Source organism: Nomascus leucogenys, chromosome 14, assembly GCF_006542625.1.
Source record: "Nomascus leucogenys isolate Asia chromosome 14, Asia_NLE_v1, whole genome shotgun sequence".
Taxonomy (NCBI): Eukaryota; Metazoa; Chordata; class Mammalia; order Primates; family Hylobatidae; genus Nomascus; species Nomascus leucogenys.
In genome coordinates, this window is record NC_044394.1 from 22,902,415 (window position 1) to 22,974,503 (window position 72,089).

The 72,089-nt window shown below is 37.3% G+C and overlaps 1 pseudogene across 1 annotated transcript; it reads right to left on the reverse strand.

Annotated features, from left to right (window-relative positions):
- Positions 1-24,998: 24,998 nt before the first annotated feature.
- Positions 24,999-26,996, reverse strand: LOC100598095 (annotated as a pseudogene). Its single transcript, XR_121474.4, has 2 exons — positions 26,614-26,996; positions 24,999-26,582 (listed from the first exon to the last, which is right to left on the reverse strand). The product of XR_121474.4 is annotated as a protein Red-like (transcript).
- Positions 26,997-72,089: the final 45,093 nt, after the last annotated feature.

Consider the following 72,089-nt stretch of genomic DNA (forward strand, 5'->3'; position numbering starts at 1 on the left):
AGTTAGTGTAGGACTAAGAGTTCTTCTTATGGAGGAGTGAGGAGTTTGTGGCATTTGTCCTCCAAATCTCTGTCTTTCTTGGTTTGAGCTGCTTCTAAGGGTATTATCTCTCTGGCACTGCTGGCTTGTCCTGCATGTGGGCCAAGCATATTCCCCCAGCCAGGCTGAATACCTCAAGCAAAGATTATAGGTGTTCACAGCAAGCAGCTTTCAGTGTGAAGAAATGAGTGCTTGAGAGTTTATGTGTGGGGCACCCATGGCTCTGCTACCCCACCCCAGATTTAGTTATTCACTAAGTCTTACGTTTTATTATTCCTACGTTAATTTCTTTGCACTTCCCTCTTTCTAGTACTACAATTGAGATCAGCCTTTCTGCATCAGTCTACTAATCTGTTCTATTCCACTCTAATTTGTGCTATATATGGCTCAAAATTTGTCTTCCTGAAAAATATGGCTTTTAGAGTATTACTTAGACAAGCAAGCAAAGAAAAGTCTCCACTGATTTCTCATTAGCTGTAGGAAAAGGTAAAAAGAGAAGTCTTCAGCCTAGCGAGCCCTCAGGTAATTCCATTCTAGCCCCATAATACCTTATCTTTGTCAACTCTTATGCTTATACTGTCCTATGTATATCAACTTTACCCTGTCCCTGGAGACTGGAAGTATTAATTTGCCTAACTGTGCTTTTGTTTTGTTCATAGTCCTTCAGTCTTCAGATCTAAGCCTGGCTGATATGGAACTTTTCACCTGGCCCAGGTGAGACATTCTTGTCTCATTACTCATTACTTGTCTTATCACTATTTTTGAACCCATCTTATGATTTCCTTTCCTCTTGCTCTTGATCATAGAGTTTCTTTTTCTAGGCTAATGATCGAATAGGCTAGTACCTAGGCTAATACCTGCCATCCTTGAAGGTTCGGATCAAACCTTTCCCCTCTTTATTTAGCCTTCCATTAGCCCATCCCAGCTGGAAGTGAGGTATCTCTCTTCTCTGAAAGCTTTAAAACTACTATTTTAGCTTTTATTATTTTGTGTTCATAATTTTAGCAATCTTTTCATAGAATGTAAGTTTAATCACCTCAGACAGGTTCTAAGGTCTTTGAAGATAACAGAATATCATACTCTCTTACCTCTCAAATCCTAGAATATTTTGATTGTAGTATGTACATTTTAGCTATTTGTTGATATATTTGTCAGACACAAGTAATCTGTTTTGGAAAGGTGTGCACAGTATATTTTAAAGTGAAAACTAATAAAGAAAAAATAATCAGTATTTCAGTGATATGCTACTGTAGCACTAAGCAATTCATTACTTGAGTTAAATGATAAAAGAATCTAATTCTTTTTTCTTACTTCAGCAAAGCAATTTTTTTAAAGTTAAAAAAACCAACACATTTAAAACTAAGATATCTTAAAAGTATGAACAAGTTTGGATGTTTCTCCTCTATTCTTAACCTAGACCTAAGAGATGTAGTGAGGATGACAAAGTCCTGTTCCATTTTGAAAACTGCTGAAACACCCTTAAAAAGTGTTTGTACTTTTTATTTAAAATTTTCAAATTTCCAAAACTAATTTAAAAAGAATCTAGGATATGACTTTACTTGCTAAGCATATATATCCAATGGCTTCTTGGATGCTGGTGTTTCCATTCTTCATTGGGGGAAAAAATAAATGCTCCATTTTCATTTTGATCTCCTTTGTCAAGTGGGAAGCCTGCAAAAGGTTGGGAAGCATGGCTAATTATTTGTTATGGTATCAGCATAGCTTTTCTTTTGTGCATAATTTTACACCTCAGAGCCTGCGCTTTGGGGTGCTTTTTCAGTGCTGGAGATAGCACTTCACAGTGCCTTTAATCAGGCTCTCTGGACCAACAGGCATTGTAGTACTGCCAGCAGAATAGGACAAAGTTTCCTGCCAGGGGGAGCATCCTTTGTTATCTCTGACCTCATTAACACCAATCAATTGAGTTAACAATCAACACATACTGCTTGGATTACTCAACCCTGGGAGTTTAAAAATACTCATGCCTGAGCCCCACCCGCAGACATTCCAAGGTCTGGTCTGTGTTCTGGGCATCTGAATTTTGAAATTAGCCCTAGGTGATTCTAAAGAGCAGCCAAAACTGAAAACCACAGGTCTGATCCCTGTTGTCCCCTGAAGCCTGATAGAATATGGATATCATGGATTATAGAGCTTATAGATAATGTAGAAAAATCATCTACTCTCCTCTCTGATCTGAAACAATTTATGAGCTGAGCAAGCAGATCTGGCAATATTAAGAGAAGTGGCTCATACAACAGGAGTCACGGCTAAACTTCAGGTCTCCTAACTTATGGGCCATAGTCCTTCCCTACTTAAAGTATGGTCATGGGACCAGCAGTGTCACTTGGGAACTTATTAGTAATGCAGAATTTTAAGCCCTACCGCTGATCCCCGAATCAGAATCTGTTTTCAATGACTTCCCCAGGAGACTCGAATTCACATACTTTTGAGAAGTGTTCATCTTTACCATTGCTTAACTGTCATCTCTTATAGGTTAGAATCTGATTTATCTCTGTATCCTCAACATCTAGCACAATGTCTGGGACGTGTGCATTTTAAATGCATTTTTGCTACAAAAGATGTTAGACATGCACTTTAAAACATTTATTCTTTGAGTAGATAAACTTTATTATACTTTCCATATACTGTTCCGTGTTTCATCTTTATGAGCCTTTATTGTGCACTTTAAGTATACTTATTTTGTACTAGGCATTGTAACTACGAAGGCAAATGAGATATTTTCTAGGAGGTCACTATCTAGTTGGAGAAGAGGGATCATAAACAGATGTAATACATGGAGTTAGAACCACAGTGGAAACAGTGTGGCATAAGAACCCACAATGTTTGCCATGGGAATGTGAAGAAAGAACACTGGATTTGGGTCTTTGGGTGGTCTTGGGGTTTGAAAGGCAAAGCTGACTTCAGATAGCTATTAGGAGCCACCCAGATGATGGAGATGAGGGATGCAGAAGCACTGCTCAAAGGGTGGTTTAAGAAGAGACAGCAACCTAGGCAAAGACTCAGAGATACCTTGTGCATCAAAATAGAAGGAAAACTACACTTAAGAGTGGCTACTCTTGAGAATCCAGTAGAAGGATGGCTGGAGGTGGGGTATAGGGAAGAGAAGAGGGTTCCTGTGTTTCCTATCCACCTGGATTTAGATGTAAAGGAAAATATTTAGAAAACCAAGGAACAGCCCAAAATTTTACAACTTGGAAATATCAATATTAATTGCATGTGAACTGAGAAATGCCTTACAGTCCAGATTTTTTTTTTTTTTTTGAGATGGGGTCTCACTCTGTCACCCAGGCTGGAATGCAATGGTGTGATCTTGGCTCACCGCAACCTCTGCCTCCTGGATTCAAGCAATTCTCCTGCCTCAGCCTCCCGAGTAGCTGGGATTACAAGCATGTGACACTATGCCCGGCTAATTTTGTACTTTTTTTTAGTAGAGACGGGGTTTCTCCATGTTGGTCAGGCTGGTCTCAAACTCCTAACCTCAGGTGATCTGCCCGCCTCAGCCTCCCAAAGTGCTGGGATTACAGGCATGAGCCACCGCATCCGGCCTACAGTCCAGGATTTGGAGATCTTGTCATTGTGCTTTCCTGGTCTAAATCCTCAGAACTGTCTAGCATTTACAATCAACAATAAGCAAAGAGCAGTCCAGTTCAATCCAGACAGAATCATATAATTCCATTACCTTCAAAGTACCTTTCCTTTTCAAATGAGATTGTGAGTCTGAAGAAGCATTGTCCAGTATGGTAACTACTAGCCACATGTGGCTGTTGTGCTTTTGAAATGTGGTTAGTCTAAATTGAATGGTGCTCTAAGTGTAAAATGCATACCAGATTTGGAAGACTTATGAAACAAATGTAAGATACCTCAATTTTTTATATCAATGACATACTGAATTGGTAATATTTTGGATACATTGGGGTAAAAATATATTAAAATCCATTTTACCTGTTTCTTTTCACTTTTTTAATGTGAAAATTAAAATTATATATGTGGCTCACATTATATTTCTGTGAAAAGAGTTGGCCTAGATTATTTAAACCTGAAGATGCCACCAAATAATGACCTTTCTCTTCTACCCTAGAAACTCACTTCCATCTTCTACCCTGGAAACTCACTCCATATGGGGGGCTCCAGAAGCCTTGGAAGTGGTTTTAGCTTTTAAGTTGTAGAGGTAAAGTTTTTTAATAATTGTGTCAAGTTGGGATAAAGTAAAATGAATAACAGGTAAAATTTTGCCTTTATCAAGTATTTAAAATTTTTTTATTTTAGTATATCTCTTAAACATCCCTGCAGTTATTTTTATTTAATGGTTATGCAAGTTTATGACTTGTCCAACTCTTTCCCTCTAAAGCCTGAATAAAATGCCGTTGTCAAATACACCCTTTCTAATCTGTGTTATTTGACATACAGTAGGTAGGACAGAGCTTTAGGTTCTGTTTTCACTTCAGTGCAGATGTGAAAGTTCCAGTTAATGAGAGCGTAGTGTAAGTGTTTGTGTTTCAGGAAGAAAAGGCTCCCTGAATCTGCCTTAAAGCTTTAGATATTCTGTACAGGGAATAAAGTGATAGGCTCAAATTAACTGTGGCCAGACAGAGCCACATGATATGAATATAAATGTTTAAGTTTTGCTCGAATTAAGGTTCTTGGTATCAAGGAAAGTGCTTTCTCACTAGGCAAGTCAAAATCAGTGTATCTTACTCCTCTGCTGGGACATGCAGTATGGGTTTTGCATTGAACTCAACTATGAGATTTTATTCAATTCCCTTATTTGGATACATTTAAAGGTATCTTCAGTAGTCTAAAATTTTCAGACCACATTTTTGGGGGCCTTCATAAATCTTTCCTGATTACTTTACATCAATGGTGATGTGGTTAATTGGAAAAAAAAATATGGAGGCTAGAATGTGAATTTTAGAATCAGCAGACAGGTTTTCATGCCTCGCCATTTGGTGATTAGAAGCAGGTCACTTCACCAAAAAACAGCTTTCTGAAGGATAATTACCTTGAATTGCATTTCTCCAAAAATTACTTCTCAGAAAGTCAATTCACCAAAATCCAATTTCCCTACTGAACAATTCATGGAATGATCAATTTGCCAAATCACTGCTTTATAAAAACTTTCCTTCTATTAGGTTTCTTAAAGTTTGTAGCAAATCCTGCTGTATAAGGTGACTGTGGCAGCTTTGGGAGATAATTTAGAATTTTAAGTTTAGTTTAGTTTGGTTTTAGTTCTGCTTAGAACTGCAGCCATTTTACATTATAGCTTATGTATTTTGAATCACAGTGTTGTGTTGTCTTAAAATCAAGGACTTTTTAAATCATAAGGATAAGGTGAGTTCCCATCATCTAACTCATTTTTAATCTAACCCATTGTCTTTTATACATTTTTGATTCACAGATTTGCTAACTGAATGAGTCAAATGAATTATTTGTAATATATTTTAAACATATGCCTGAAATGTGAAACATATAGGAAATGACATTTAGCTGATTTGGACTGACAAATGTGCTACAGAATTGCTGGGCTGAAATGGCTAGGGCAAAATTAAAAAGTAAACTAAAACTAGGACTAAACACAATTAAACTAAATATTAAAAATATCATTAAGGGTATTGAACCATCCCATGCAATTTGCTAGAAATTTTATAAAATGCAGAAAGTTTATGGCTTCTGTCTCTTTGGTATGTTAACTTGGTACTGGTTTGTAGGAAGATTTGAGATGAAAGACAATACCATTGTAAGTGGTAGAAAATAAGCTGGAATGCCAGAAGGGATTTTATAATGGACCATGTAATTGAGACCGCAAATTTGATATATACTAATTACCAATAGAAGGTGAATTTAAATTCCTAAAAATTGTTGCCATGAAGATAAAATGAAAACCAGTCAACTAAAACTAGAAATAATCTTCGGAAGCTTTAATTACTATGAATAATATTATTGCTATAAAAGTTGCACATAGTTTAAAGAAATAATTTCTTGGTAAATTCAGCAAATTGGTCATTCTTCAAATTTATTATTTGGCAAATTGGCCATTTGATGAATAGATTTTTAGCAAATTGACCTAAAAGTGTACGATTTGTAGTAAGTTTGGTAAACTGTTCTAAATCTCACTTGCTTTACTCTATGAATGGGGATGATAGGGAGTGTATGAGAATTAAATGAGATAACTTAGGTACAGCACCTTTTACATAACTTAACAAATGTTATTTCTTTATCCTTGGAGTGAGATTCCACCTATGACTTAGCCAAGCTTTCTTAACTTTAAAGTGAAGGGGTTTGACTAAATTATCTTGAGGATCTCGTTCCAACCAAAGAATTCTATGACGCTAAAAACAAAGAAACAAATACCTCAAACCCTGGCCTGCTTAGATGTCAAAACTTCTGAGGTCTGGGTTCCACAAAAGGACAGAATTCAAGGGTTAAGGTAACTGAGTCACTAGTGCTAATTATGAAGAGCCTCTCTGAGTTGTTTGCTTGGACTCTGAATATTTGGTGGTCCCTGGTGGTCCCAGGACTCCCAAGGTGATGTGCTCTTCAACACTCCTGAGAAAAAACAAGTTTGGTCCTATCTAAGCCATGAATTGAGGAGAGAGAGGAGCTGACTATGTTGGTTTCTTGCAGATGTCCAAGTATCAGTTCATTCTCCAAGGAGGGCTCCCTCACTGGTGTACCTCGGGCATAGGAGTATTCTAGGGCTGCCTGAGGGCTGCCTGAGCACCTACTGGAATGCTAACAAAGCACGAGTGACCTGTTGGTTTCTGCGCCTATCCACTCCACCCTGGTCTTTTTTTTTTTTTTTTTTTACTTATCAGTATTGCACATTTATTTGCTATACTCAAAGAGCCTCTCTTTTATTAAAAGTAAATAGCATACATGTAACTGTATTACAGCCCCTGAACATGTCTGTGCAAAGCAAGTCCTTTTTCTGACTGGAGCACACTTGTGAATCCAAATTAGAATAATAAATAAATAACATTTTTTTTATAGCAGACCAACAAGCTTCTGTTGAAAACAGCTACTGCCTAATTTAACATGCTATAGAAAAATTTGATTCTTTCTTCTTGATATTTTATGATGTTAGAGGTTTCCCCCCCACACAGCAAAGTTTACAAATACACTGTGCATCCAGCTAATACTACAGCCTTAGAGTAACTGCATTTCCCTACATAATTTTAAGCCTATCTTCAGGAGTTCTGAACAAAGTAAGAAGCACATACTTTCTTTACATTTCCATCCATAAAATACAGCACAAATCTCACTGCATTTTCTCAGGGGCAAAAGAAAGAAGTATCTCCATGCTCTGGGAACCATTGACAGAACATATTGCAATCTTTTCATTAAGTTCACACAAAATGAGGATTTAACGCATGGGCAAAACATTCCATCCCTAGAGGTTCCAGTGCCCATAATCCCACCTTGAAAATAGCTCCATATTAATTGTTGCAGCCAAGTGGACACGGAGTTTTACTGCTTGGCACTCCTACTTCACAGATAACTAACTGCAATCATGGAAACCTTGGTTTTTTATTTTCTAATACATCCTTATTTGAGCAAATATTTCATATATTCCTTTAAACCCAGAAAATCCATGTGGATCAAGCTAAACAGTAATGCCTTTAATGTATTTTGATCTTAACTGTATGACTTTTAGAATATTTATAAATACATATACTTCTATGTTAGACATATGTAAATACATGTATCTATACTCAGCTTTAAAATTTGATATCTGAAAATTCATATTTCAGAAACTGATAAATTGCAAATTAGTCATCCACATTATCAAAGAACTAGCTGAGGCTTCCTTTAAGTAACTGTATCCCTAGTTAATTTAAAATATGATCCAATGTATAAGTATTTTATTTTCACATCACTCCTGGGATGCATTTATTGTTTAAAGTGAGGTACACCTGGATGAAATGAATGTTTATAAGTTCTGGCTTACCTTTTCCATTTCTGTGCCTCAGGCTGTTAGCTGCTGAAGTCCTACTTTCTCTAAAATCATGTACTTCGGCCATTTAATAAACTCACAATAAGTGAGTTTCCCAAATAACCATTGGGACATATATTACACTCATTTTCTTAAAACAAAGAAAATAAAAATTTCCTATGTAGTAAATCCCTCACTACTCACAATTCTACCTCACAAATAAGAAGAGCTTAGTTGTTTCCAGAGACTGTACACAGTTTGCAACTCTGGCATGGTGGAAAATCCTGGCACATGAACAGCCAGTAGGAGCAATGTGCCAATTTTGAATTGTTCACTGTTTTTATTATAGGTTCTAGGTTTCAGATGAACAGGAGCCTCCTATTGCTTTTATAGCAGGATATTAAATTGCAGCCTCTGGCAGGAGGCACCTGCCCTCTTCCTGGCATGCTGTAGTCATTCTTTGGCCATGTGGTACTCTAGTGTAATGTATATTTTGTGTTTTGCTCTACATGGGGATTTAAACATAGGGGAACACAATCTTTCCCTGAAGGTATGCAACCCTTGGTGTCAGGTCTTGATAAAGGCTTCACACTACTGTACTAAAATTCAATGTGTATGGAAGGTCGTGCCTTCCACAGAATGTTTTTAGTGGTAGAATGAAATAAAATTTTATGAGCATCTTAGACAAATGAATGTATATAATATCTTGTTGCCTTTGGATAGAACTTTCCTGATAGCTCCTTTGCCCTGGCTGTCTATTCTATTGACCACACATGATGATATGTTTAACACCACCTAGTATTTGGAGAATTAATCATATATACATATATATATATGCACTGATTCCTTGTCTGTGCTCTGCAGGCAGATCAGTATATTCTCCCCCACATTTAAAACTAAGAGTATTTGAAGTAATTAATAATCTTTGAATACATTGTAAATCTTTTTCATTTATTGATGAATATTCAATCATATATTTCAAAAAACTGGAATGTACAAGTAGTACAAAGTTTTGCTCTTATAATTTCAGTGCAGAGCAATGATTTAGTCTGTTATTAAAATAAAAGGCACAACTTTAACATCCTTAGTTTTAATAGCGTGATCTGAAGTTTATTTTGATGGCATTTCTCTTGAAGTTCCATCTTCTAGAATTGTCTAGCTGAGCTTACAACTTACTACTCAGTTAAAAAGAGTAATTAAATCTGTTAATGCAGAATTGTGGAAGTATGGATGGCTTTTTGAAATGCGATATATTTAACCTTTACCTTATTTATTAAATCATGAAAACAGCTCACAGGATTAGAATACATCTTAAAGTTTTCTAGCCCAACCACCCACATGATACTTAACTCATCTCTAAATTTTTTGCCAAACTATTCTTCATAGGTGTACCTCAATTGTAATGAACCACCTCAGGATTGGTCTCCTACCAGATGTGCCAAACAATGCTGTTCCCTGCCCCCAATCCCAGAGTGCTGCCTACATACTTGATTAAGAGAAAGTTTAGGCATCTTCTGAATCTAGGAAGAGGTCTCTTATTGATTGTTAATTGAAGGTGTGTCCGTTAATTTTAAGCTTTAAACGCCTCACGTGCCCTTAGCAATTAGGCTTTTGTTTCTGACTTCCTCAAAATCTACATTAAAAGACATTCAATAATTGGAATGTGAAATGATGTAAGAGGTAGTGATGTGCTAAAATAGGCTCCTACCTGCTTGTATGGCTCACTAGTTGAGTGACATTGAGTTAAGTGACATCCATTTGGTAGCTTGAAATCAGCCATGGTGGGAGCATTTACACCACAGAAAATGGCGAGTGATTTACATCCTCCTCACTCCAGCCAACTGTTAAACATTTACCAGTATACTACTGCATAAGGAGGTGTACATAATTGAATATTAAAGGAGATAACAGGTAAAATGCATTCCAGATACTCTGCCTTAAAGAAACCAGATGCATTAAGAGATTCTGGCTTTTAAAAATAAATATTATGGTAATGTAGATAACTGAAAAAATGAAAGATAAAAGAACCTTAAGCTAGAGACTATTATAAAAATATCCCTTCTCTCAAAATGACTTGTTCTCTTTGGGATCAGTTTTTTATAACTTCTTCAGGAAACTTGAAAATTTACTTAGATTACTTGCAAAAAAAAACACTTTTCTTTGCAAATATGTTATATGGAGGAATCACTTCATAGTTTTGGATAACTGAGCCATGAACGGAAAGTCTCTGCGTTGACTTGCAGAAGCATTTTACAAAGTAATGATACCCACTTTTAAAAAATCTGTGATTACGTATGGATGTGATAATCTGTAGCAGCACTATTAGATAAATAATACATATTTAAAAAATTTCTGTAATTACATGTTTACCCGATAGGCCAGAACGACTCTGTCCCAAGGAGCTGTTACAGACTGAGTAAATAATACATGTTTTAAAGTCCATAATTACATATGTAAACGATAGACTATCGAGTAAATAATGCACATTTTAAAAAGTCCATAATTACATATTTACATGATAGTCTGTAAATTCTGTAATTACTTATTTACACAATAGGCCATAACAGCTGTTACAGTCTATTATGTTAACTCTCATAGAATTATATTATGGATTTTAAAAACACCATAAAGAACCTAAGGAATGAAATGATAGAAATGAAATAAAATATAAACTTCCACTTGTTATAGCTCTCTCAAAAGAGGAGAATTTCGAGTTCAGGTGAAACTCATGACTGATACTTTATCGGTAATTTCTGACTTAAAATTTATTTACAAAAATATAGGTTAAGGAATCAAAGGATGAGGAATAACTGAGCAGTAAGTATTAGGCCAAGTTTTTAAGCATTTCCAAGGATAAAACTTACTCTTGGTGGCATAAATAAAGACTCGTACGTAACTTTTATGTTTCTTAGGCCTCTCATAAAATTACAGTGGAGCATAAAAATGAAAACTGTATTTGTGTCCTTTATGTATTATTTAAGTATAGTAGAATTAAAATACTGTAGAATATTCTCTGGTTTATACCTAATGATAACATGTTGGGGCATATGCGTGTAGGCTATATATAATGATAACATATACATTTGTGTGTTTTTCATGGGAATTACAGTTGCTTTCTTGACCTTTTAAGGGTCCTCATGGGTTAAGGATTCCTACCGTACATTTTATGGCTCAGCTTCTGAATTTATTCTAAAGTTAAATACAAGATGAATGCAACTAAATGAAACTTCTATCCATAATGACTACTAAATAGCAAGGCTCAATCAAGCAAGTTAGAATCTGTCATTTAGTGATATTGGACGATATATCCTTAGTTACAAAACATAGTATAGGAGAAACCTTTGATCCTATTTGTTAGGTATTATTCTGTAAAATATTTGACAGCTTAAAGTAAGTGAGTGCTTGAGTTTCAGAGAACTGTTGTACAAAAATTAATCTTCACATTTCTTAAAATTTATTTTCATTTCACATTTGAGCTATAGACCCCTGACACGTCTCAGCAATACTGTGGACAAAGTTATTTAAACCAGGGGCTTTCAAATTTCTTTAAATGCAACTCCTGATAAGAAATATTTAATGTTAGTAACCAGTACGCACATACATATATACATACCAAACCTTTACAAAACCATGCATACTCTTATGAAATGTAATATACTCTGATATCTATTCTTTTGTATTCTATTCCACTGTGTAAAAATGCTGGTTGTAACTCACCAAATTGATTTCATGATCCACAAATAGGTCACATCTGCAATTTGAAAAACACTGAACACTGATTTAGAGAATGCTTTTTTCTTTTTTTCGCTGGAGTACCCAGGATTTCCTTACTTTATACTAGGTAGACAAAATCTGGTTAGATTTGAGATGAAATGTTTCATTGGTGGATCATATTTGTATAATCTAAAAAAAAAAGACTCATTATTCATGAGTCCAGAAACATATTAAAATGTTATAAATTTTTCTCATATATGTCTAGTTTTAAAGATCTTGAAATAGAGCATCCTAGTATATATTATTCTAGAGTTGTGGTTATTATTGAAACTGTAGAAATTATTTAATGGGAGCTATGCAGAGTGATAAATCAGATAGTCAGAATATCCTGCTTGAGAAGGGATTTATTTCATGGGTATTGTTGATATTCCCAGTGCACATTTGGAATCAGAAAAGAAAAAAAGGAAATAGTAACCAGAAATGATAACTGGTCTGAAAGAGCATTTCATCTTCTTCGTATGATAAGAAAGTCCTTGAATCATAAAATGTAATAGGGTATTAAAATGTATCTAAATTTTAATGAGTGAATTAACTTGACACTTAAGATCTGAAATGAAAAAGTCACCATTAATTTGTAAATAAAGTTAAATATTTTGAAAATTATTGTTTTACTCTCCTTTCCATTATATATGTTAATGTTCACTAAAATACAGTATGCTAAGATTTTTTTTTTTTTCAGAAGCCATGCCTCTGATTGTGTAATGGAAGTTCTAAAATTGGTAAATATTCACTAAACAAATATCTAAAATCTATACTGACTGCTAGTCTCTATCTCGTCAATACTTTACATTTGGTGACCAGGGAGAATGGAAGGAGTTTCTTTAAGTATTCATCAGTGATCTCTGTAATGTTCATGACTCTGAATAGGCTCTGTGGGTAGAATACCTTCATACCACAGCTAGTTTATATTTGTCAATTCAGTCATAATGTCAAATACATGTCATAACAAATCTTTTGAGTTTCAAAAAACATCCCCTCTGCTATTGTTTCACCCACTTCTTCTCCTGCATTTCTTCCCTTAGAGTTCAGCTCTCCATATATCCAGCCTCTCAAGCTCCTAACTCCCTCCCTGTCCTTCATTCTTCTTCATTCTTCCTCTCTTCATTCTTCCTGACTAGTCAATACCACATCTTTTATGGTCTATTTCCTAAATATATCTTGAACTTGCCCCTTGTTTCCTTTCCGACTGCCATTTCCTACGTTCAGACCCTCATGATTTCCTCCCTGGATTCCTCTAAGCCTCTGGAGTGATCCTCCTGCCTCCAGCCTACTGCTGTCTCTGTATCTTCCCCACAGCTATTGGGGCAGTTCTAAAAATGAGATCATGATCATGGCGCCCTCTGCTGAGGATTCCCTTTCCCTTTGTTTTCTCTGACCAGCTTTGCTCATCCTTCACAACGTGGAAACAGCGCCTCCTCCCATAGGCCTTCCCTGCCTCCCTGCGTCCCCATAGCATGTTGAGTGGGCCTAGTACCTTGAGCATAGCTCTATCAGGGCACTGTCAAACTATTTTACTGCGTGTTTGTATCTCTTCCTCATTAAATTTTAACTTCTTAAAGGTAATGACCTTATCTCTTTGGCAGGAAATACTAAGTGCCCAATAAATATTTGTGGAATGATTAGATGGCAGAACCACTGTCTCAAAACATTAACCTCCAATTCAGGCTGGTATTTTTCAATTAGATTTGTCATAAGTTGAACTTGATATTTTCAATGGTTACTAGAGAAAATAGAAATAGGGAATGGAGAAATAGGAGACACAACTTAGAGAGATGAAAATTTCCCTTCTAATTACAGAGTCCATCAGGAATTTTGTGGTTCTAGAATCCAAACTGTAAAACTACTGCTCCATCACAAAGATTCATTGCTATTGTAATGATTTCTTTAAAAACATTATATATTAAAGAAAGGTATTGAAATCTACTCCCTTCCTGAATGTTTTATAGGTATTTGTAAATTATTTCCACATTGTACATAGCAGCTTTTTCTAAAACTCTATACCCAAATTGGATGTTGCAGTTTTAAAATGTAGACCACTTATTTTAAAAGAACATTTCTTTAGCTATATTCTACAACTATGTATGGACATTATCATGGGTAATTTGTTTTTTTCTGAAGGAATTTTCCTCTTGCTCTTTTGAAGTTTTGGAAGTTTGTGATTTAATAGCAAATGATTGCATAACTTGCCTGTTGTAATGTTGAGTACGTATGTGTTGGAGAAGTTATTTATTTTATATGCATTTGTTGTTTTCTTTTTTATTATTATACTGGAATTTGAAGACAGAGATAGATTTCTTCCCTGCAGGGTTAACTACAGAAAGGGTTAGCATTGTGGCATGTCATTTGACTGGCTCTTATAATAATAAATATTTCCATGACAAAACCTACTGTGAACCTGTCTGTATGCTCCAGAAATTTCTTTCTCCCTTGGCTACTATTTTACTTCAAGAAGAACATAGAGAAAATATAATAGATTACTTCTAAACACTCATCAGAAATTAAATAAAGCACAGGTAAAATAAAGGCTATCTTTCCCTTTATATTATTCTGCTATCCGTTCTGCAGTATGTAGATTTTATTCATTTTTTTTTTGCCCTTCATATTCAAAGTTGATGCTCTTGGTGGTGCTGTTGTCCATTTATAAATATGCCTTGAAATTCAGGGTGTGTGTCAAAGATATTGATAAGCTAGATTCTTTGTCTAGTGACCATTCATTTATTTATTCATTAAAAATATTGAGTACCCCTCATTGGACATGTAAAAATGAACACAAATTCTGGCCTCAAGTAGTGCAGAGTCTAGAAGTGGTGATAAGACATGTATATAATATGACAAAAGTAAAAAAGTGATATGAAACTCTAACCACTTCTTACCGGCTCCAGTGCTTGTACCAAGTGTGTGAGTCACTATCATCTCTTGCTTACATAACTACAGGGCCTGCTAATTGGTCCCCCTACTCCTACTTCTCACACACCCCAGCACTCTCAACACAGCAGCCAGAGGCTCCTTTTGAATTAAAAGTCAGATGATGTCACTCCTCAGCTTCAAAACTCTGTAATAGCACCCATTTCACTGCCATGATATGTCCCTTCAAACCCCCACACCAATGGCCTCTGACCTTATTTCCTACTACCTTTCCCCTCCCCAGGTTCCCTCAAGCCCCTCTGGCCTCTTTGTTGTTCCTCAACAGCACCAGGCATGTTTCTAGTTCTTTGTTCTAGCTCTTCGCCACAGATCTATGTTGCTAATGCCCTCATCTCCTTCAAGTCTTTGCTCGGATGTCACCTCTAAGTAAACCCTGTCTTAACCACTGCATTAAAGGTTGGAACCCCCTATACTCCCATCCCGTTACTCTGCTCTACATTTCATGTTCCAAAGAATCTATCACCTTTTAAATGCTACATGATTTTTTTTATGTATTCTATCTATTATTGTGTGTTTCCCCTTGTTAGAATCTCAGCTCCATAAGGCAGGGTTCTTTTCCTCTTTTCACTGATGTATCCGAAGCTCCTAGAAGAGGACCAGCCCATAATAAGCGCTCAGTAATATTGGTTGAATGAATGAAAAGATGAATGAGAGTTATAGATAGAATGTTTTTCAAATGTATAGGAGAAAGAGACTTATTCTAAGAAGAAAGGACTGGGAAGGCCTCAATGGAAGTTTATCTAAATTAGATGTTGATATATGAGTAAGCTTTGGACATGTGCAAATACATTTCGGTGAAACAGTTTAGCTTGTCATTTTAAGTTTTCTTTTATCTTTAATATTGTCTTATAATTCATATTCATAATATTTGTGTTAAAGTCAATTAAAAGGGCACATTGAAGATAGGATTAATTGCAGAAAGAAATAGGAAAACAACTGAAAAGGTTTTTTTGGTAGGACAGTATACTTTCCACCTAAGTCTGTATAACAGTTCATTTTGCTTTGTAGTCCAATCTCTCCAGACTAAAAGGAAAAAAAAGAAAAGAAAAATTATTATAGCAATCACATTGTCAGTCACCTTCCTCCTGCTCTTTCAAAATGATCTCAGAGACCTGATGTCCTCAAAGCCTATTTCTATTTAACTAAACATTCATTAAGTCCAACATATGGTTTAAAAATTATTTCTGTTATTTGGATGTTTTGCAGCTCTTTAACTTCTTTTTGACATATTTAGAGAAAAAATTACCATGTAAGTATTAACATCAGATAATCAGCCAGTATAATATAATGCTAACAACAACTTAGTTTAGCTTATAGACAAATCCTATATTAAAGTGCCTGCCTGATTTCTGCCTTCTTTTATTTCTTACTTAAAGTGCTCAAAATGAAGCTTTTACTGCAACACCAAACACTGAACTCAGAAGCTCAATACTAAAATGGCTGGAGGCCATGCTGAAAATTAAGCAGCAAAGAACTAAGGAACAACATGAAATACTATTTCAAGTGATGCTTTGCTAATTTGGCAAGATACTGTTGCTAAGGTACTGGTTTTCTCTGCCTGCTCGCCTCTTATTCTTTCTTGACCACACTCCAGATAGGCTTTTATACTTGTCACTCTACTAAAATTCCCTATACTTATCTTTGACATCTCACGGCATCTGATGCACTTGAAACACTTTTTTGGTGTTGGTGAGTATTCCTGGACATCACACCTAGGGTCACCTTCCTACCTCACTGGTCCTTCATCAAATATCTCAGCTGGATCTTCCTCCCACTCCCCCTCATTGCCACCTGAACATATTGGTGTGTTCTGGGACCAGTCTTCACATGTCTCATACTCTGGATCTGCACTCACTGTTGAGGCAATACACTATTCCCATACCTTAGATCCCATGTATGTACTGATGACCACAAGTGTTTTTCTCTAGCACCTGCCTCTCTTCTAATCTCCAAGTGCTTATCATCATCTAATAGACATCTCAAAATTAGCATGTTTAACACAGAACACTTGGTTTCCACTTAGCCTCACTCTGCAAACCTCTTTTCCTGCAGTGTTCTGTATTTCAATCAATATACCACCACCATTGCCATTTATTCAATTACTCAGGCAAACCTTTGACTCATCCTAGATTCCTCTCTTTTGGCCCACACATCCAACCCATTAGCAATTTCAGCTGGCTATATTATCAAAATGTATTCCATATTTGGCCCTTCTTCCCAGTTTTCTTTGCCCACCCTATTGAAAATAGCACCCCCTGTGGGTTGCTTTCCCAGCTTTACTTTCCCCATAGCAGTTATCGCTGTGAATTGATGTTACGGTATAGTGCCTGTCTCACCACGACAATGTGAAGGCAGGGACTTATTTGTGTACCTGCCTGTTCCCTGGCACATGGTAGGCACTCGATAATTTTTTGAACAAGTGAATAGATGCTAAATAAATAAACATTATTTAAGTCTGATTTTATTTATTTTTGCCTCTGTCGTTTTCACTAATTCTGCATTCCTCAACAAAAACATGTCATGTTTTAACCACTCCACATGTCCTGTTAAGGGTGACTTTAAAAAAAAATTATATTAACCTAAAAATAGTATAGATGATCCTGGAAAACTTGGAAAATATTCACTGGAAATTATAAATCTTCACCCATTTATACTCTGTCATATTATATTAGCTTAAGATAATTCAGATACTGGCTGCAGTTTTTTTAAAAAAAGGTTTCCTTAGAGATATAGATTCCCATCAAAACCAAATACAAAAAGAACATGAAGCAGAGAGAGGTATACAGAAAGAAAGACAGAATATGAATATTTAGTGCTTTCTGCATAATTTTCATTCAGTCCATGAAGACCTTGTAGAAACTAGATCAGTTATTTCCTATTTGCCTTGACCCAATTCAACCTATAGCCCTTAGGCTGGTCAGAACTGGAACTAGGTTTTCTGACAGATGTTAATAGAAGGTTAACAGAAAATCATGGAGATAAAAAAGTGAGAAATGAAAGCAAAGTGTCAGCACAGGGGTGAGCTGCCCAAGTATCTATGCACCAATAACCATAAGAAGACAGATTTATGGGCTCCCACTTGGTCTTCTTCATCATCCCATTCACCTCAGGGTCTTCTCACCTTCTTCCTGTGCTGGGTTCTGCATTGATGAACAAGAAATTATAGCACACTCTTTAGTTCTTCCTCTCCCACTGGAGTACAAGTCAAGCTGAACAACTAGGACAGTCGTACCTTTAGGATCAATTTTCCCCTGATGTTTTGGTTGTTCTGTGTGTGTATTTGCTATTAGAAAATTCTCAAAGGAGAATCCTAAGTAATGTCAAAGTGGACCTATGTAGAAATTGGAGAATCCTAAGTAATGTCAAAGTGGACCTATGTGGAAATCGCTGTTAGAAAAACTGCTCCTCCCTGGAGGAATCATTTACCTATAGCAAAGGCGGATGATTCTATGGTCACTGGGCCTAAGAATGTATCAGTGCACGTGATTTCGAGCAGCCTGCTTGGGTATTTGTTATTTGATTAAGTAACTGTCTAGATTTTTTGAACCAATACTTTATTTAATTTAAACTAATCTGAGGGGTTGGTGGAGAGGCCAGTCTGAGTCAGTGAAAATAATGAATTGTGATTTTAAAAAAATGCAATTTATTTTCACTCACAAAAACCTAGCAGCTAATACTTTTGTCAAGTAGAGATCCTGCCAGATCCAAAAGATAAGAATTGCTTTATATACAAATGATCATGCCAAAGGACTAAAGAAACAGTTGTGTTGCATTAAAGAGGTTAGTACATATACCCCTAAAATCTTATTTTTTGGATTGATACAAACCAATCCCAACTATTTCTTAATTTTTACAAATTTAAAATTATAATAGACAAAGAATATGTAAACCACATGTTTGAACAAAACTCTGGGACACACAAACTGAAAGGTAAGGACAGAATATTTTAAATTAAAGGTATTTTAGAAAATCTGGGCCAGGCTACTACCCCAAATATAAGACACATTGTTAGTTGTAGCCTGGGCCCAACTCTTTCATATCTGCAAGATTAGAAACTGAGGCCAAGGATGTAATGTGTTTCAATTATGATAATTATAAAATTTCTTCTTTTTTTTTTTGAGACAGAGTCTTGCTCTGTTGCCCGGGCTGGAGTATAGTGGCGCGATCTCGGCTCACTGCAAGCTCTGTCTCCCGGGTTCACGCCAGTCTCCTGCCTCAGCCTCCCTAGTAGCTGGGACTACAGCCTCCCTAGTAGCCTGCGACCACGCCCGGCTAATTTTTTGTATTTTTAGTAGAGATGGGGTTTTACCGTGTTAGCTAGGATGGTCTCGATCTCCTGACCTCGTGATCCGCCCGCCTCGGCCTCCCAAAGTGCTGGGATTACAGGCATGAGCCGCCACGCCCGGCTGATAATTATAAAATTTCTGATGGGATATAGGTGAAAGTAAGTTTGAATACAACCCACCCAAAACAGTGTTTGAAGATGTTTTCCTCAACTGTTCTTCCTATTTTATACTTTGTTATATTTACAAACTGCTTCAGAGTTTTGCTTAAGTATATCTATTGGCTTATGTGACATTTACATGATAGGTTTCATAGGTTTTTTAAAAGTCATTCCTTCTATTTATTAATCCAGTGAATACAAATCTGTCATGATGCATTCATAATCCCCTTAGTTTTTATTATTTTGTGTTGAATATATTAATGTTTCCCTTCAAACTCACATTTTTAGCTTCATTATAGGTGTGCTCATTCTTTTTTGTTGTTCTGGTTTAAATGGGCACTTAAAATTAATTAACTGCTTTTGTCCAGAAGTTTTCTTGTTGTAATAGCTGTAAGGTTAAATTGAGCTGGGAGTGGTGGTTCATGCCTGTAATCCCAGCAATTTGGAGGCTGAGGTGGGCAGATCACTGAAGGTCAGGAGTTTGAGACTAGCCTGGCCAACGTGGTGAAACCCTGTCTCTACTAAAAATACAAAAATTACCCGGTTGTGGTGGCGGGCACCTGTAATCCCAGCTACTCAGGAGGCTGAGGCAGAAGAATTGCTTGAACCCGGAAGGCGGAGGTTGCAGTGAGCCCAGATGGGGCCACTGCACTCCAGCCTGGGCAACAGAATGAGACTCCGTCTCAAAAAAAAAAAAAAAAAAAAAAAGATTAAATTGAAGAGCAAAAGAAAGATTCAGTTTGAAATCACTACAGTCTATGGCTACTAGTTTTCAATTCATATGCGAGTAAGTATATTTCATAGTTTTAAAACTCCACACATGATTCTTTTATGTCACGTGTTTTAAATTAGGCACAATAATGTGTGTGTTAGAAACCTACCTGGAGTTGATGCAGAGATGTTTGGGGACTTCACGTCCATTTTCTAATCTCTAGTTCTCACATACTTCCTAAACTTGGGAAGATTTTGCATTGTACAAACCATGAAGAAATTCAAATGTTAAAACAATTATTCTTTTCTTTTTCTTCTGTGGAAATTAAACAACAAAAAACTTTGTTAATTCAAGACTGTATTATGCCTGAGGTTTTAAATACACAGAAGTCAGTAAAATAAAAGTGATGGTTCCTAGAGCAAGTATAATTCAGCTATATTGCACATATATATTAAGGCATAAAAGTTAACACCATATGTACAAAATACTACACGGGCCCATTTGTGTCACCACTGATAAATGCACAACTCCTATAGGAGCTGTGAGCTCTTGTAAGAGCCCAAGATTTGAGCCCAGATATGAGAGAGGTTTAGGTACGGTTGTGAGAATACTGCTGCATTTCTTCTGTAAATTTTAGATTTCAACCAGAAAGCTGTTGAAGCTAAAATTTCATTAGGGAAGCAATGTTAGCACTTCTGATTTTTACAGTCACAGGTTTGTTTGTATATTATAAATTCAGAATGGTCTTTGCCATTTATTGGTTGTTGCTTGTCATTTATTAAATTGTTTTCAACAAATATTTATTGAGAATTTACTAGGTACCAGATTACCCTAGACACTTGGGTCATCAGCAAACCAGACAATAATTCTTGCCCTTGGGAAGCTTACATTCTGGTGAGGACAGGCAGACAGTAAACATAACAAATAAGTATATTATAAAGTAGGGTAGTATTTGTTAAGTGCAATGAAAAAAAAAAGAATAGAGAAGAGGTATACAGAGGACAGGAAGTTGGTAGATATGTTGCAATATATTAAAATAGAGGAAGAGATGAGAAAAAGCTGGAAGGCCATGGGGAGTCAGCCAAGTTCATAGACAGAAGATGGTTTCAGGAAAAGTAAACAGCTGGAGCAAAGTCCCAAAGGCAGGAACATATCTAGCATATTTGAGACGCCGCCTCAGTGTGGCTAGAAAGGCCTGAATGAAAGGGAGAGTAGTGGGGGATGGTATCAGAGAGTTAACAGAACACTGGGTCATGAAGGGCCTGCGGGTCATTGTCTGGATTTTGACATTTTAATTTGAGCAAAAGGGTGTAATCCCACAGCTTTAAGCAGAGAAGTGACATGATATGATGTTACTTCTAAAAGGGTCACTCTGGCTGTTTTTGTTGAGAGTAAACCATATAGGGACTACAATGATAGTATAGAGCTTCATTGGAGAATCAGAATAATCCAGGCTATAGGCTTGAACCAGGCTAGCAGCAGTGGAATGGGGAGAGAAATGTTATGTTTTGGAGCTAGTCTGAAGGTAAAACCAACAGGATTTCCTAATAAGTTGAGTGTGGGATGTGGCAGTTAGAAAGAAATAAAAGGTGACTACATGCAAAGTTTTTGGCTCAAGCAACTGGAAAGATGATGTTGCCATTATCTTAGATGTATAATTGTTGGTGAAATATGTTTGGGAAGGAAGATTATTTCAGTTTTGGACTTGTTAAATTTGAGACATCTTTTAAATATCCAAGTGGTGATGGAATCATTGCATCTAAGAGTGTGAAATTCAAGAGAAAAGTCTGTGCTGGACCTGTAGATTGGGGAGCCATGAGCTTCTAGATAGTATTTGAAGCCATAGGTCTTACTGAGGTCATCAAGAGAGTATAGATGGAGAAGAGAGTAAGGCCCTGGAGCCCTCCAACATTAAGAGGTCAGAGGAAAGAGGAGGAACCAGCAAACGAGACTGAGAAGAAATGACCAGTGAAGGGAGCGAAAAATGATCAACCGGGTCAAATGCTGCGGATAGATTAAATAATTTAAGAACTGATCATTGACCACTGAATTTAGCAACGTAGAAGTCATTGGAGACCTTGATAAGAGCAGTTTCAGTAAAATGGTGGGGACAAAGCTTGATTGTAATGGTTTAAGTGAAAAAATAGAGAACATGTTTATGCCCAATACTTTTGATATATTTTGCTGAAAAGAGGAACAAAGAAATGGGATACTTGGTGAAGGCAGTGAGATCAAGAAGGTGATATGCTGGTAAGTATTTAACAACCAGCTCTTTGGCAAAAATAAAAATTAAAAAAAAATTCTGAGTTGTAGCTTTTGCCAATTTCAGTAGTGCAAATTCTCTTATTATGGCTGATTTTACTGAACACAGAGTTGAGAAGAGTTGGGCACAACTGGCTTTCAAGGGCTGGAGTGAGACAGCTCCAGCACACTACTGGGTAATAGAAATTTTGTTTTGTTTTAAAATGAAAGAGAAAACTAGTTTGTATATCTTAAAGGGACTAATTCAATAGAGATTTAAAACTTGATGATCTAAATAAAAAAGGGGGTGAGTTTCTGGTTGAAATTTTCCATAGTAGGTGAGACGGAATGTGATGCGGTACACACATAGAGGGATCGGCTTTAAATAGAAACCTGTATAGTTCATCTATGTTAATAGTGGGAAAGCCAAAGAATATAGTGAGTATTCTGTAGGTTTTCTGGTGACAGGAGCCTCACTGTTTATTTGTATGGAAGAGAAACCCACCTAAAATAAATTAAGCCTTTAAAAATAATGAATATTTGGAAAGATATAGTGATAGCTCAGAAAACCTAATGGGACTAACTGTAGTTGAGCCTCATGAGGAAACTTATGTCTTTGTTCTTAAGTTTTAGACATATCCTTCTCTATCTCTAGAGACTGAATTTCTTTCCCTCATTTTTGCATGTTCCAAATTCGGCTTCCCTGTTCAAGTGTCCAGTAGAGAGAAGCAAACTGCAAATAAGAGAACCTGTTAGCCAACTTGTGTCAGTCTCCACCTCTGTTCCAATCAGCTTATGTCAGAGGGCAGGAGCTACTGACCAGTTAGCAAAGAAGATTCATTCTAAGGGAATGGGGTGGGTTCTCTGGGCAGGATAGGGCTAAGGATGAAAACATAGACATCTTCAATATGGTCATTAACAGTTTGGGGAAAGTCTTGAATGAATGAATATCTTCTGTGTCATTCATTCATTTTTTTATTCATTTATGTATTCATCAATTAATTATTTATGAGCTACTATGTGCCAGTCATTGTGGTATACAGTGGAGCTATGAAGATGAATAATTCTTCTCCCTATCCTAGGAGCATTTCCATTTTTCTAAGGTGTTTACAGTCTTCATCAGTATGAAAATGATAGTGGTGATAGCACTGGTTGATGATGTCTTAAAGATCAAATATTGAAAACATTTTATACTATTTTTGATACGAACATTAGTCATTAGCCCAAAGACATCGTGTACCTACAAGGCATTTGTTAAAAATCATTTATTGCCATCTTTTCTTTTCTTTTTTTTTTTTTTTGAGATGGAGTCTTGCTCTGTAGCCCAGGGTGGAGTGCAGTGAGTGCAGTGAGTGCAGTGGTGCCATCTTGGCTCACTGCAAGCTCCGCCTCCTGGGTTCACGCCATTCTCCTGCCTTAGCCTCCTGAGTAGCTGGGAGGGACTACAGGCAGCCACCACCACGCCCAGCTAATTTTTTGTATTTTTAGTAGAGATGGGGTTTCACTATGTTAGCCAGGATGGTCTCCGTCTCCTGACCTTGTGATCCGCCCGCCTCGGCCTCCCAAAGTGCTGGGATTACAGGCGTGAGCCACCGCGCCTGGCCTTATTGCCATCTTAATCTCCTATTAAAAAATGAATTATTTTTGGTAATTTTTTATAGTTGGTTTCATAGATTGTTTTTTGTGAGAAAAGGAGCATGAATTCCTTGCTTTCATATGCTAAAAGAGTTATATTACCTCATGCTGATATTTAAAATAATTCATTTGTGTTTCATATTAGTTTTTGAATCATCTAACATGTGCATTGTTAAAGGCTTAAACATTATAGGCGAGAATGAAATTAAAGTTAACATAACATCTAGCTCCCTGAGCTCTTCTTCCTTAAACCTTCTAGTCTCACTTCACCGAAAGAAATACTGCCAACATTTCTTATGTAGACTCTGGGAAATGTTTAATGTATATTTAAGATATTTATACACATATAGACGCGTTCCTAACTTAGGATTGAAAAGCACTTGGCGTTTGTTCTTTGAAATTCTCTGCATATATTTCTTCTTTAAAAATACTTATGGTATTGGATAAGAAATAACGAATCCCAACTTTTCCTCCTGAACAGACCTGAGACAGAGATCCTAAGTAGCTGAATTTCATCTTGTAATACTAATCCTATTTTACTGAATTGTGTTTCAGAGAAGTTTGTCACTTGTCCATGCTCATATAATTAACAAATGACACAAGTGAGATTCAAAACCATGCTCACATTATACTGGACTCTACTGTCTTCCAAGTATTCTTGCCTCTTAATAATAAACAACTATATTATTTCTTCATGAATTTTTTAAAAATGTTACTTTTCCAAGCTTTTGCAAATGCCTGTTAATAACAGAGGTGTCACCTTTGAAATATTATGCTCTTTATGGCAATGAAAATAACTGCAAGCTTACTTTTTTAATTTTAAAATTTTTATGTTGCCATAAATACAGAACATTTTGCAATTCAGAATCCTGGATCTGATTATTTCGAAAAAATGTATTGGGGCTGTTTTCCTGAAGGATACTTTACTTTCTCATATGGTCTTTGGCTGCCAAAGTAGGCTGACAGATTCCCTCTCATACCTTCCTATAAGAACAGCAGCAGGTGGTGGTCTTGGAAAGAGGGGATGCATATTTTAAAGCATTTTTTAAAGCCAAGTATTCTGGCAAATAATTTCTCTCTTGGCTGAATACTTGAGCCCCAGCTTTGATGTTTGTTCTCTAAAAAAAAAAAAAAAAACAAAAAAAACCCCAACAACAACAACAACAAAACACACACACACAAACCAGTATCCTCTAATTCCTCAATTTAAGGCTGGAAAATAGAATAGAACCTTAGTATCCTTCAATAAGAATTCTGTAATTTTCATTGCAGGTAGAGAAAAGATGGAAGGGAGTATAGCTCTTCAGAATTTGTCCTCATATGTTCTAACCTGTAGATGACGGGAATCTACAAAGCCCATCATCAGTAAATGATCATTTATTTTTGAATGAGCTGTGTTGCCAGACATAACATTTTTTTACTATCTGTGTTTCTTTTTTTTTTTCACAATAAAATTTTATATTCATCCACAAAAAAACATCTTGCAACCTTTGGAAATTGTAGAAAGAAAACAGTGGGGAGCATATCCTTGTGGAGCGTCTCTGGTTGTAACTGGTGACTAGTATTTTGGTCTTTTGACTTCAACCCCATCAGCTTCCGTCTTCTTCCTCTTCTCAATGATTGCACTAATCTTCCACTGGCAATCAAGCTCTGCTTTGTCATTGGTTTCCTTGAAGCGTCTGGTTTTGCGCCCTTCAGACATTTTGATACCATACTGGAATGCAGCCTTGGGCAAAGCCTCTTTGTTGTTCATATACTCGCTGTATTCTTCCTGGGTATCTAAGTCCCAACTGCCTAAGGGCCCCTTCTTGTTACCCTGGTCCATTTTGCTATAATCCACCTCCTCATCCCTATCCACAGCCATGTCATCCATCGTGGCTGGATAGCACTCTGCGTAACTGTTGGACATGCCAAAGAAATCTCCCAGCTGCTTTATGTCTTCTGCCATTTTCAGCGATTCTGTGCCTTCCCAGCCAGCAGACCCAGCAAACTTTTCAATGATGGACTTGATCAACTCCTTGGCAGACCCAGGTCCTTTGTCAACGTCCATGGGCTCATCATGTACTTTTGGCTTCTCAAAGTAGCTGTGTCTCTTCTTTTTCTCTTCTCTCTCTCGGTCCCGCTCTCACTCTCGTTCCCAATCTCGTTCTCGTTCCCGATCTCGTTCTCGCTCTCGCTCTCGCTCTCGGTCACGGTCTCTGTCTGCCGATCACGCTCCCGTTTCCGATATCTCTCCCGCTCCTTGTCCCGAGGTGTCTTGGTTGTGGAGGGTATGTAATCCCCAATGTCTTCAAAAATATTCATGTCAGCCTCAGGAGGTTTCTTCTCTTCCAGCTTCCCTTTATCCTTCTTAAGCTTCTTGTTACGGGTTCCCTGCCTCAGGTATGAAAGGATCTGGGTAAGCTTGCTAATGACAATATCATTTGTGGTCAGTGTGGTCTGGGCCTCCATGGTGGGGCAATCAGCCCTGCTGCGGATAAGAGTGGTGGGGATATCTGTGTCAGCTTACTCATCATCCAGGTCTACCACATAGGCCATGCGGCCTGGCAGGAACAACTCGTTCCGCTCATATGCTTGTTCTTAAAAAGCACTCGGTAAACATTGCGGCCCAGACGTGTTTTAAATTCAATTTTATTTTCAGGATCCTCATCTTTCTTGGTTTCTTTCTGGGGCTTTTCCATCAGTTCCTCTTCCTCTTTCTCTTTGCTGGCAGTCTCAGCTCGTACCTTTTGAAGCAGAGCAAAATCCAAGCCTTTCACCGAATGGGTGTGTTCCATGTCACCACCCAAGAATTTGGACTCCTGGATCAACTGTCTTCTCTTGTCTGCAGCTGATTTTGTCCGCCTTAGCAGTGGGCGGCCCTGTAGTTAGCTGTGGTGCTGATACACTTACAGCCCTGTAGTTAGCTGTGGTGCTTGTAAGCTCGGTTTCGTCATAACCTTTGTTCACTCCATCTCTCCGTTCCTTGGCACGATCCTGGTACTTCTCTGCTAGCTCTCTCTCTCTCTCAATTTCCTGTTGGCGTAGCTTGGCATAATAACTTTTCTTTTTCCTCTTTCGTGCATTTGGGTCTTCATCCTCATTGTACTCCCTTGGCATCTCATGGTGACGTGACTTAGAAGGTGGTGCAGAGGTAGGTGCAGCCCTGGGGGTCATGAGAAGTTTCCTGAAGTCTTTATTGTGAGTTTTGATTGGTGGAAGGAGTGAGGATCATCCACATCGTGGCCATCGGGGGCCAAAGGGTTGGAGAACGGCTTACTATCTCGCTCTGGCATTTTGTTATCGTTCTTCCACTGTCAACCAACAATCGAGTCTCCAACCTACTATCTGTGTTTCTTAATAGTTTTATTTTTATTTGTTTGTCTTTGGATAAGATGCTGAGATCCAGTTTTCTTTTAGAAACTTAGTTATCTGCATGGTAAGGAAAATGTGCCTGTCTGAATAGTTAATGATTAAGCTATTAATCTGGGGATATAAAAAATAAAAAACAATAAAATTTCATCAGTGATGTGGGAAGTGAAAATAACTGTTAGGTAATACAGAGATTGAACAACGTTAACTTTGTTTATTGGCCACACGTTCCTTTCCTCTCTCTGACTTAGCTGATATGCTCCTTGCTTTATCTTCCCAATGAGTCAGCCACATTTATTAAGAGCCCACCATATTTTAAACGCAAGGTATGTGCTGAGGGTAAATACAAAATAACTAGAAAATAAGGATAATTAGCTGGAGGAATTTATAATCTAGTTTCCTTTTTTTCCCCTTTGTTTTTCCCACTCAACCTCTTTCTTTGTTTTATTCCATTTAATTTTTCATTCCTGGGGTCTGCAAGCATTCTATATGACTGCCACATGCCCCTTTTTCTTTTATGTGCTCTTTATTTCATTCAGGAATACAGTTCAGGAATTTTCATTTGTAACTTTTTTTTTAACATATGCCAGTGCTATATGACTATGCCAAAGAGGTAAGATTATAAATATTTTAAGACAATTTTATAGGTGTTCATAACACTATAGGTATATGTAAATATGTGTAAAAATTATATATGTATAAAAGCCTGAAGGGCTATGGATAGCTATGTGTTTCAATAATTGAAATAAACATTTATATATACTCTATGTTAAAAAGACCAAATTAAGTGGTATTACTGATTAAACATATGTATTTGTTAATATATAGTTATCCTTAGCCATTTTGATTATAGTTAATTTTAGGGATGAATTACAATAACGTTTGACAGCTTTAATTAGACTCCATCCAAAAGTGCTGGGTCAACATGGAAAAATAATTCTGAAAACACTCTTGATACACTTACAAACCTGTAGGAATTACTGCTAAGACTTTGTCTACACTTAGCATTTCAGTATCCTATTTTCATTTTTACCACTAAAATTCCTTAAATCTGTTTTTGGTGGTTGAGGGAAAAACTAATGTTAAGTAAAATAATATATCGTTTGCAAATATTTTGAGCAGCTAATTAACAATGTTCTAGATACACCCAAACGAATGAATAAAAAATTCTCTCTCACTTTCTTTCTCTTATCTTTTTTTTAAAATTCATTTTTTAAAATTTTATGTTTCCATAAGTTATTGTTATTAGGGTACAGGTTGTATTTGTTTACATGAGTAAGTTCTTTAGTGGTGATTGGTGAGCTCCTGGTGCACCCATCACCCAGGCAGTATACACTGCACCATATATATTGTCTTTTATCCCTTGCCTCCCTCCTACTCTTCCCCCCAAGTCCCCAAAGTCCATTGTATCATTCTTTTTTTTTTTTTTTTTTTGAGATGGAGTCTTGCTCTGTCACCCAGGCTGGAGTGTAGTGGTGCGATCTCAGCTCACTGCAAGCTCCGCCTCCTGGGTTCACACCATTCTCAATGCCTCAGCCTCCCGAATAGCTGGGACTACAGGTGCCTGCCACCACGCCCGACTAAGTTTTGTATTTTTAATAGAGACGGGGTATCACCATGTTGGCCAGGCTGGTCTTGAACTCTTGACCTCAAATGATCCACCCGCCACGGGGTCCCAAAATGCTGGGATTACAGGTGTGAGCCACCGTGCCGGCCCATTGTATCATTCTTAGGCCTTTGTGTCCTTATAACTTAGCTTCCACATATCAGTGAGAACATACCATGTTTGGTTTTCCATTCCTGAGTTACTTCACTTAGAATAATAGTCTCCAATCTCATCCAGGTCATTGCAAATGCTGTTAATTCATTCCTTTTTATGGCTGAGTAGTAGTATTCTATTGTGTGTGTGTATATATGTGTGTGTGTGTGTGTGTATGTGTATATATATATATATATCTCACAGTTTCTTTATCCACTTGTTGATTGATGGGCATTTGGGTTGGTTCCATGATTTTGCAGTTGTGAATTGTGCTGTTATAAACACGCATGTGTAAGTATCTTTTTTGAATAATGACTTCTTTTCCTCTGGGTAGATACCCAATAGTGTGATTGCTGGATCAAATGGTAGTTCTACTTTTAGTCTCATATTCTCAGTGGAGAAGAAGCAGAAAGGATTGAAGGGGTGGGATGACGACTTTATAAACCGATAGATTCTCAAAATGCCTCCCCGTATGCATCTATACTATCTCTTCAACTCAACTGAGTTATATGGCATTGTGTTAGGTCATGATGGAAGAGAGGCACTGGTCAAAAAATAAACAAAATTAATTGAAATGTAATCAAATTTGCACGTTTACTATGGTTAAACATAAAATATAATAATTATAAAGTTATTAAAAGTGAACATTCTAGATATTAGAAGACATTTGTTTAGAAATACATATTAACTAATAAATGCTATACAGTACCTCCTGCTTCGTGCAAAAGCCTACACCATCTACCCATCAGATGAGTAGCCATACAGTTAAAATATTGTCAACCTAACCTTAAAAGGATAATGCTTAACATTAGAAAAAATCTTGAAATTGTCAAACATTAGAGAAGTGGGAAAGTGTTACACAATTTGCATTATAATTTAAAATAGAGGGAGACTTTTTTAATTTGAAAAAGAAAATATAAATTAATTTATTTTGAATATGATTGTGTTCTTCAAGTAAGCTGAAAAACAAAAACAAAGAGACAAAGCCCTAAAGCCATGAAAAGGCCCTCTTCTCATGGTGACCTTGAAAAAGCAATGCTGTCTCCCAATAGTCAACAAAGGGCATAGGGAATGTCTGTGTCAGGGTCTGGGTGGACAAGGCAAGGTGTTTCTTGATGGTTTCTGAATGGAAGGTAATTTTGATGAATATTCTGTTTGGTTAACCTGATCAAAACAACAACATGGGCCTCACATTTAACAAGTTGATAACAATAAGTTAATGTGTTGGAGCCAGCATTTGTGACACTGAAATGAAAGTGTTTGGAGAGGAGGAAATTAGAGCCATGATTAGCTAGCAAAACAAGACCAAAATAGACTTTCCTGATATTGCATATATTTTTTCTCAAAAAAGTATCTTTTTATTACAAACTAACAAATACTCCATGCAAAAAATTTTTAATGATACAGGAGTGGTGACCTCCCTCTCAAAGGCAATCACTCTATTTTGGTATACATCATTTCAGATGTGAAAACGTATCTACAAGGTCAGAAGTATATATATACACATACATATACGCACATATACATACATATACTTTTCATATAAATAATGATGTATTTCTATGTTTTCATATTTCTCTCTATATTTATATATACATTCATATATATGCATTCATGTGAATGTATATGTAAATCTGAAAGTATATATAAACAAATTTATAAATATATTCATATATAGTATAGTATCTAAATCAGCTTCATCTTAAAAAATAGTTGTATGTATTCCATTGTCTAAATGCATCATAATTAAATTAGCCAACCGGATGTAATTTTAACTAAGTTTACATTGACTCTATTAAAAATGTGTTTTTATTAGCTTTGTCTGAATTATGATTTTGGTGATCTATGACCTCTATGTCTCCATTACCCTGATTAACTAAAAATGGACTGCATATTATTAGAAAATGTCATAGGAGGCAGCATTTAAAATTAACTTTTAAGGTAAACTAAAAATCAAAAGACCTGGATTTTATTTCTAGCTTCAAGACTTAGATAACTTTTAAGGTAAACTAAAAGTCAAAAGACCTGGATTTTATTTCTAGCTTCAAGACTTAGATAACTTTTAAGGTAAACTAAAAATCAAAAGACCTGGATTTTATTTCTAGCTTCAAGACTTAGATATTATGTAAATTAATTAAAACTACTTCAACAGTAGCAAACATATGGTAGATCTAGGGTTACGAATTTATTCTACAGGATTGTTTTAAATTTTTAAAGGAATACAGAGACATGTTGGTTGGCAGCAACTCTCACAAAACATTTCTAGGAAGTAGAATTAAGGCTCCAGCCAGAGTGACCATGAGTTTAAACCAGAGAAACATTTTTAATGTTATATACCTTTATATTAATGGAAAAGAAGAAGAAAATTATGAGATGGTTAATAATTTTCATTTTTATTTTAGTCATTTACATTTTTTTTTCATGTTGGCCCATGCACTAAACTAAACTGTGATTCAAGGCTTGGTGGCTTGGTATATCCTATAACTACACAGCAATTTCCAAAACTTACTTCCTTTTTTTTTTTTTTTTTTTTTTTTTTTGATACAAGAGTCTTGCTCTGTCACCCAGGCTGGAGTGCAGTGGCATGATCTCGGCTCACTGCAACCTTTGCCTCCTAGGTTCAAGTGATTCTCCTGCCTCAGCCTCCTGAGTAGGTGGGATTACAGGTGCCCACCACCAAACCCAGCTCATTTTTGTATTTTTAGTAGAGGCAGGGTTTCACCATGTTGACTAGGCTGGTCTCAAATTCTTGACCTCAAGTGATCCACCCACCTTGGCCTCCCAAACTGCTGGGATTACAGGTGTAAGCCACCTCGCCCAGCCAACTTACTTCCCTTTTAAAGCATCTTCAGCATTTTTTATTCCTTTAGATTCCTTCTTTTATTGTGTATTTTTGTTAGTGTTGAGCTTTCTTATATTAATTTACTTTCCACAGTTCAATGAATTCTGAAACATAGGTTACTTCTGGATACCCTGTCCACGGTTACAGTTTTGGATTCCATTTGTTTTCCTCTAGATGACATTGAGGGATAGGTAGCCCAGTAAGCTTTTCATATTCCGGCATTGTTTTCACTGTAGAGATTACTATCACATTTAATTTGATAATTTTTAAATAGTTTTTATCACCTGCTATCTCCTTCTCTAGCTTTCTTTATGTAGTATTACAAGCATTAATATATTAATATGTATATCCTATCTGTCTACATTCATGCAAATGTTATATGTATGTGTTTGTGTGTGCATGTATATATATATGCACCTATACATATATATAATTCATGAATTATAAATGTATGCATAGATAGATGTGATTCAGTTTCACTTTCTTTGTTTTGGATGACATAATTGTGTGCTCTCCTGTGGTGATATTCAAGTTCTGGTTTCATTTGGAGGATTAGGGTTGTTTTCTTTTTTTCCTTGGTATATATTTAGGTCCTTTCCCCACTGGCAAATTACATAAGCTCAAGTTCTATAAGCAAACCAGTTTCAAGAAAACTGGGGATACTTTGTACATTTTTAAATTATGTGTTTAGAGCTTAAAAATGGGGCATAATAATTTCTAAAGTATCCCTTTTTTGTATGCTTTGATAAGTACCATGCATAATATTGGATTTTATATACATTTTAAGGCTCTGATTCATAATGTAGATTATAATTTAATAGAAAATTCAATTTTGTTAGCAGATATACTAAATATTTGATAGATGTCCTGAAGACAAATGTTGTGTGCTAAAAAGAGAGTCATAGTTTAGCAAAGATTAAGACAGAGCTGAATCCCCTGCCTATTAGTTGTGAGCTGAGCGGATTACAGGGGAGTATCCATTCCTTCAGGGAAGTCTAACTGGTACGATGTAATTTACTTTGGATTTTCAATATCTTTTGCTTACTTCATCTCCTAAAAGGATAACTTTGAAAGTAAATTGCAAAAGCGACCATATTAGACCCTTCTGATGAAGAATTAGAAAAACAGATCAATATTAGCTGAAGTGTATATTTTTCTAAATCAGTATTAGCATGGCAACCAAGAAGTGATTAATATGCTTAAAATATAAATTAATCATCAATAGAGTTCTTACATCATTATTTACAGTTAAAATATTCAGGAGTCATAATTTAGAAAAAAAGGTATTTTAAGCTTCCGGTGACCTACTGATCACAATATTTGGCCATTTAGCATTGCTCTTGCAAGGTGGTGTCCTGCATGTAAAATCATATGCACATGCAAATGTTCAGATTTTACAAATTGTAATAAATCCAGTAATTATGAGGCATAGTTAATTAGCCTCCTGTGAACTGAAAGGCATTGTTAAGTACCCTAAGTGTCCTTCCCACATATGGGATGCACTGTATGTAGGGTGAAAGGGTTTCTCCCCCAATAATCTTTCAGTTCTTGTCCTTTCTCCTAGGTGACAATTCCATAGTGTAAGCATCTATCTACTCAGAACTGAACTGAGCCCTCCTATCCATTTGGCATAGAACACTGGACAGGCATTAAAATGGAAACAATATTTTTTCCCTCTTGATGCAGAGGAGATTTAAATTGGTACCCCGGAGGTAAAAAGGGCATAGCTCATCACCCAGTGCCCAGGCTGTAGGGGATTTTTTTAAAATAGTAGGTACAAGAACATGATTTTCCTTTCTCAATTTTTGGGAATACAGTCATTTAGAAAATGTTTTATTAGTATAATTGCTTATATAAATAATAACCTTTCAAATATTCTAATTTTCATGGATCCATTTTAAATACTGATTAAGTTCTGAAAAAAAGGTGTGAGTGTGTGTATGCGTGTATTTCTGGATTTATTGTAATATAACGTGAACTTCCATATAAATAAAATGAAGTAAAGATTTAGAGCATTCAAACCAAAGTTTTATTACTTAGGTAAATACAAGTTTTTATTACTTACAAAGGTATTTATGTCTGTTATGGCTACAAGTTTCTATTTTATTTTTCTGTAGCCTCAGTTTTCGTTAGTTGCATTTTTTTATCTCATGAACTAAAAAATTCAGTATTCATCTACTGCATGCACATTTGGAAGATTATTTTACAGAATCAGTCTGTAGCTACAGTTTCTGTGTCTATAGATGGACAAGTTGAACCAGACAGCCACTTCATGATTCTATGAAATTTGAGACTGAAACTTCCTGCCTTTTTAATGATCTGAGAATGAAGGCAAATTAAAATAATTTCTTTGAAATTAAATTGCATTTTCAGAAATAATTCTAAATATTATAACACCAAATCTTCCACTTCCTAATTCTCTGACATGTACCAGCACCACTGCCTACTATAGATGTGTTCCTTCTGAACTTTGCTATACAGGCCTAAGACCAGCACTTAAATACTTACAAATTGAATTGCACTGTGTTAGAAACTGGCTTGATAAAATAAATTACTATATCTTGTAGGTTAAGATTTGAGTTCTGCAATTGTAGCTGTTACAAATTACCTGAAAACCTTTTTATATTGCATTTCTTATGGCTGTATTTTACAATTGCTCTAATAAAAAATTCTATACAAAAATTGTTTGATATTAATAGCAATCATTAACAACTTGATAGATTCTTGTTAAGTATATTTGCAATACATTTAATCTTATTAAACTCAGCCTTGAGTTGTTTCTTCCAAATATTATAGGTCTTTATGAAGCTAGCAATATAAAGCAGAGATTTCAACCATTTTCGGCCAAAAATTAGGTTTAGCTTAATGGATCAATTTTTTTCTTATTAAACTGCATCTGACCAGTGCCAAGTAATACATTCAGCATTGATCTTTGTCTCACCCTGCTGTAGCTTGCATTCTCTTTATGTACATGAAAAATAAGGTGCCAGGAATGAAAACAATGCCTGTATAATACAAATATAGAATTTTTCTCAGACTTCCATTCAGTTTATCATTTCACTTTGTTATTAATGCTTTGCCTGCTGCTTTTCAGAAATGTGTTTTTAAAAAGCACATTTATTTCCATAAAGAATGCTTTCTTCTGTTGTAATTATAAAAAACATACACCATACAGTGGAGTACATCAATTGTTTCAGGGGCATGGACAAAATATATGAGCCCCGTTCACATGTGCAAACAGCCCGTTCTAAATGTGGAGCCCTCCAGGGACTTGACCCAGTAACACCAGGGATCTGAAGCCTACTGGTTAGAACTGGGGCTTGAATTTGAAGTTGTGTTTTTCTTTCTGTAAAAATAGAGAAATCAAAATGGAACCAGGTTTGAATAGACACAGAGTGTGCACTTGACAAATTTGAAGTGATGTCGGTGCTTCTGTGAACTTCTCAGTGTTTGTGACACCTACAGTCATAACAGTAGCCCCCAGACCTCTTCACACCACTCCTCTCCTGTCTTTTTTCCACCCTAATACATTCTGTATACTTCTTGGGAGAATCTTATATCATTGCCTCAACTTGGAACTTCCACTTTGCTTTAAAGTTTTATTGGCTCTTTACTGCCTTAAAAGGCAGAATTGAACCACCACACCTGGGCACTTAAAACTCACGGGAATTGGGTTTTAACTCGACTTGCTGCCCTTGCCTTACACTTTCCCTACACAAATCTTTGAATTACTATATTTCCAAATACACCTTGTGCATTTCTTTGCTCACACTTTTTCCCTTGTTAAAATGCCCTTTAATTCTGCCTTCCCCTTTTCCACCTGTCCAGTTTCTATCAGTCCTTCAAGTTCCAATTTCATATGTCACCATTGCTTCAAAATGTTAGCTCCTCACTCTGCACAAACTGAGTTTTAAATGAAAAAGTAAGCTTTGGAGTCTAACAAATTTGGTTGGAATACAAAACAGACAAGCTGCATGACCTTGGTCAATTTAGTTAACTCTAATTTAGTAACCTCATTTACTCCAACTTTAAAAGTGGCAATTTTAATATTAATTCTGTATTGTTGTGAGAATTAAATGCATTTGTATAATAATTTTGGCAAATGGTTGGCATCTGATAAATAATAATAGTTTTCTTTCTTCTCCCCTGAGGTCCTGTAGTCTGGACCATTTATTTGGTACACACTGTTGACATGTTGCAATACTTTTTTTATTTATCTGTAGTTACCATCTCATCAATTGATTTTTAAGGTTCCTTTTCCATGGTGATGGTGCCATATATTACTTTGTATCTGTCATGATGTAAAGCACAGATTCATACGTACTAGACAGGATTTGATTAACTTGTTATACTTTTTCTCAACAATAAAGAAAAATAGTATGTTTCTTCTCCATTGTCTTTCCACATATTGTCCCTTATCAACATTAGGAGTCAGTCTCGAAATTCTTATAATTTGTTTTAGATTTTTCTTTTAATTAGTCTCTTTTAAAAAAGGAAATGATACTTGATGGGTGCCCAGAGCCCCTAAAGAGTGACAGCTAATATGAGACAAGGGCAGGTGTCTTTCTGTTTGAACCAGGTGGCTTCATTCTGTTTTACCAGCAGTGAAATGGTGATTTGATTTCAAGTCCTAGATAAAGCATCTTGGATTGGAACATAGTTGTAATGTGGGACACACTCTTGTGTCTCTGATTGGTGATGGGAGGTGATAATCCTTAGAAGGCTGTCTTGTATTTTCTGGGCTTGGAAACTGTGAGGTATATAAAGCTATAACCTTTCCCATGATGAGATGGCAGTGCTTTGTATCAGCGGCTCAGGTACTCTCAAGAACATAGGGAATCGACTTGGGCAATTCTTTGTAACAACTTCATGAGTTACAGCAGTTAATAAGTATGTTTTTTGGGAAATATATGTCTTAAAGTTGGGCTTCTCAGTGGTTATAACTTATATAAATACCAGAGGCATACACCATTCATAATTCCATCCAAGGCAACCAAGGTGCGAACATGTTTTCTTTGTAGACACATGAATGCAAACATACCATAAATACATGTATACATGCATACCACTAGAGTAGCATCGAAAATGAAATATGTGGCCGGGCATAGTGGGTCACGCCTGTAATCCCAGCACTTTGGGAGGCCGTGGCTGGTGGATCACGAGGTCAGGACATCGAGACCACGGTGAAACCCCGTCTCTACTAAAAATACAAAAAATTAGCCGGGCGTGGTGGCGGGCGCCTGTAGTCCCAGCTACTCCGGAGGCTGAGGCAGGAGAATGGCGTGAACCCGGGAGGCGGAGCTTGCAGTGAGCCGAGATCGCGCCACTGCACTCCAGCCTGGGAGACAGAGCGAGACTCCATCTCAAAAAAAAAAAAAAAAAAAAAAAAAAAAAAAAAAAAAAACAGAAATACGCAACTCTATGTGTGTGAAATATCATCAAACTGTATGCTTAGCTAAAGGTTCCATCCTAAGTCTTTGAGTGATCAGTATAGTCCTAAAAGTGTCCTAAAATGAGTATATGTCATGGATTAAAAGCAAACCAAAACACACACAAAAGGGGTATGATTTTTGGAGTAATATATACCATAAAAAACAATGTTTATATCGAATATGTATGAGTTTTGTCATAACTGCTCCCTAGTCTTTTCTAACTCCTAAATAAATTTTAATTTTTAGAAAGGAAAGTATATAAAACCTGCCTTTTTAAAATTTAAGAATAAAAGAAAAAAGTTAAACTATTAAAATGAAATTCATATTTTTATACTACATTTTAGGTTTCAGTTTTGCAGTAAACACAAATGAGAAAAATGTTTTTAAGGCTAGTAAGGGAAAACATCTTATGTCTTCATGACATTTTGCCAGGGAAAAATTGTATACACTAAAATTTCAACTAACTGGCATTCAATTAATTGGCATTCTGGATTAATTTTCATTGAAAGTAAAAATAATATGTGTATTTATTTTTAAAATTTAAATTGTACAGAAGGGACAAAAATGAAAAGTAAAAGTTTCCGCTCGCCACTGGAAATCACTTAGGTCATTTATTTTACCTGCCCTCTTGCTTTCCCTTCTGCGCTCCTGCTATCTCTCTTTTTCTCACTCCCTCCTGTTTTGTTCTATTCAATTGTATCGTGAGGTGGTAAAATTATTCTTTATTTTCTAACTTGTCAAGCTTAGGCTACTCAGATGATGGTCTGCTGTGAAGGGCACATCCATTTTAACACCATCACCGCCTTCCATATCCTCCAACTTTTCTGCATTCTGATTTGTGTTAAGTTTTATAACATATACATTCTATTCTGTAGCCAGTGAAGCCTTCCTCTACTTTTAAAAACCACAGGACAATTCCACACATTTTAACCCAGTAAAACAGTATTATGTTATGTAAATGTTATTCAATGAAGAGCCAAGCATTTTGGTTGGACTTTGGCAAAGTAAAGGTAATACTGTCTCACTAAACTTCCAACTGCTGCAAAAGGAATTCCAAACTTCCAGGTTCAGTGGAAATATATATTTAAAATTCAGAAGTCTTTTTTTTTAAATTTCCAGGATGTATGTCTATTTATTTATTTATTTTCAAAGGCAGCCTATTCTTTTTAATGGATACCAAATTCTTTCAAATATCTCTCTGAAGATACTAGTTATAATTTTAAAACCTTTCCTTGCTGAATGGTATCTTTTCTGCATTAACTCTTCTGTTCTATGAGTTCTTCTAGGCTCTTTTGTGCTCTTGGTGTCTCTCAAATATGATCTTGGAGCTGTGTTTTCTGTGTAGCTGTGTAGGTTTCCAACATCCTCCTCTTCAGATGGAAGTACCCTGTAAGTGAGCAGCGGCGGGGGGTAGTGTTTGCCAGGTTTTTCTGGAGGAGGTGTGTGCGTGAGGAGCAGGCAGACACCCTGGGAACTCCCACAACTGGCGAATAAGAATATTTTATTTTGGCCTTGGAGCACTTTAATCCTTGTGTGTTCTCCTTAGTTTCTGGGGTGAAAGTCTAATATTACATCAAGCTCCCCATGCTTCCATCTCAGCCCCCAGTCCCTCACCAGGCTTACTTACCAGCCATATCATACACTTGCTTTCGAAAGCAATTCTTGGGGTTCTTTGTGGGAGAAACCCCAGAATTTTTAAACCTAGATATTGCTGTTATTCATTTTACACACTGAAGAGGGAGCGTCGATAGAAAGATCTCTATGGTTCAGCTGCTCAGAATGTAATTCTTCAGTTCCCCTCTGCTGACAGCCCCACAGCCCCTACTCTGAACTTGTTGACTCAACTTGAGTTGATGTTTCCTCTGATGTTTTGGGTTGCAGTTTTCCCTCTAGTCTTCTCTCCTGTAATACTTCCGCTGTCTGAATCAGTTTCCTCTGAATTTAAGATTTTCTTCTGTGTTGCTTTCTTATTTGCCAGAACTCTTAAGAGGTTTTATTCTTTGGGGGAAAGGAAGGATAAGTGGAAATAAATGCTTGATTTGCTTTCTCAAGCTGGAATCAAGGTCAAGGGCTGATCTAACACAACTGTGCTTTAGAAGGATGACTGCCAGTAAATGGAGGGTAGTGAGAGGAGAAACTGAGGCTGGGAGACTGGTTACGAGAGTGCAACACTAGTTTGGGTGCAAGATGATGAGAGTTCCCAGTAGGACAGTTGCAGCAATAGAAAAAGATGAAACTATATTGGATAGTTTAAAAATTATTCTTTAACTTTAAGACCCGTAAGAAAGCAACCCTATGTACTAAAACAAAAAATTTCAGGAAATATCCTGGAAACAGTACACATGTCAAACCTTTATGTGTACTGTTCTGGATAATGAGCGATGGTGTTTGATGATCATGAGATAGTGCAAAATCCTTAGGCATGAAAATAAGAATTTCTCGTGCTAATCAGACTGCATTTTCTTTTTCTTTCTTTCTTTTTTTTTTTTTTGGAGACAGATTCTCATTCTGTCACTCAGGCTGGAATGCGGTGGCACGATCTTGGCTCACTGCAACCTCCACCTCCCAGGTTCAAGTGATTCTTTTGCCTCAGCCTCCCAAGTAGCTGGGATTATAGGCGCTCGCTACGATGCCAGGCTAATTTTTGTATTTTTTAGTAGAGATGGGGTTTCACCATGTTGGCCAGGCTGGCCTTGAACCTCAAGTGATCCTCCCACTTCAGCCTCCCAAAGTGCTGGGATTACAGGCGTGAGCCACTGCTCCTAGCCTCAGACTGCATTTTCTAGGACAGACATGAAGAACATTTTTTACCAGGCTAAAAGGATAAGATTTTAAAATAATGTTGTTTTCTAGTTGTACAGAAACTTCAATTAGCCAGGCTTCAAGAATTCAGGGAACTTGCATCTGTTTTTTTGTTTGTTTGCTTATTTGTTATTTTGAAGTCAGAAAAAGGGTATTATGAAAATGCTACCTTTATTCAGTTATGTGACTAAAACTTATATTTGAGAGAATTAAGAATTACCTTGCTTTTAGGGCAAGCAAAGATAGATTAGCAAGATTGCAAGGCAACTAAACCTCATTTATTTTTTTCAGTACTGGTCTGTGTTTCTGCTTGTATTAGAATTAAAAAGAATCTGAACAAATGCTTAAAACAATTTCTGTAGTTTCTTTGATGGTGTTAGCAGATGCTTCATATTTTAATGGATTATATAAATTGTGAGCATTAGAAAAGCAGTGAAGAAGAATGGAACTAGATCACATTTAATATGATTATCACTATACTCATCCAGTCAGAGGAAAAATAGACCCATCCTACATATTATGGGTCTACTAAAAATGCAACTTTGTCAAGGAAATTTTTCGTTTCCATAATGGTTCTGTAGTTACTTCATCGCAATGTAAAATGGTGTGGGCACAGTTATTAACTATATTCCCAGTGAAGTATACATTTATTTCCTTTGCAGATGTGCACTTCATAATTTTTTCTGTTTATAATTTGTGTATTGCCACACAATTCCCTTTTCTCTTAATAACAAAATAAGTACAGGATGATTTATAAAACTTTTGAGCCTTTTTTCTTTCTTTTATTAGATCATTAAGAATATTCTAATAGACTCTTTTCTTCAGAGAAAATCTATTTCCATAGATTTCTGTGTGGTGTTAGGGAATGTTTTCTTTCATTTACTCATCTCTTGTGGGTTTTTTTTTTCCTGCTCTTTGTGTTTATTTCAGTCAATAAATAGATGAAAAGAAAATGCTGCATAACAAAATGCAAAGTGTATTTTTGTTTGCTAGTTGATAAATTATTTAGGAAGATGTGGGGAATGAAAAAATTATAACCTGCATTTGCAAGACACTTTAAAAAACTTTCAAAAGCAGCACATGTATACGGTGTCCCATCCTGTCTTTAATGGTCCTGTGAGTTAGTGGGCTAGTTAGTGCTTTCTTAGGATGAGGATTAGAAATCCCATTTGCAGAGAGTTTAAGTGACTAATCCAAAGACCTATAGCTGATTGTGGTGCAGACAAGTCTTAATTCCCATCTTCTAATCCTCCATTTGGGAATTACCCCATAAAGCACAATAGCAAGTCTATAACTGGTAATAAATGCACAAAGAAAGAAATAAACAAAGTATTTATTCTTTTCAGCAATCTTCCTAATTGATACTAAGTCCCAGTATCATTATATTGATTGTTTGTGCAGATATGTTGATTGACAATCTGCAGTGATTATTAAAGTGGCCAAGATAAACAGATTAATTATGTGTTATCCTTCGTGACACATGCAAACACATGGCCAACATTATAGAATCTAGAAACCACAGAAAGCCTCAGTGAGACTTTGTCCAACACTCTGCTTTTAAACATAAAGAGACCAAAGCTTGTAAAGGCCCAGTGTTCAGGACCACAGTCTTAGATTTATTAATAAAAATTCAGGTTTCCTTACTTGCTCCCAACCTAGGAGTCAGATCTTCTCCTTAGTCGTATCTTCTCATTTACACGCTAATAATTCCCCATATCATTAAAGAAGTGGAGCACTTTGCAAAGAAATTTCTACCTCTAATAAGCCATTGATGAGATGGAAATGCAATAGGATTTCTGATCTTTTATCCCCAAAAAGAAAAAAATGGCAAATTGGAAGGGAGTGTTTGGAAGAATAAAACAGAGGTGTATTCTAGGCCCATGTTACACAAAACGTAGTCCAGGAACCAGCAACAGCAGTATCACCAGGCAGCTGGTGAGAAATGCAGAATCTCTGGCTCTAGCTCAGACCAGTCAGAATCTGCAAGATTCCTGTATGATTTGTATGCACATTAAAGTTGAGAAGCACTGCTCTACATCAACAGAGTAAGGAAAGTGAATTTTTTATTTTCTCTTCTCCCATCAATTCTTTTTTCTAATGCAAACATGTCTTTAGGTAACAAGTTGTCAAGATTTGGCTTTCTGAGAAAGTGGAAGTGGCTGTTTAGCTTCTACAAATTATTCTCTGAAACATTAGAACTCTTTACTTTATAAGAAATCTCTCCCTCAGAATTATAAAATGCTGTATTTCTCAAAATTGTTCTTTATGTGCCAGATGTCAGGAGTATATATAGTGCCATTTTATGAAAAAAGTGAATGAATATATTATATTACAGACACATTATTCATAACGCTAAGGATCTTCCTTTGTTTGGAATGCAGAGATTTTCAGTTTGGACTTCATGTTTGTATAAGGCTTATTCTTTCAAGTTCAATCTCAGTTTTTGAGATTTTAGTGTGAAAAACTGAAAAGTAAATCTATTTGATATCTAAAATTTTAGATACGAAGGAAGGCACCATGAAATCAATAATGTGTTTGCATGGAAGCAAAGGACATCCCCTGAAGAAACATTTACCTCAATGAAATGCAGACCAGTGATATTGGACTTCAAAGCAAACATTAAGTTTACCCAGTATGTTTGTAATATTTTCACAAAAGGCAAACTAACATAGTTCTCATTATTTAGAGTTATATTTTTCAGAAGAGACAAAGCTAATGGAAGAATATTCTGATATTTTTGCGGGCCAGATTTTGTTGTTTTCTTGATTCATAACAAGGCTTTCTGGGTACAAGTCAGTCAGGTAAGGAAAGCAGGAATTGACCACTGTCTTAGAAGATGAATAAGATTTGAGTAAGTCAGGCGAGGATACAGGTTTTGTGGGGCCTGATGTGTATATATTGTTGGGTGCCTTTTTAAGATAAATAGTGCAAATTATAAATACAAAATTAGATGCAGTCTTGTAAGAGGCTCATGTAAATGCTTTCTGGCATAACTGCCTCTGGGAAGGCATTCTAAGTGAATAGAATTGCATGCACAAAGGTGCAGTAGTCTAAATGAACTGGTGGAATGGAGGTGCCCATATGAAAAACCAAAGAAGACTTTGTTCAATCCACTGTTGCTATTCCAGGCAGAGGTATTACCTAGAGGTAAATAAGGTATAAAATGGAGCTGGCTGTGGTGACTCTCTCCTGTAATTCCAGCAACTCAGGAGGCTGAGGCAGGAGGATTACTGAAATCCAAGAGTTTGAGGCTGCAATGAGCTTTGTCACCCAACCTGGGTGACAGAGTAGGATCCCATCTCTAAAAAAAAAAAATTGTTTTTTTTTTTTTTAAAAGAAGGTATAGGCAGGGCATGGTGGCTCACGCCTGTAATCCCAGAACTTTGGGAGGCCAAGGTGGGTGGATCATCTGAGGTCAGGAGTTCGAGACCAGCAGGGCCAACATGGTGAAATCCCCTCTCTACTAAAAATACAAAAATTAGCCGGGCGTGGTGGCTCATGCCTGTAGTCCCAGCTATTTGTGGGGCTGAGGCTTGAGAATTGCTTGAACTCAGGAGGTGGAGGTTGCAGTGAGCTGAGATCATGCCACTACACTCCAGCCTGGGCGAAAGAGTGAGACTTGGTCTCAAAATAAAAATAAAAATAAAATAAAATAAAATAAATAAAAAAGAAGGTATAAAATGGTGAATCAGTCTCATTACCATCACTACAATGAAAGTCAAAACTTATCACCACATGCTTCACTCTAGTCCTGCAAATTTTCCCCTGCTATCTGAGCCATTCTTAGACTAGAGGAAATGATGAATTGTTTGGCTTTTACCAAATGTTAGTAACTTCCAGGTGAAGGAAGCAGTTTAAAATTAAACCTTCGCTTTGAAAGTGAGGTGACAAATTTCCTGTAAGCATGATATGTTTATTTTACCAAATTTTAAAAATAAAAGTGTTAAAAATGAGAGAAATGTTTTCAGTGGAAATAGAGAACAATCTATGCGTTTACAGTAGTCCATGCTTCTTTAATAAACTGTTAACTTTAATGGATTAATTTTTCCCTGATACATATTCAGCAACATCATTTGTGAGTTACTAGATTCTAACTTAGTGAAAGGAATTTGAAACCTTTTGCATCCCCCAACATTTTATAGTATTTCTCAGTTAACTTGAATGCTCACAAATTACATTCTATTCACTTAAATATTATATAGCACTTTGATGAAATGATAAGCAACTGGGCTTTAAAAAAAATAGTGATCCTAGAAAGGTTGGTGGATCTGTAGACTAAGGAAATAAATTAATGAATGTGTTTAGGATGTGCCAGGACAATAAGGTTCCCAACAATCCTTAGCTGAGAAAATTCTGTACTTTTAAATCCCAGAGGGCAAATCAGGTCTCTTTCATTCATCACAGTCTTGAGAGCTCCTAATTTTAAACTAGTGTGTAGGTGTCTCTCTGTTCACAATAGAACAAGAGAATCAATAAGAGATGGATAGTTTGGGAAGATTTCAACTGCTTCGGCACCTACTTTCATTACACACAAGGCACAGATGCATCAAGGTCAAGAGTTACTTGTAGACACTGTGATTTGGGTCCAAGAGAAGCCTTCTCTTGAGTGGCATTCTCTTGAAATGTATTTGCAAATACATGGCAATTTAGACTAACAAAGGCAGTCCACTTTACTAATATATTTGCAGTGGCAGAAGAGATGCTCAAATTCAGGATTCAAAGGCAAAGGCAAAAGGAGAGCCTTGAATTTAAAAATCAAAACAAAACAAAACAAAACCTCACTCACCAACTTGCATGGTTCCTCCAGTCTTTTCTCCTCTTGGATTTTCCTCATTCTAATACATTTACTGCTCTGTTTGGTTAAATCCCAAATTACCACTTCAATTTATCAGCTGGTCACGGTCTCATAGAACAGATCCTAATCCCAGTGTCAGCACCACTCTACAAGGGCTGCTCCTGCGTTAAGTTTGTATGGAGTTGCCCTGGATACAGCTCCCTACCTAACTCTGTGGCCCTCACAGGGGGCACTTCCAGCCCGCAGGCAATGCAAATTAGCACAGGAAATATTACATTAATTTCTAGGCACTTCAAATAATAGTTAGAACGGATCCCTAACTAAATTGGTAGGGAGCAGTTAGGTGACTGTCTTTCCACTCCTGGGTAAGGTACCTCCCTGCTGATTGACAGGTCGTCCACTTCTGAGCAGGGGAACAGGCTGAGTTTAAACTTCACTCCCCCCCAACACAGCTTTTACTTCAGCAAGTAGAAGCGTCACCATAGCGGCTTGAGTATATTTGCTCTTAACCTGCTCTATTTTATATAGACACGTATAAATGCATATATAAAAATAGAATGTACTTACATGGTAAATATGTATATATGTAGATGCATACACACAGATACACGTGTGTAAATACATATTTATGCATGTGGATATACATATATACACACACACACACATATATATATATATATATATACATCTATAAAATTTTAATGTGTCTGGGTTTAAGAGGGGCTTGGTGGATAGCAGCCTTCTTAGGAACACCCTCTGCCTGTCCGAACCCTATCATCACATAATCATTCCTCTGGCTTCATGAAACCAGAGGAATGATTAGGTAGTTCTGTGTTTACTGGAACTACCATGATATTTATTGAGAGGCAACAGAGTATAGTCCAGAGAGGCATTTCCTCCAGGCTAAGATAGTCAAAGATAAAATACCAGTTCTGCCACTTACTGTCTGTGTGTTCCTGAACAAATTTCTGAACCCTTCTGTGCCTCAGTTTCTTCATCTATAAAAGGAGGATAATGAGAAAAACATATCGCTTAGGATAAATATCAAGGTAAAATGAGATAGAAAAGTGCATATTATAGTTCATATAACAACTATAAATGTCACCTATTATCTCCTTATAATATTATCTGGAAATAATGGAATATGTTATATAATTAATTACAAAACTGAAGCTTAGATAGTACCCACCTTGCCTGAAGCCTAGTAAGGGTGGAGCAGGGAACTCCATCCCTGGTCTGTCTGATAGAGAAGCCCCTCTTCACCTGTTTTCTGATCCCTGCTTTTGCCTATGTAATAGTGTAGCCTGTTTCCTTATCCAAGAGCCTACTTTATACTTTGGGACATCATCTGCAGTGCTTTGGGCAATGTGGAGTCTAGGGGGTGCATAATAAAGATATGTTGTTTGATTAATTTGTTAGCACACCTCTACCTGTGATGCCGCTAAACAATTTTTAAACTTCTGACAATGCACTTCTCTAATACCTGTTATAAAATGTTTATCTTTCAGAAGCTGTCTTTATTAAACTCATAACTTTTTTTTCCCTTTCTCCTTAGCACAATTTCACTTAGCTCTCTTATGTTCAACTTGTTAGTTGAGATTGTTTTCTAATTGTATATAGCATGGCTAAATAAATTGTAAGTTGCACTTTCTTCATATTACTCCTTAATTTCACTTGCATTTCAAGGAGCAGTAAATAATTATATACACATCAGAGATTCCACATACAAACTAATTGAAAAGTCTAAAGAGCCATTTACATTTTTTACTGGATGGTGTTTTTGCTCTCATATGGTTTAAAGAAATGTGATGATGTGTTAGTCTGTTTGCGTTGCTCTAAAGGAATACCCGAGGCTAGGTAGTTTATAAAAGAAAGAAGTTTATTTGGCCCACGGTTCTGCAGGCTGTACAAGCATGGTACCAACATCTGCTCAGCTTCTGGCGAGGCCTCAGGAAGCTTATAATCATGGTAGAAAGAAAAGGAGGAGCAGGCATACTACATAACGAGACAGCGAGCAAGAGAGAGAGAGGAAGAGATGTGCCAGGCTCTTTAAACAACCAGCTCTCAATGAACTGAATGAGAACTCACTCATTCCTGTGGGAAAGGCACCAAGCCATTCAGGAGAGATCTGCCCCCATGACCCAAATACTCCCTGTAGGCCCTACTTCCAACACTGGAGATCACATTTCAGCATGATATTTGAAGGGGACAAGTATCCAAACCATGTCAGATAGTGAGTGCAAAGTCAACAGTTACAATTACGTCCTGGTTGCCTTTATCTTTTTGATTTTCTTTAAAGACAGGGTCTCACTATGCTGCCCCTGGCCTGAAACAATCCTTCTTCCTCAGCCTCTCAAGTAGCTGGGACTACAGGTGCACACTACTGTACCCAGCCACCTTTGTCTCGTTTGTCCTTTTTTTTTGCCAGGATTCATACTGTTGATCAATTTTTTCTTCTCCTCCCAGCCTCTTCTCCCTGGGCCTTCAGTGACACCTGGATCTCCTGGGTTTCTGCCTAACTGTCAAGCAGCTTCTTGGGCTTGCCCCTTATATCAGGACTTAAATTGCCATTTCTTTGGTCTGTTTCTTTGCTTTGCTACCTTCTTTGGTCTGCTTCTTCCTTAAAGCTATTACCTGGCTGCTCTCATTTACATTTGTGACCCTCCCTACCATACCTTGCATATTGTTACCCAAGCTCCAAACCTGTATCTCTTTTGAGGACCAAACCTATGCTCTCAATCGACTGTAAGAGAATTCTCATCTCTCAACCATACCACAAAATCATCATGTCCAAAGCTGAACTAATTTCCACACAATACCTCAAGTCTACACCCCTTTCTGCATTAGATATCTAAGTGGATGACCCCACCATTTATCTTTTACAAAATAAACAAACTTGGGTGTAGATCAAGATTCTTCTCTCAGTCAAACACTACACTCTGTTAATATTACATCTGAAAATATCTGTTGAATCTATCATTTCTTCTTCATGCTTAGTACTGCTACCTTAGTTTTGTTCCTTATGATTTCTTGCCTGTGTTATAAGTGGTCTCTTTGTCTACATTCTCACCCCCTCCATTTTATCCCATCATGCTTTCCAGAAGGAACTTTCTAATTGTAGATCTGATTGTGCCTCTCTTGTGGCACACATTCTATCACTGCCAGGACAGGACCAAGTACCAAGCACCATAGCATGGCAGTGAATGCAGATTAAGACCTCATTCCTGCCCATTTCATCAGCTTTTTTTTTTTTTTCCTTTTTTTTGAGATGGAATCTCACTCTGTTGCCCAGGTTGGAGTGCAGTGGTTTGATCTCAGCTCACTGCAACCTCTGCCTCCTGAGTTCAAGCAATTCTCCTGCCTCAGCCTCCTGAATAGCTGGGATTACAGGCGCCCCCCACCATGCCTAGCTAATTTTTGTGTTTTTAGTAGAGACGGAGTTTCGCCATGTTTTCCAGGCTGGTCTCGAACTCCTGGGTTCAAATGATCCACCTGCCTCGGCCTTCCAAAGTATTGAGATTACAGGCATGAGCCACTACACTCAGCCTTCATCAGCCTTTATGTCTTCACAAGAAATTACATTTCTGCAACTCAGACAACTGTCCTGTTCTTGAAGGAGCACGAGACTGCAGGACAGTTATTAAACACGTGGACTCCTGAAGCCCAACTGCTTAAGTTGAAATTAAGGCTCTATGTGACACTGGAGAAATACCTCACCTCTCTGGCCCATGCTTTTCTCACTGTGAAAGGGGAATATTATAGTATCTACTTTACAGGGTAGTTGAAATGGGTAAAGCACAGGGAATAGCAGAATAGCAAGTGCTCAATATAAGAGGCTGTTGTTGGTATTACCTGCTCTTTAGTCCCTCAGCCACCTTCTCCTACTGCCTGAAATAGCTAACATCTACTCTTTCTTTAAACCTTAGCTTGCATTGTCTGTTCCAGAAGAGTTCTCTAGCCCTATCCTCCAGGCCCTCACTGCGTTCCATGCATACCTCTATCACGGAGCTCAACTTAGTTTTGGGTCATTGTTTACCTGGGTTGAGCTCTTTCATCTTTGTCTTCCCCAGCACCAAGCACTAATAATATCTCAGTAATTGTTGAGTGGTTTGTTTAATAATGTAAGTTGGTGTTTAAATAAATGACTGCTGTAGGTAGCTCGGAAATGACCTTGGGCAAGAGAAAGTGAGTTTTTTCATAGGATGGTTACGAGTATTGAATGGATGTGATTATGCTTTAAGGACTCTAAAAATATTAATTATCTGAACAGTTGATGATGGAAGTGGTATTTCCGCCAGATTTTACCTTGATGTATAAAAGCCATTTATCTTTGTTGTTCTGCTGTCTGGATGGCTATTCTTAATTACCTTTCCTCTGAGATACCACAGAACATACACTTCGGCCGAGAGACATCATGCGACAGAGGAAAGAAAGAACACTGGGCCAGAAAGCATGAAACCGGGTTCTATTTTGTGTTTATTCTTGACTGCTTTGGGTAAGGAGACGGCCTATCTGAAATTCAGTGTTCTTGTCCATCACAGATGACTGGTATACTTTCTTAGGTTCCTCCTGGCAATCTCCTAGTCTGTGATTTGTATAATCTGAATGAATACTGTAGTAATGATTAAATTCTTAGGTACTTTAGTAACTGCATCACCACGTCTTTCTTCCTTTTTTTCTATTTCTACCAAAAAAACAACAAGTTAACTTGGCTACAAAGTGGTTTATTCTAAATAGTTTGAAATATTTTTTAGATGGCTTAAGAAGCACTTATTTGTGTGGCATGGTTGGTGAACAAGAACTTTAGAATTTAATGTCAGATCTTGCTGCCAGAGAAGGGGGTGGAGTGGGAATAGAATGGTGATGAATCAGAAGCCTCTGGTCTTTTGAAGTCAGAAAAATGATACTTTAATGGAGTCATCCACACAAAAATGTTTTAGATTTGATATCTTGAAAGAAGAACACATTGTGGGGTTGGCTTTAGGTAGCAAATAACCAGAGAAAATGCCAGAAGACAAAATAAATAAATAATATTTAGCAGAATCTAGTTGTAAACAGACTAATAACTCAAAGAAAGACATGAGAAACTTGAGTAAATAAGAAGGAATTCCTAAGTTTCGGAAGAGCAAGGCTAGACGTTAAAGGAAGCTTTCATTTCCAGAGTACTAATTAAGCATTTCTGACGTGCATGTGAGGCACTGTTGTAGGCACAGTGTATGTATTAAATCACAACAATCCTATGAAATAGGTACTATGACTATACCCATTTATCAGACGAAGAAACTGAGGCACTATAGAACTATACAAAGTCACATTGCTAATAAAAAGGGCACGTAAGATTTGAATTCAGGCAGTCCAGCAGAATCTGAATCTTACTTAACAATAAAACCCTCATATTAAAATTTGCACATTTGAGTTGGAGGTTTTCCTGGGGGGGAAGGAAGAGGATAGCATGTTGCTTTATTAAAATAGAATTTCCAAAATTTGGGGGCATGGCCAAAATTATTTATCTTCCTAAATCTTCAAAATGTATGGGAATTATTTTTTCCATACCCCATATGTTCAGTCATATAGAAATATCAGCTCTGAGGAATGGGTTAGTATAAGATAGTATGTACAAATATAAAAAAAATCGTGCATCATGATATCCTTGTAATATATGGCCCATCTTTCTTCACATTCATAACCCCTTCAATGTATAGGAGAATTGTATGTGAATGATTTTTTACTATTAAAATAAATGAAAAAATATAAAAGAGCATTGAACCCCTATTTTACATGGAGCATTGTAAATTTAGAAAATTGTCAGAATTGGCTGGGCGCGGTGGCTCACGCCTGTAATCCTAGCACTTTGGGAGGCCGAGACCGGCGGATCACGAGGTCAGGAGATCGAGACCATCCTGGCTAACACGGTGAAACCCCGTCTCTACTAAAGATACAAAAAATTAGCCAGGCGAAGTGGCAGGCGCCTGTAGTCCCAGCTACTCGGGAGGCTGAGGCAGGAGAATGGCATGAACCCGGGAGGCGGAGCTTGCAGTGGAGCCGAGGTCGCACCACTGCACTCCAGCCTGGGCGACAGAGCGAGACTGCGTCTCAAAAAAAAAAAAAGAAAATTGTCAGAATTGTCAGTTTCATTTTTCTTTTTCAATTTTCAAGACTTTTAAATCTTAATTTTTATCACACAACCAGAAAAAGTATATAAAACATACAGCACAGCTTTGATGAATATTTGTAAGTGAACATTCATGCACCTTTCGTTCTAGTCAAGAAAAGAGCATTCCCAACATGCTAGGAGCTCACTTCTTCTTTAGCACCCAAATCATAACCCATACCTTTCCCCTAAAGGGCCACTATCTTTGTGTCAGTGTTATTTTTTTATTTATTTATTTTTTTTTTTTGAGACGGAGTCTCGCTCTGTCGCCCAGGCTGGAGTGCAGTGGCGCATTCTCGGCTCACTGCAAGCTCCGCCTCCCGGGTTCACGCCATTCTCCTGCCTCAGCCTCTCCGAGTAGTTGGGACTACAGGCGCCCGCCACCACGCCCGGCTAATTTTTTGTATTTTTAGTAGAGACGGGGTTTCACCATGGTCTCGATCTCCTGACCTCGTGATCCGCCCGCCTCGGCCTCCCAAAGTGCTGGGATTACAAGCATGAGCCACTGCGCCCGGCCTGTGTCAGTGTTATTTCTAACTCTTCTTAAAATCATCAAATATTCATCAAACCACAGAAGCCCCTCAAAGAAACAAACTATTCATGACACTTAATTAAAGAACAGTGAGTCAGACTTTATTCAAGGAAGGCTACTCAGGACTGTGGAGATAGGTGTAGGGACCGCTACACTGTGATTTTGCAATGGGGAAGATATATTAGGCTCAACTCCTTGTACAATAAGAAAAAATGGGAGTTTATAGACAAGGAGTAGGGGTGAGTGTCAGTGGATTGAAAATTCCTACAGGGTAACACCAGGGTGAGGGGGATTTCTGGGCAAACGGACTTGACAGGATTCTTGCTAAAGGCAGGCCAGGGTGATGCGACTGGACGATGGTAGAGGATAAGGAAACTGACCAGATATCAAGGGTGATCAGATGTCAAGGATGGCCAAGCTGACATAACAGGATTCTTGCTACAGTTGGAGGATGTAGAGACAACATGGAAGTCCGAAAGTCAAGGCCTACCTGAGAAGAGAGCTCAGAAAAGGCTGAGTAGAGTTTGGTCAAGGAGAAAATTTTTATCAAGGCTAAAATATGTTTTACTCCATACCAGCAATCCACTGACTTGCTGATTTATTAATCATAAAATTATAGTGTATGATGCTAATTTCATAAGTGAAATTCATTTTTAAAAGTTATCAATGTTTCAGAAAAAAGATATGCTGCTAGTTCCTCAATAATCATTCCTCTTCACTAAGGAAGAATATCTTGTACTTTATGTAACAAGAGATAGGCTGGTACATATTAAACACAATTTCCATAGAGTCAGTTTGGTGAAATACATTCCACCATTGACAGCTATTAACTGTTGTATTCATAAGTCACAATGAACTTTTGAAATAATTTTCTCAATCTTTGCAATAGAATTATGTAAATATTATTATTGCCACTTTTTATAGGTGATAAAAAATCTAATATCTTTATGAGTCCTTTTATGGATGCAATGTAGAAATTAGGGTGCAAAGAGGCTGGGTGATGTGCCTAGAAACACACTGCCAGGAAGTAGCACTGTCAAGACTCAAAACGAGGTCTCTGCTTTCAACCCTTTCCACTTGATCATCCTGCTTCTTTTAAAATAAAATGTTTAACAGCAATCTTTTAACTTTTCAAAGAAATAAATAGTTTACTAGGTGCTTTTTAATTAATATGAAAGACTTCATAGCTGCCCTGTCAGGTAGGCAGATTGGGAGATTTTAGCCTTATTTGGTGAAAACAAAAAAATCCTGACGTTCAAAGATGAAAAGTGATCAAATTAAGTAACATGACTTGTAGGTGGTACAGTGTTGCTTGAAGTGTTTTTTATGTGGATTCCACAGTGGGGTTGGAGAAAAAAAAAGAGAGAGGGCCCACTGAAGTATCACCTTGTTTTCTCCTTCTGCTGCAGGATTTTTGCTTCTTAGCTCAGCTAGGTCCGGGTTCTTGTCTCATGACCAGGAAGAATTAGGCACGTGAATGTCAAAGAGTGAGTGGGCTAGAATTTATTAAATACAAAGAAAGCTCTCAGCAAAAAGAGGGGAAGTCAGGGGTGGTTCCCCTACCTGAAAACAGGAACGTTCCCCTAATATGGCTGGGCCTGGGGATTTTTATGGGCTCAGAATAGGGAGCGTGTGCTGATTGGCTTGTAAGTATGCAAAAAAGGTCAAAGCGAAGACACCACTCAAAGGTGTGCATGACAGTGTAGAAAACCAATTAGGAAAGGGTAGTTATATGTAAAACAGGTGAAGGATGGGGATCAATCACAGGAAGGTGTGCCAAATGGGAAGACAAGTTCTCAGTCTGGTCCAAGGATTTACCCAGGACAGTTTCCAGCTTGAAGGTTGGGTTTCACTGAGGACCCACCCATAACTGCTTAGGCACTTCCTATCACTTTCTTCCCCTTTGACCACCACCATTGCCACATATACTGTCCTTAAACACCAGCGAAGACCCAGGGAGGGGTTGAGACTGAGGTTTGGGGAAGTGACCCCTACTGTGAAAAGGCTTACATTAGGAAGAGGGAAAAAGATGAAAGAGAAATTTAAAGATGGAAAGGAATAGAAAAGTTGGTCTTGAATTTTTAAGTGAGAGACTTATTTATTAGAGAGGTTAATATTAGGGCACAGGGACTACTGGAGTATTTTTGAAATATCCTAAAAAGCAATGGTGACTGAAGAGAAGGAAACATCAAGAAAATGAATTATTACATTGCTTTCAAGGTCAGTTAGATAAAAACATAGTTTCATTTCTTCTAAGCATTTTTTTTCTAACCCCAGTATTCCTAATTTGGGGTTATTTAGAGATAATATTTGCCTCTATTTCATCTACCAATAATATATGAAGACTAGAAGGGTCTATGCCTCATCTGGTTTTCAAACACCTTTCTTGATTCTCCTGCCTGTTATGCCTCAAGGAGGCATATACAATTCTTTTCACAAACATTTGACGCCTATCTTAATAAAATAACAAGCACATGCCTTGTAGCACTTCAAGAAGAAAAGGAAGGTAGAACTAAAACCGAACCATTATGGGGTACTGCATCTCTATAAAGGTAAGGAGACTTCATCAAAGAACTGAAATGGATCCAGAAGGACCAAATTTTATTTATAGTAGTTTATAGTACTAAAAAGTTAGAACTGATAGCTAATTTTAAAGTCATTTCCTAACCACAAACCTTAAAATGATGATGATATCAGCGCATTGCCTTCCTATTTCAAATATTTACTTACACTTGAAGATGATAATTAGAAAAGCAAAGCCAAGCAGGATTTTCACAGCCCAGTCTTTGTCTCAGAAGGACTCTGTGCCTTTTTTTTTCACATCCGTTCAAACTATTTTGAGATTTTATCTGCCTAGACTCAATCATAAAATTGAATTCAGATATAACCTTTTTCAGTATGTGGAGCTAATGAAATCACCCCAAAGGTCATTTACTTAAGCAATAAGCACTTCAAATTGATCATGATCAGTTAAACTATCAACTCCAAGTAATGATTTTTTTTTGTCTCTTTTTCTTTTGGTACTTACTCAAGTACCAGAATTAGAAGATCGGTTTGTCCCTAGTGTTTAATATCCAATTTTCCACCAATCACAACACAAGACATGCTCTGTTAGATTTATGATACTCTTAAAATGGGTTTTATTTTACAAGTCAAGGTACAATCACCAATTTTGTTGACATATTACTACAAGCTATGTAGAGCCTTAGATAAAAAGCAAAAAGGAGATAAATCTGTATATCTCACATCTGATAATTACACATTGTAGGAAAATTTGAAAAATGTAAGGATATGAATGTAGTCATATGCATGACAATAAAGGACACTATTTCAAATTCAATATTTTTAGCTCACTTTTCAAAATCAATTTTTATTTCCTATGTCTCTAGTAACATTGGGTAAGTCAGATTGTGTATAATAATATTACATATCATTTCAATTCAATCAAATAATAATATGTCAGTAAACTTGGTGAACCAAATTTATATACTCTTATCATTAGTTATATATTCCAATTTCTTAAAAAATTTCTAGGAATCATGGGACAGAAGTTTAGCATTATAATTAAAAGTTAGGTTTTAGATAACTCTATATGAATATTATAAATATCACATGAATATGTATCACTATATCATCTTTATTTTTTATTTGAAAGATAAATTTTGGGCTAGACCATAGCACATGGCCCCTTCTGTAGAATTTGAGCAGAGAGAATAAAGAGTGGACATTCAAATTATCAGTGGTGTTTCCTAGTCAGCAACCGTGGCAAAGCAGCTGATAGTTGCTGAGTTGAAAAGAATTACTGAAATAAGGTTTGGGGACTTTGGATTTATTAACTTTTTCCTGCTATGGACTGCATTCAAATGCATCAAACAGCATCTCTTTTACTAGGAACAGAGATCAAAAGAGGAAACTAACATTAAATAGATAATGGTGCCTCCCATAGAACCTTAAAGTAACTGTCTACTTACTTCTCAAATTCAAAATATATGATTTATAGAATCATCTACTGTTCTTTCACCAATAATTAGTTTATTTATAAAAAACCCTTTTTTAAAATTTTCTATTCTGATATGGTTTGGCTGTGTCTCCACCAGATCTCATCTTGCATTGTAGTTCCCATAATCCCCACCTGTCATGGGAGGAAACCGATGGGAGGTAATTTAATTATGGGGGCGGTTACCTCCATGCTGTTCTCGTGATAGTAAGTTCTCGTGATAGTAAGTTCTCATGAGATGTGATGGTTTTATAAGGGTTTTTTTTTCCCCTTTTGCTCGGCACTTCTCCTTCCTCTGCCATGTGAAGAAGAATGTGTTTGCTTCCCCTTCCACCATAATTGTAAGTTTCCTGAGGCCTCCCCAGTCATGCTGAATTGTGAGTCAAATAAACCTCTTTCCTTTATAAATTACGCAGTCTTGGGTATGTCTTTATTAGCAGTGTGAGAACGGACTATCTAAGGTTTTCATTTTGGCTGAATATTTGTATAACTAATATAATGACGTTGGCTGGGTGCAGTGGCTTATGCCTGTAATTCCAGCACTTTGGGAGGCTGAGGCTAGTGAATCACCTGAGGTCAGGAGTTTGAGAACAGCCTGGCTAACATGGCGAAACCCCATCTCTACTAAAAATACAAAAATTAGCTGGGTGTGGTGGTGCACACCAGTAGTCCCAGCTACTCGGGAGGCTGAGGCAGGAGAATCACTTGAACCTGGGAGATGCAGGTTGCAGTGAGCAGAGATCATGCCACTGCACTGGGCAACAGAGCAAGACTTCATCTCAAAAAAAAAAAAATGATGATATTGTTTTAGTTATTTTGTTTTTGCATCATTTAGATAATTTGTTTTACATCCCACATGTAATACATAAGCAAATCCTGTTGGTTTTGCCTTCAGAGTGTGTCCTAATCCAACCATTTATCATCACTTTGTCTCCACCACCATGTCCCAAGTCATCACACTTCCCACCTGGATCACAGCAAGTGCTCCTAACAGGTCTCCTTATTTCTACCCTGGTTCCTGATAGTATGCTTTTCACAAAACAGTACATCTTTCAACATTTAAACTAGATTATGGCACTCTGCTGCTCAAAAGCCTCCAATGACTTCCACATCACACTTAGAACAAAATGCTAAGTCCCCCATTATGGCCTATGGAGATTTGCCTGATCTTGCTCCAGGTTTCCTGTCCACCCTTGTTTCCCACCACTCTTCTGTGTTCCACCCAGCTGGCCCCCTTCAACTACTGAACGCAAGAAAGCTCTTCTCAGAGTTACCTCTACCTGGAAGGTTCTCCCCTCAAGTACACATGGTTTGTGCTTTTACTCTACCTTGATTTCCTCTCAAATATCAGCTTCTCAGAAAAGCCCTGCCTTACCCTCCTATCTCAAATGGGTCTACCTTCTATTATTCTGCCCTTTCACTCTAGATTAGTTTTTTTCATAGTACGTATTGCTATTTAAAATAATATTATTGGTTAATTGATTGATTGGTTAATTGTCTGGCTGCCCCAATATGTCTGACTGCCCCAGAATGTGAGATCTTGTAAGTCAAGAACTTTTCTTTCTCTCTTCTTATTTTTTAAACTAGTCTATACCTGGGAAGTAGAACTAGTGCCTAGAATATAGAGGCACTTGATGAAAAAATAGGTTGGATTATTTGAGGAATTAATTTTCTTTTTAATAGGATGTGACATAAGTACCTCCATTTTTTCCCCCCAGGGATCCCAGGACCTTACTCCTTTCTATTATAATGATAGAAGTGCCACCATTGTAATACTAGCATTTACTAATGTTTGTATCTGTTTTCAGGAATGTGTTTTATCTCTTTATCTAATTGGTGTTTTGAAACCAGCATCCTACTGCTTTAACCATTGTAGTTTTATGGTACATTTTATAACTGACAGTGTAAGTTCGTTCCCCAATCCTCTTTCCAAATTCTTATTCTTGCTGATTCTTCTTAGTTTTGCCAGATGATCATGAGAACAACCAATTCAAAACAGTTACGTTACGTTTTAACTGGAATTGTGTAGAGCTATTAGTTTGGAAATGTTTTTGCATTTTTTTTTTACAATGATGAATCTTTCGATTCAAGAGAAATATGTCTCTCCATTTATTCAAGTCCTGTTTTGCAGCTCAATAAAACTTTGTTGTTGGCCAGTCGCAGTGGCTCATGTCTGTAATCCCAGCACTTTGGGAGGCCAAGGCAGATGGATCACCTGAGGTCAGGAGTTCGAGACCAGCATGGCCAACATGGTGAAACCCTGTCTCTACTAAAAATACAAAAATTAGCCGGGCATGGTGGCATGCGCCTGTAATCCCAGCTACTTGGGAGGCTGAGGCAGGAGACTTGCTTGAACCCAGGAAGTGGAGGTTGCAGTGAGCTGAGATTGCACCACTGCACTCCAGCCTGAGCAACATAGTGAGACCCTGTCTAAACAACAACAACAACAACAACAACAACAAAAATCCCCACAAAAAACAAAATTTTGTTGTTTTCTTCATTTCCTTGTATTTATTACAGTTATTCTTAGGTTGTTTATATTTCACATATTACATATATGTTATTTCCAGCTGAGATTGAGCTTTAAGTGATATTTTCACAATGAGTTCCGCCTGATTTCTCTTTGTGCTTTGCAACTGAAGATCTGGATGCATGTTAGATTAATTATTTTCAAATGGGAATTACCTTTTTTTAAAAAAATAACTCCTCTTTTTTGCTGTTCATGGGCTTAATAAAGATAAAATAGTGTATTCTAAAATATTCACATCATGTCATTTGCCCCTATTCCTCTTACCCCCATGACCTTTATCAAAATAACTGAGAACTTGTCGTTTGTATTTATACAAAAATTGCTTAGCATCAAACATTTTATTAATCATTTGCACAGAAAAATACATCAAAAATCAGTTTAACACTGTTCAAAAAATTACAAGTCACTTAAAATCAATTTTTTGGGAAAAAAAGAACTTGTTTCTTTTTCAAATATGCAGATAAAAAGAATTTTCTGTATTGTGTCTAGCAAGCAAACAACTCATTCCTTTTAAAAAAGTGTAGTATAAGCGTTGAAATGTTAAACTGAAAGAAAATCACTAGGCCATGAATTATAGAAAAGTATAATAGATATAAAAATAATTCAAAACTATGTATTACCCCATTCTTTATTATCTGTACATTTTATAGGGTTAGTTTATATAAATGGCAAAACTGGCCGAGAACAGTGGCTCATGCCTGTAATCCCAGCACTTTGGGAGGCTTAGATGTAAGGATCGCTTCAGCCCAGGAGTTTGAGACCAGCCTGGCCAACATAGCAACACTCAATCTCTATGAAATTTTGTTTTAAAGTTAGGTGGTTGTGGCTGGGTGTGGTGGCTCATGCCTGTAATCCCAGCACTTTGGGAGGCTGAGGCGGGAGGATCATGAGGTCAGCAGTTCGAGACCAGCCTGGCCAATGTGGTGAAACCCCATCTCTACTAAAAATACAAAAATTAGCTGGGTGTGGTTTCATGCACCTGTAATCCCAGCTACTCAGGAGGCTGAGGTAGGAGAATAGCTTGAACATGGGAGGCGGAGGTCGCAGTGAGCCAAGATCCCACCACGGCACTACAGCCTGGGACAGAGCGAGACTCCGTCTCAAAATAAATAAATAAACAAATAATAAATAAAGTTAGCTGGTTGCTGTGGGGTGTGCTTGTAATCCCAGCTACTTGGGAGGCTGAGGTGGGAGGATCACTTGAGCCAGGAGTTTGGGGCTGCGGTGAGCCATGATCATGCCATTGTACTCCTGCCTGGGCGACAGAGTGAGACCCTGTGTCTAAAATAAATAAGTAAATGGCAAAACTATGTCACACGAGTCAGAAATTACATCCAACACTTGGACCTTAACAGATTTCTTTTCCTGTTTATCTGTGAAATTTCTGGACATAACAAATGTTCCTTTTATTTCATGTTATTGCTGTTGCTTTTCATGTTCAAGTACTACAGTATTCTGAACACTGGTACCAGACATTCATATCAGATACTGCCCTGGAGCAGGTCAAGGTCTCTGAAATATAAATTATCCTCATTAATCACTGTAAATAGAGAGTTTCAGGATGGAATTATTTAGAATATGTTATAATATGAATAACCAAAGACGACCACTTGCGTATTGTGGTTTGTAAAAACTGCCCATGACACCTTCTTAGTGAAGATTTTGTCCCCCAAATAAGGATTATCTTTGAATAAAGTGATGTCATACTAGCTGGTGTGGAGATTCAATAATCTTGTGATGTTTCTTGAGAGAAGAGGGCCAGTTGGAGCTTCTGAAACCCGTATTTTTGGTTGCCATTCCACATCACAAAAATAAAATCTGTCTCTTCCTTTATTTGTGTCATGTATACCCTGCTTTTCTTGATGATGTGAATGATTAATACAAACTGTCACATTGATAGCTGATTTTAGAAGGCTCATTTAAAAATATCTTAATTTCTGGGGTGGGATGCTGGGGGTGGGGAGCAGCGCAGCCTCAGCGAATGCGCAAGAGCAATGTGTGGAGTCAATGACACTTATCTTTGAGAACTTGTGGGTAGGGGGCTTTAAATTAAATATTAACATCTTAAAAATGAGGTCTGGGCTGGTTGTCACTGCACAGAGGAGACCTAAATTGGGCTGTAGCGCTGAGGTCCCTGGCTCCACTGCACTGAGACAGGGTGCAAAGTGATCTGCCTGTGGAGGGGGGTGGGGGTTGCAACTTCATTTTCCTCTGACATATTTTGTTGGCTGATTAATAGGCTGACACTAATTTAGGTCTCAGAAGACTAGGATGTTCTGTAACAGGATGGAGAAGGAAGCGGGGGAGGAGAAAAGGGGGAATAACAGAATGTGGGATGTCTTGGAATTTGGTCCTAGGGAAACCCAGGGCATATTTTAAAGACCTTACCCGCTAGCAAATTGAGAATGAAAAAGCCAGTGCCTTAAACAATTAATTTTGCTAATCATGCAATCTAAATTGTCACACTTAAGTATCTCTGTGTTGACCTGTTTAGACAATATGCCTTAATCCACAGGGGAGTAGTTTCAGTAGATCATGTTTAAGTTAGCTAATTAATATCAAAAGCAGTGTGGAATTGACTAACAGGTAATTTAATCAAAAGATAATTAAAACTATTGAAAGTTATAAATTATTATTTAATTAATACTAGTTAATATTACAATTTTCAAAGTTTGAATTATGCTGATTAAAGGGTTCTCTCATAAATACCACTGAAAATTAATTACAAATTAATATCTGCTGAAACATCCTCTTAATGGACTTCCAGCTATTCTGGACTTTTGCAATAAATAAACATTAGACCCCATACTGCATCCCATCTTCCTGAATATGTTAGGCATTCTGAAAATATTGAGGCCTTCAACTCCCTGGGTTTCTAAAGGAATGCACACATACATTAGCACCTTTAATAGCAGAGAGGTTGATGCTTTTGCTGGGGTGGAGGCTGAAGGGCAGTGGAGGTGGGTGGACACTGAGGGAGGAGCTTCACTAGCCAGTGCCTTTTTGGCGCCTCAGCGTGGCCTCGTTACCTGTTTTAGAGAAGCTTCCAGAAGATAGTTGGGTGGGACATTAGAGGAGACAGTGGAATGTTGCTCTTGGCCCTTTACTTCTTCCTGCACTTTGCTATAATCCCTGTCTGTGGGTGAATTCATTAGGAATCATGTGCAAGGATTCAGGTGAGTATGTTTGGGGAGCCTGAGAAAATCAGACCTTGTGAAGGAAACCTAACAGCCTATGATAGAGCTGTGTTATATTATATATATTTGCAGAGAATATAGAGAAATAAAGGAGAAGTCAGGGGTAGGGTTGTAGGGAATAAATCTTTTCTGCCCTCTCATTTACCGTAGAAAACCAAGCTAACAACACATCCAGAGGAAATGTTCTTCGTATTATATTAGGGAATAGAATAGGCAATATTTCCATACTAAAGCGGGCAAATACCCTCTAGAGCCTTAGAACACTGTAGAGATAACTCTTTAATGTTGCTTCTCCCAGTATTTAATTTTTGACTGTAAAGGGACCTAGAAAGAAGAAATGGAAGCCAGAAACCTGAGCCAAAGGGAACTCTCTTTGGTCATTGAGGATTTGTGCTATTAACCTTTCCTAATAAACTGAGCATTTTGAGCCTCCCCCTCCTCCTGCCCCCACTGCATAGCATCTAGCATTTTTGGAGTTGCCCTGTAAATATAAAATGACCTTGCTGCCTATATTTATGAGGCAGTTAGATGCTGAATGGGATGTCATATAACCTAATACTCCATATAGAAGCTTCTGCTGAAATGTATATGCAGTAAAGACAGATTTACAACTGCATTGAGTTTCCCTTTGAATTTCCAAGATTTATCTGAGCTTAAGGTCTCAACATTAGTTTCATGCTGCCAGAGCATTTTTCAGAATTCACGCTAGAACAGGATCTTGGGACTAGTGCTGAATTTCCTTTGATGAACATATGCTTTTGGTCTCTCATTTTCTCCAGAGGCTTTGACTGAAATTGAGGGTTATGGTCTTCATTTTGTTTTAGTCATTTACCATGGGCCACTATCAAAAATGCTTTTTCTTAATTGGAGCATTTTGGGAAAACTAATGAAGGAAAAATCTTGTCCCTTAAAAATTGAATCACAGCTGTAGTAGTAGATAAGACTGACATATTCAGTTCTTAGAAAGAGACAATCAATGTTGAATGCATCAGGTGAGTTCATTTATGGAGCTTGGCTTTAGTAGCTTATAAAGAAGATTGATTAAGTTCTTGTCTGATAGATCAATAGTGGAATGAAACTGAGCTTCCCTCCTTCCCCTCGTAAGTGTGGATTCCCTATCTGCCTGGAGGCACAGAAAAGGCAAACATTTGTGCCTTGCTTTTCTTCAATGTGTTATTAACAGCAGCTATTATAATAGGGACAGTATTTAGAAGTTACCTAGATTGATTTATCATATATTAAACATTTGAGAAAGTTTATTAATTCATCTAACAAATAAGTCTACTTCTTTATGTTGCTGTGAATAATTCTGACCTAGATAAGGAGAAAAGTGATGACATTGAAAACACAGAGAAACTTCATGGATTTAAATCTTGATATTCCGAATCTGCTCTTTATTCTAATCTGTGTAGCAAAAATTAGTTTATGAGTGTATAAAATTTTGGTTTTATATGTTTGTGTTATATTTTAATGTGGAATAGTTTTTTATTAAATTAAATAATTTATTTTGTTATGTTAATATAAATGCATACACATAATTTATTTACTCTTTAATTCATTTAATTTAATTCAATTTACATAATTTATACACTTCTATTCAGGTTTTTTCGTTATTTTCTTTCTCTTTTTCTTTAGCCTCATGGAATAAATCATGGCTGTTGAAATGAAACTGTGAAGCATGATGATTAGTTAGATAATTATTAAAAGTTTTCCATAATGATTACCTTGCATTTATTTGTAAAATGTTTCTTAAATGCACTATCTATAATTGCTTTTATAAACTGGGTAGGGCTTTTTTACTTCTTAAGCTACTCCCCTACCATTTACATGTAATTAAATTCTCCTCTGATTTCCATATGCTGCAAGAATAAAGACCAAAAGCCTTTCCCAGCCCCATATGGCTTTGTGTAATCCAAACCTTACTTATTACTTCAGCCTCCAGTTACACCACTCCCTGACTCACTGCCTTTTGTTTTCCTGCTATGTAGCCATTGAGACGTTTTCCCTCCTTCTGAGGTGAACTCTTTCTCTCTGTAATCCTTCCCCCTTTTACCTGGTCACCTCTTACTTGACCTTAGTCAGCAGTTCATTCTTCACTTCCCCTGGGAAGCCTTTGATTCCTCAAAGGCACATAATGCTCTTCGATGGTCTCACATGACATCTCGAACCACAGTTTGTAGAATGCCTTTCTTGGTTTAATTAGTTCATCAATGTCTATGAGGACAAGGGCTAAGTCTATTTTTTGCTCATCTCTGCAATACGGTAATAAGCAGGTAATAATAGTGTTCCTGGCACATAGTAGATACTCAAAAAGTATTTATTTAATAATGAATTAGTGTCGACTATGGTACCACCTCGAACTGTCCTTTTGCTTTAATCAGGCCTTCTCCCCGCTTTTAAAGAACAAGAAGAACTGCAGAATGCAAGGAGAACATTTCATAAAATGTATACACCAACTAACATCGCCTCTGATGGCTGAGTAACTGAATGAATCTATTCCTCCTTAAAGGAAAAAGAATCACATGATTTAATAAAGACTACTACTGAAGATTAATATGTAAGTTCCTTCTTCTCTTAGAGAAAATTGGGAAGGTTTATGTGTGTGGAGTGGATGAGAGAGGCAATATAGTGACAAAAATGTCTGTGTTTGCATACTCACAGTAGAGGACCAGGAGAAGGAATGATAGTATTGTAAGAGTAAATACAGTGTTTTCCTCTGTGGCTTTATTGAAGCAAAGGTCTATGACCAACATCAAGGTGAGATTAAAATACTTCTGTACAGCATCAGAAATAATTGTTTTTAGGGAGAATAATAGGCCATGGAGAGTAAAAGGGTGTTTCAGAGAAGCATATCTCTTCACACCTAAAAACACTCTTGGATACAAAGGGAACAGCAGAAAGGAATTTATGAAACAAACAGATACAACATACATAATTGGGCAATATGGCAACCACAGATTATTCTGAGGTTAAAAATGGTATGTTAAGAATACAAGAAGTTTTTCAAGTAAGAGAAATTGTTCTTTTTCTACCTTCTTTGCTTCATCTCTTTTCACTTTTTCTTCTTCACTTCTTCACATCTCTCATTCACTTTTTCTTCTTCTTGAATTTCAAAACAAAATGCGAATACAGTACTTTCTAGGCATAGTGTTTCTTAACTTTCAGAAGTTGTGATGAGACCAAGTGGACCAAGGTGAACATTCAGTGCCTGCTTTGTCTCCAGCTCTGTCCTTGCTTTTTTGTTTTTAAATGGCCAGGGCATCCTTCTTGACCACATTTATAAAATAGCAATAATGGCCAGGGTACAGTGGCTCATGCCTGTAATTCCAGCACTTTGGGAGGCCGAGGCAGGCGGATCACCTGCGGTCGGGAATCCGACACCAGCCTGACCAACATGGAGAAACCCTGTGTCTACTAAAAATACAAAAAATTTGCTGGGCGTGGTGGCACATGCCTGTAATCCCAGCTACTCCGGAAGCTGAGGCAGGAGAATCGCTTGAACCTGAGAGGTGGAGGTTGCAGTGAGCCGAGATCACACCATTGTACTCCAGCCTGGGCAACAAGAGTGAAACTCTGTCTCAAAAATAAATAAATAAAATAAAATAGCAATAAATGTTTCTACCCTGACAGGTTTTTAAGACAGAAATACTTTAAACTTTCAGAAATATTATTTACAATAGAAGTTATTATAGATATCATTTAAAATTACATTAAAATTATTATTACATACATTAACATTACTATTACATATTAGCCGAAGTTGAAAGCACAGAGAGGTGTGTTTTATTTTACAAGGAAGGCCTTTGTATGCTGCAATAACAGCAAGCATGTAATTTTTAATTAAACAGTCTTACTGATTTTTTAATAGTAGCATATGTATGGTAATATGAGAGGGAAAACTTTGGGATTTAGCCCTTTTCATAGGCTCAATGGCTTGAGAGCTACAGTAGTGTTTGCATTTACTTTGGAACTTTGTCTTATCAAATAATTTTTTAGATGAAAGCCATTAGTCTGATCTGGCACCGCATAAAGTTTATATTACTAATGTATTTTAAAAATCATTTGAAATATATAAGTTTCTAACTTTGGCTGGGTGCAGTGGCTTATGCCTGTAATCCCAGCACTTTAGAAGGCCGAGGCAGGTGGATCACTTAAGGTAAGGAGTTCAAGACCAGCCTGGCCAACATGGTGAAACACTGTCTCTACTAAAATTACAAAAATTAGCCAGGTGTGGTGGTGCTGTGATCCCAGCTACTTAGGTGGCTGAGGCACGAGAATTGCTTGAACCTGGGAGGTGGAGGTTGCAGTGAGCTAAGACTGTGCCACTGCACTCCAGCCTGGGCGACAGAGCAAGACCCTGTGTCAAAAAAATAATAATAAAACTGAAAAATCTGACTTAAAAAGCTCAAATAAAACATTGTCTCTGTAGGGAGATACATTTACCTTCTCCTTTAGAAAATATGGACAGAAAAGGAATATGAGGAAGAGTATTTGGCAATTTTGTAGTTGCTTTTATTTCTGTTTCACTTGAGCAGTTTATTGTCATGTTTTAATGAACATGAATTAAAATATGAAGAGTGATTATGGATCTATTTTAGGGTTAGTATTTTGCGATCACAGACTTATATTTTCTTTGCTCCAAAAGCTTTATTTGATAAAGATATAAACTGACTCCTTTGACAACTGGTAAAGTATTCTGCATGAATGTTTCTCAACCTTATTTGAGCCAATAATCTCTTTTCATTATAAACATTTTGTAACTCCACTTACTATCCTGAGATTAAATTCATATTTAACATAACTTGCTACACACATAAATATTTTGAAAACTTAATGTAATTCACCAAATTGTTATGAAAGATAAGAAAAGGGAACGTGATTTATAATAAAATAATCCGTATCTCAGGTTGTAAATGCATGGTGGGACTGGATCGGAAGATGGAACAAAGTTGGCAGGGCTTGCCTGTGTATGATTGCTATGCCTGTGACCATCGCTGGTAGAGCTGTGGTATATTGGCTACCAGGTGAAGTGAATTACCAAATGACTAATAATTCTTGGTACATTTATAAAAAACAGGATATAATCTTCCCTTAGTTACATGGTAGTTGTAGTTCCAGAAAATTCTGTTTATGTTAAACTTTTGGCAAAATGCATTTATTTTTTAATTTTAAAAGATGCTTTGTGTTTATATGTAAAATGGGTCATTTTGCATAATAATTATTAATGGATTTTTCCACTGTAGGAATGTTTTTCAAGATAACAGAAAATTATTCAGGATATAGGTCAGTTTTTGTTGTATATGGGATTGATTTTCTTATTCTAAGACACCTAGCATCCCTGGCCTCTGCCTGCTAAATGCCAAAAAGACCCCCTCCATCATTGTAACAACCAAAAAGGTTCCCACATTTTCCAAAAAGACCCCTGGTGTTTTCCATTGAGAACCACGTAATTACCAATGAATACTGCTGTATCCTAGATAAAGGAGATAGTGGCTCCTACTTCAAGCTAAGTATTATTAAATCTTTCATATTTAGGTTCAATTACAATAAGTAAATAGGCTAAAATCATGCAAATATACAATGATTTTTATCAAAAGATTAATTTTTGACTTGAAGGTACCTGAAATTATAACAGATCCTCTAATGATGTGCATGCAACCATTTCTAGATTAAGAATTTTTAGAAGAAAAATGATTTTGGGATTTTGAGAATATTGGCCATAAAAATCCCCCAAAATTTTGCTTAAAAATGATCATGATCTCAACCAAAGGCGTGCCTTAACAGTGAACTGAGGTCAAAAGGGGAGTGAGACAAAATGTACGTGGCATATGCTTTAGGGAAAAACCAGTTGCAGTGTGGTGTGAGTTAGGTTCCCTGGGATACAAACTCGGAGACAGCGTTTTGTGTGCAGGATGTTTATAAGGGATGCCTGGGGATCAACACTTGTGCAATCAAGACTGGACAGGAGGAGAAGTCAAGCTGTGATACAGTCTTAATATCCACTTTCGATGACCTCATGGGAGCTCCAAAACTAGGATAGCCTCTCAGAGTTGGACCAGGGTGTGCAGATATTTATAGTTTCAAAGTGGTCAGTCGTTGTATACAGGCTGATCCAAGAAGGAGTATGAATTTGAGCAAGTCCCCTCTTCGGAACTGCGTTGATCCCTGAAAGCCCTGACAGCGGAAGCCTGTCTGCTGACAGCATGCCCAGCAGAGAGCACAACAGGTCTTTTATTGAAGGCAGACCTGCATGGCACATCATAGTATTTACCACATAGATCTGGGCATCTGTTCAACTGGAATCCAAAAATTCAGGTTGGCAAGGATACCTGTGGGATCTCCTCTTTGGATGGGAAGCTGTGGCAGCAAGAACCTCTGGCATAGGTCATATTAATGGCAATATTTGCAATTATCATTATTCCAGACAGATCTAGCTGTACTGAAAAAGAGAATGTCAGTATAGAAGAAGAGTCCAGGCACCAGGAGCATAATAGCGGTCAGAGAACCAGGTCCAGGACCCCAGGCAGATTAGCTGGAGTTCAGGCAGGGTGTCAGTGCCAGTGGGGAAGAAACAAACCAAGGAGCTGGAATACTGTCTGTAAGTTGAGACAGAAGGATAGTCATATGGCCTGGAAAAAGATGACAGGTTTGAGGAAATAGTTTGCGTGTCAGAGGGAACACTCGAGGGACCCTGGCCAGAGGGAGGGATATATCCAAACACCCCATGTCTGAGTCAGGATAGGCTCAAAGGTTGGCCAACACTGGACATCTTCGAAGATTTTTATTACTGTTGATTGCGTCAGGTGAAATCAACAACAGCTAAGAAAAAGGAGAAACACATTACAATGTGACAAGTATAAACAGTGGAAAATCACTGTGGTTTGAAGAAACAAGTTTTGGTTGAAGTAATAGTCCTAGCAAACTTCCTGCCTGTACTGTTTTTAGAGGATTTGGAAAAGCCAAGTAGCTGTCATCTCAAACTAAAGAAATCTGAGGTCTGTGTCTCCTGAAGAGAGGTGACTGTGGAACAGTAATGCAGAATATCAGATTTCAATCTTCATGTTTCTCCATTTGATGGGCACATAATCCAAATTCTAGATTTTAAGGTCCTGCACAATTTCATTTCACCCATGTGTCCTTCCTTATTCCTGGGCCCCTTTCATGAGACATGCTCCCTTCCTCCTCCAGTGCCTTACTGCAGCTTCTCCAGCTTCCCCAGCTCTTTACTCCAATCCCAGCCATCTGGGCTCACTTCAGATCACACCTTCCCCATGGAGATGACAAAATCTGCTCTACTGTAATGATGCTGGCAAAGCTTAATTGTTCTTCACTTATTTCATGACTGTTTTATCTTCCCAGCTAAATAAATTGCAGTTCTTTTGAAAGAAAGGATTGGCTGGGTATGGTGGCTCATGCCTGTAATCCCAGCACTTTGGGAGGCCAGAGAAGACAGGTAACATGAGCCCAGGAGTTTGAGACCAGCCTGGGTGGCATGGTGAAACCCCATCTCTACAAAAAATACAAAAATTAGCCAGACATGGTGGCGTGTACAAGTAGTTTCAGCTACTTGGAGGCTGAGGTGGGAGGATCACTTGAGCCTGGGAGGCAGAGGCTGCAGTGAGCTGAGATGTGCAACTGCACTCCAGCCTGGGTGACAGAGTGAGATCCTGTCTCAAAAAAAAAAAAGATCATGTCAAAAGTTTCCTTTGTGTCTTTCACAGTGCTCAGGAAAGAGCTGGCCACCAGGTGGCTGCTAGGTAAACAGAAGTTGATTGATTGACTCAGCCTGAGTATGTGTATTCAAATTCACATTTCCTGAATTAGCAGACATGGTCTTGTTTTTAAAATTGACTTTATAAGATCTCATGTTTTCTTATATCTGATGGTAATGAAAATGTCTCACCTCAAACTTGTGAAAATATGAATTCCTATAAGGATAATTTTTTTCTTCCTCTTTTAGTGAGTATGTTTCATACTGTAGTCAAAATTTTAGATCTCTCTGAGAATTAACTTCTGTTTTATTACAGTGTGGCAGTGCCATCTATTCATTGCCGTGAGAGATGCCTGCCCTGTCATCTCTCCTATGGTCAGGACCCAAACTGTACTAAGTAGCAGCTATAGGGCAACATTAATTATTCTAGGGAATGTGTTTCTATGGTAGAATCTGAAGTTCAGGATTAAGAGGACATCTTTCACTTGTAACATCTTGTTCCATCTGGGTTATTTAATTAGAGATAACTTCATACTATTAAGAGCTACTACTCTTGGATCAGATGCTGTTTTTTAAAGCTCAGTCCCATAAACCCCTATAGTCCACAAATATCATTTCCTTTTTGTGATACCTCTACAATATGAAGATTATATTTAACTCTCCTGGTTAATTCATTAATCTTATGCTTTATTCTTGACTATATTCAAGGGGGGTAGGCATCGTGATAGGTATAGAGACCACTGTAATGGGGTCTTGCAGTGGAGGAGAGACACTGAACTCAACTCCAAATATAACAAGGAGAAGTGGGGATTTATAGGCAAGGAGCAGGGTGAGCAGGGTGAGCAGGGTGGGGATCAGTGGATGGAAAATTACTAAGTGGAGACATTAGGGGTGAGAGATTCTTACGAGAGCAGCTCAACAGAATTGTTGCTGAAGGCAGGCCAGGGTGATAAGATATCCAGGGTGGTTAGACACCAAGGGTAAGGAGGTTTCCCTACACTGACTTAGCAGGATTCTTGCTCAAACTGGATTGTACAAGGAGAGAGAAGAAAGACCAAGGTCAAGCCTAGATGAGTACACATCTCAGAGGAGCCTGATTAAAGTTAGGTTAAGGAGGGGGTCTTTGTTACATGTTATTCTTTACATTTTACGTGAGTTACTAATCATGATTGTGTTATACTTGTGTGTTTGTACATATGTAATGTTACATGTATGTATACATATAATATCTATTATGTCAATGAAATTTTTAAACAATGCTTATTATTTATTAGGCAAATATTTATGAAATGCCTGTGATGTGTCACTTATATAGGTACTAGAAATACAGAAGAGGGGCCAGACAAGGTGGTTCATGCCTGTAATCCCAGCACATTGGGAGCCTGAGGTGGGAGGATTGCTTGAGCCTAGGAGTTCAAGACCAGCCTGGGAAATACGGCAAAACCCTATCTCTGCAAAAAATATAAAAATTTGCTGGGCGTGGTGACACATCCCTGCAGGCCCAGCTACTCAAGAGGCTGAAGTAGGAGGATCACTTGAGTCTGGGAGGTCAAGGCTGCAGTAAGCTGAGATCAAACCACTGCACTCCAGACTGGTGACAGAACAAGACCCTGTCTAATTAAAACAACAACAACAAAAACCCAGAATAGAAGAAAATAGACAAAAATTCTTGCCTTATATTGTAACGGAGGATACAGACAATAACAGGTTTGAGAAGGGAAGACAGATAAGGAATAAGATAAATAAGTAAAATAAAGCTGAATAGGGAGATATAAAATGCCAAGAGGTTTTGTTTATTTTTCAAGTTTAGTTTTGTTTTGCTGAAATTTTAGATAGGCAGGTTAGGGAATAAGAGGGTGACCTTTGTGCAAAGCTCAGAGAGAAGAGAAAGATGGAGCCACATGGATATCTGGGCAAAAAGCATTCCAGGAAGAGGGAGAGGTGAGTGCAAAGACCCTGAGGCGGAGGGCCGAACATGCTCACGGAATACCAAGGAGGCGAGTGTGGCTGAGGGCGAAAGATGAGTTGGGGGAGATTAGTTAGAGATGAGGTTAGATCAGTAATGGGGAGCCCGATCCTGGGGGAATCCACTCTTGAAAGCTGTCATCAGGACTTTCAGTGAGATGTAAGCCACTACAGGGTTTACAGCACTGTGATGAGACCGTTATTATGACTATACCCATTCTACACGGTATTGTACAAATTTTATAGGGAGACTGCATGGAGTTCTTAATATTTAAAAAAAGGGAAAAAAATTAAAACACCTTGAAAAACACTCTCATACTAGAGTCACTGATAATATAATCCTATTGTATTTTTCTAGGGAGAGATGCCCTAATATTCATGCATAACAGAAAGAGTGTTCCTTTATAATCTCAAGAAAACAAGACCATTTCATTTGGTAGATTTTTAATTGGGGAACTCCTGAAATTCCAGTAATGGAAGATGAGCAAGGGTAGTGGAAAAAGTATTGGATTTGGAGTTATCTATATTTTTGGCTTCTTACTCCATTTTTACCAGCTTTCATTGATGGAAAGCTCACTAAGTGCCAGGCATTGTGATAAAACCTGTAGGTGCATTACCTAATGTAATTCTGACAACATCCTGTCCATTAGGTACTATTATTTGAAAGGCATAGATAGACAGATGAAGAAACTATGGATTATAAAATTTAAATAACTTTCTTAAAGTCTTACTGCTGATAAGGGGAGGAAGCTTTATTTAAGCGTACAAGATGTACAGTGGCTTCTGATATCAAATCTCACATTCTACCTTCTAAAAAGCAGTTTAAAAAACCAATCCATAATCACTGTGGCCAAGGGAGGTTTTGAAAAAATAAATAGCGGAAACCTTTCCATGTGTCCCATTGTGGACTTCTTACACCCAGATGGGACCAGGGGTCTCTTTGCTTCAGGACTTTTATTGCCGAGCGCTTAGATTTTTACTTTGTACTTGCTTAGAGTGACACTATAAATATTAAAAGACAGGGTTTTCTTTTTGTTTTTCTTTTCCTCTGTTTTCCTCTCTCTTTTCTCCTCCTCAGATAAGAGAATATCTACATACTGTCTTTCCCCCTTCTGTCATTAGTGGTAATGGCCCCTATGTACTCTTCCATGACTTTCCCACATTCATATATAAACATATATATTTCCTTTGCTTTAGAAAAATGGAATCATGTTATATAGACTTCTCTTCATGTTGTCACTTGACATTGGGAAAAATCCCTTGAAATCAGCTGATATTCAACCATTTCCTTATTGAAGCCATTT